General features: G+C 41.7%; 2 protein-coding genes and 1 long non-coding RNA gene across 3 annotated transcripts; 1 reads left to right on the forward strand and 2 right to left on the reverse strand.

Moving 5' to 3' along the window:
• Positions 1-1,552: 1,552 nt before the first annotated feature.
• On the reverse strand, positions 1,553-18,156 carry CBLIF (cobalamin binding intrinsic factor). Its single transcript, XM_077748768.1, has 9 exons — positions 18,078-18,156; positions 16,983-17,159; positions 15,667-15,780; positions 15,093-15,233; positions 13,101-13,282; positions 9,177-9,354; positions 7,614-7,815; positions 4,301-4,419; positions 1,553-1,614 (listed from the first exon to the last, which is right to left on the reverse strand). Exons 1-9 carry the CDS (start codon positions 18,154-18,156, stop codon positions 1,553-1,555), a joined length of 1,254 nt encoding a protein of 417 aa, XP_077604894.1.
• Positions 18,157-23,696: 5,540 nt separating this feature from the next.
• TCN1 (transcobalamin 1) lies at positions 23,697-35,031 on the reverse strand. Its single transcript, XM_077748767.1, has 9 exons — positions 34,953-35,031; positions 32,846-33,025; positions 31,828-31,968; positions 30,800-30,955; positions 29,346-29,533; positions 26,817-27,000; positions 25,616-25,802; positions 24,055-24,173; positions 23,697-23,912 (listed from the first exon to the last, which is right to left on the reverse strand). The coding sequence occupies exons 1-9, from the start codon at positions 35,029-35,031 to the stop codon at positions 23,851-23,853; spliced, it is 1,296 nt and encodes a 431-aa protein (XP_077604893.1). The 3' UTR covers positions 23,697-23,850.
• Positions 26,806-44,628, forward strand: LOC144218800 (uncharacterized). Its single transcript, XR_013331265.1, has 5 exons — positions 26,806-26,850; positions 29,503-29,605; positions 42,175-42,328; positions 44,043-44,182; positions 44,551-44,628. It is a non-coding gene; the product is annotated as an uncharacterized LOC144218800 (long non-coding RNA).
• The last annotated feature ends 18,766 nt before the right edge of the window (positions 44,629-63,394 follow it).

Genomic DNA, 63,394 nt, shown 5'->3' on the forward strand with positions numbered 1-63,394 from the left:
AGAAGCTGGGAGGGGAGATCTGTGACGGAGCAGGTGAATCTGTCTGCCTCTGGGCTTCAGTATCAGGAAGTGTATTGAGTGTATTGAGCTGCACTTCTAATTACCTCAGTGGATGTTTTGATTCTTGTATATCTGTGTCCCATTATGATTCTCTCCTTTGTATAATTTTCAGAACTGGGATTTTGGGGAGGGGTCAAATTTAAGTACATTTTAGGTCTTTTGATACAATTTTCTTTCTTCTTCTTCTTTTTTTTTTTTAGAAGAGAGAGGACCAGAACACCAGTGGGGGGAGGAGGAGAGGAGAAGAGAGCAGAGGAGAGGAGAGGAGGAGAGGAGAGGAGAGGAGGAGAAGAGAGGAGAGAGAGAGAGAGAGAGAGAGAGAGAGAGAGACAGAGAGAGAGAATCTTAAGCAGCTTCTATACTCAGCTCAGAGCCCAAAGTGGGACTCGATCTCACAACCCTGAGATAATGTCCTGAGCCAAAGTTGAGAGCTGGATGCTCAACCGGCTGAGCCACGCAGGTGCCCCTTTGGATACAGTTTTCATATCCTTCGCTAGAAAGTTGGTCCCCGTGTTGACTCCTGCCAGCAGAGATGAAAGTTATGATTGTCTCTGAAAGCCTAATTTTTCTTTTCAAATATGTATATAGGATGTGGTTATAGATCTGTATCTCTTTTTAATATATAAAATATACATATGGGGTGGGATTTTAGATGTATATTTATATTTAATATGTGAAGCATGTTAAATTTTAATTACATACTAACTACGAATTATATTTATGTATTAAAGATGTATTTATATATAAAATACACATTTTAAACTTAATTTTACTAAGAATCATTATTAGAAATGGAAGGGGAGAATTACATCATTTACCTAGTTCTGTGGGAGCCTCATGTGAAATAATTTTGGCCATTTCACTAAGTGATCTGAAAAGTAGTCCTTGGTATAAGAAACAAAAATAGGAAGTTTAAAAAATATATCATTTCATTTGTAGAAATAAAGGATAGTATTGGTTAATTAATCAAGAAGATCAGAATGAACTCTAAAAATGTCAAGTGGGCTCTCTCTTCTCCCCTCATCCTAGGTTTAAATTATGACTGGCATTCAGGGGCGCCTGGGTGGCTTAGTTGGTTAAGTGTTCAACTTCGGCTCAGGTCATGATCTCACAGTTCATGAGTTTGAGCCCTGTGTCGGGCTCTGTGCTGACAGCTCAGAGCCTGGAGCCTGCTTTGGATTCTGTGTTTCCCTCCCTCTCCGCCCCTCCCCTGCTCACACTCTGTCTCTGTCTCTCTCAAAAATAAATAAACATTAAAAAAAATTATGACTGGCAGTCATTGCCTTGAGAAGCTGGATGTTTTCTTATGGGTCACAGATGTTGAGACTCCAGGGAAGTTTGAATCATTTATTTTATACAGTGTTTTCTATGTTTTTACCAGGAATATGGAAGCATTGTCGATATCCACTTTTTGGCATAGATTTGAAATGAAATGAACAAAAATTCCATCATCCTTTGAAGGTGTTTGAGAGAACCTGAAGCCACCTCGTTGTTAGTACTGTGTGAAATTGGCCGTGATGTGCTCATGGTTGACAGGTATGTAGTCAGCAACACCTAGAAGCAATCAGAGAAGAACATGAAGTGACGACCATGGTATGTATAACCACCCCCACCTCCCAAGGGATTAGCCCATTTTTGGAGGAGTAAAGTCACCACAGTATGAAATGGGAAGCTTGATTGGTATGGAAGAGTATGGAATTGAGGTCCAGGGAGTCTGTGATTCCAGGCTCAGAGTTACCATGTGGAGCATGTGTTGGATGGATAAGCCCCTTAAATTGTGAGAGTCTCTTTTTCCTCATGTATTAAATTGCACTCATAATAGTTACTTTGAAGAAACACTTTCAGGATTAGTACTAATGACTGCCAGATGCCTAATACAGTATCTGACATGTAGCAGGTGTGCAGTAAATGGTGGTTATTATTAAAATAGCTTATTTAAGCCAAATTTAGAGCATTCAAGGTAGGAGGAGCTCATGTTCACTTTTGAAGATTTTGCAGAAAATAAGGAAGGACAGTGGGTTGAGAATTCTTGTGTTTCAGGGCAGGAAAGTTAGATGATGGCAGTATTGATGGCTTCCAAGTTGCCGGATCGGAAAGAATGACAATTCCAGGCCCCAATCTTTTTGGATCTCAGAGGTCTTTCTGTTTACCATTCTTTCCTCAGAGAAGAAAAGTACTTGGCAGACATGAGAATAAGCCTGATTTAAGTTTTAATATTTATTTATTTTTGAGAGAGAGAGAGACAGAATGCAAGCAGGGGAGGGGCAGAGAGAGAGGGAGACACAGAATCCAAAGCAGGATCCAGGCTCTGAGCTGTCAGTGCAGAGCCCGACGTGGGGCTTGAACCCATGAACTGTGAGATCATGACCTGAGCCAAAGTTAAATGCTCAACCGATGAGGCACCCAGCCGCTCCAAGAATAAGCCTGATTTAGAGTAATTCTTGGGATGAAAGTGGTGGGAGAACTAATAATAATAATATTTAGCATTTTCGAACACATGTTATGTAAAAGACATTCTGTGTAATTCATTTCAAATGCATTATTTCTAATTTTCACCCTAAGCCAAAGAATGGCTATTACCGTTTCTATTTTATAGCTCTGGAGTCTGTGGCTCAGAGAAGGCTCATTCCTTGTCTGATACAGTTAGTCAGTAAGAGGAAGACCTTCTAACCAAGGTTATGTGATCTTATTATATGCTTTGCCACAATTCAACAAATTCTGGCTGCCCAGACTTTATTTTATTTTAATTTTTTTTTAGAGAGAGAGAGATCATGAGCAGGGGAGAGTGGGAGAGAGAGAGAGAGAGAAAGAGAGAGAATCTTAAGCAGGATCCATGCTCAGTGCAGAACCAAATGAGGGGCTTGATCCCACGATGCTGTGGTCATGACCTGAGTTGAAATTAAGAGTTGGATACTCAACTAACTGAGCCACCCAGGCGCCTGAGATTTTGTTAAATACCTGACAGATGCTAAAGAAACATCTCTCCCAGTGCTCTCTTGGATAGTGAGAATCTTCACAAAGCCACAGGCTCGGCTCTGCTGTGACCATTTGACTTCACCTCTCCCTGCACGGTGATGACTAACATCACCCTGACTAGGTGACATCATCCTTAGACCAAACCACACACCGGCGCTCTCTAGCTTGGAGGATATTTTAGTATTTGTGCACAATTTTAAAGAATGTTGAGGTTTTGCTGTCAAAATTTGTTCCTGTCTCTTTCCCCACACAAACATGCATAAGCATTCTTCTCTTTGGAGATTTGTTTTATAGAAAGCATTAGGGCAAAAAGAATGAACGTTGGGTGAAGCTATAGGAGAAAGCTCACTCGTGCTGCAGGCTGGAAGCCCGGGCTTGATTATCCCCCGAGCCCACGCTGGATGCAGGTCTTGCACAAGACTTTAATGTCTCAAAAACTTAGTTTTTTTTCCTCTGTAAAAAGAGAATCACCACTACCTGCAGAGCTGACGTGTGAAATAAGAGAACATCGCTGCACAAAGTGCTATGTTTCTCGTCCCTCGTACTTGTGTCCCACCGACCAGGAAGTCACTGTGCTTTTGTTTTACACCATTAATGTTTAAGTTTTTAATCCTAAAGTGGCCATCTTCTTAGATCACATGCTACTTTTCCCACCATTTCTTTTTCTCTCTTGCATTATCTGCTTTTTCCTTTTTCAGCTCTTACTGCTGTAAGTAGGTCAGTCCACTTTTCTTGGTCACTGGATGTGTCCCCATTGGCTCAGAGTTAGGATTTTTTATTAAAAAAAAAGCTATTTAATTAATTAATTATATTTGAGAGAGGGAGAGAGAGAGAGCACACATGTGAGAGCTGGAGAGAGGAGCAGAGAGGGACAGAGAGAATCTTAAGCAGGCTCCATGCTCAGCGCAGAGCCCAGTGCGGAACTCAATTCCATGACCCTGGGATCATGACTTGAGCCCAAATCAAGAGTGGGGTGCTAACCTGACTGAGCCACCCAGGTGCCCTACAAAAGCTGTTTTAGAAAGCCAGCCACCTGTTATATCTATCATCTATCTATCTACCCATTGCCTATCAATCATTCAATCAAATCACTGTATATATATTCATAATATGTATGTATGTATGTATACGGATAGTCACTGTATATGTACATACAATCTCACAATTATTTGTTGATTAAATGAATGAATGAATTAAAGAAGGGAATGAAAGAAAGTAACCTTCAGACTATGGAAGAGATTCCCAGATTCCTTTACTTTCTCACCTTCATTCAAAGGTGTTTTGCCACTAAGGAACTGCCAGAATGTCTTGTGATGAACATTTTCGGCAATATTATTGATGGAGGAGACGACAGGGCCCCAAGATGTCATTGTGGTTTCAAATCTGTAAGAGTAAAATCATATATGTGATTAACATCTCAGTTAGGTCAGGCAGTAAGAGGTTAAGGTGAAGGGACAGAGACATTCTTTTTCTTTTCTTTTTGAGAGAGAGAGAGGGAGACAGAGGGGCAGAGGGAATGAGAGAGAGAAAATCTTAAGCAGGCTTCCCGCTCAGCATGGAGCCCAACACGGGGCTCAATCTCATGACCCTGGGATCATGACGTTAGCCAAAATCAAGAATTAGCCCTCAGGGGCGCCTGGGTAGCTCAGTTGGTTAACTGTCCAGCTTTGGCTCAGGTCATGATCTCACGGTTCGTAGGTTCGAGCCCCGCTTCGGGCTCTGTGCTGACAGCCATCTCAGAGCCTGGAGCCTGTTTCAGATTCTGTGTCTCCCTCTCTCTCTGACCCTCCCCTGCCCATGCTGTCTCTCTCTCTCTCTCTCAGAAATAAAAAAATTAAAAAAAAAAAAGAATCAGCCATTCAAACAGACTGAGCTACCCAGGCGTCCTGGCACAGAGACATTCTAAATGCCTTATAGATCAGATCATATAATGCTCAAAAGAGGAATTACAAATGATTAATGAATATGAAATTACTTCACTTAGAATGAAATGAAATTAACATGAATGGAGAGTTTTTTAAAAACCTATCAATAAGTAAATTTAAGAAAATGTAAATGCCCAAATATGGGTGAATAATTACATATTCATAGGATGAATATCCAAGATTGAATTTTTTTTGCAGTTGCACAATTGTATTTTTCAATGATTTTAAGTGACATTAAGAATGCTCCTCCAAAAAACCTCCAAAACAAAACAAAAAAGAATGCTCCTCCAATAATATTCCAATAATGTTAAGTGAAAATGTGGGACATAAATTGTACACTAAACAACTATCCCATCTGTGTGATGCATCACAACTATATCACAACTATTTATTTATTTATTTATTTAAATGTTTTATTTATTTCTAGGAGAGAGAGAGACAGCGTGAGCAGGGGAGGGTCAGAGAGAGAGGGAGTCACAGACTGAAACAGGCTCCAGGCTCTGAGCTGGCAGTCAGCACAGAGCCCAACGCGGGGCTCGAACCCACGAACTGTGAGATCATGACCTAAGCGAAAGTCAGATGCTTAACCGACTAAGCCACCCAGGCGCCCCATATCACAACTGTTTATAATATGCATAGGACAAAACCACCTACAACATTATAAAAACATGTCCACAGTGATTATATAGTGGATGTACCATAGATGTTCTGTTTTCTTCTTTATGTATCACCCCTCCCCCACCGCCTACTTTATGTATTTATGACATTCACAGTCAGGAAAAGAAAAATCAGACAAAATTGAAGGTAAGCTCAGAGAAGTAGGAAGGTAGATTCAGAGGGTTGTTTGAAAACTGAGTGTTCTTGGAGTGCAACTTTGATCCCAACCTGGGTGTATAAGTCCGGGAAATTATGGAGCTGGGCTGTGGACAGCAGGCACGATGCACTGAGCCCAATCCTGGGGGATCGATTCCACATCGCACTCAGTTGTCACTTCCTCGGACTTGGTCAGTCGTTTTCTTTGGCATTTCTCTGTAGCACTGGGGTCGTGTCATCTTTCCTTGGAAAGGCTCTTCTCTTTTCCTTTCCAGGACCTGGCATGTCCCCTCTGCTCCTTCTGTTACCTTAGTCTTCTCCATATTTCTCTGCTGCTTCCTCTTTTTGCAGACTATAAGCACATCCCAAGGTCTTAATTTTCTCCTCTGGAATTATTTCTGTATTCTTCCTTTACAACAGGGCAGTAGAAGGAATATGAGCTTCACGGTCAAGATCTCAACTCTAGATCTCGAGTCTATTAGTTACATGTCATGTGATCTTAGGAATGTCACTTCGCCTCTTTGGGCTTAAGTGGTGCTATATATAAAATGGACATATGGATCTGTTTCATGTTTTTGTATTTTTTTTTTTTTAGGCTTTATGCTCAACATAAAGGGGCTCCAATTCATGACCCTGAGATCAAATGTTGCATGCTCTACTGACTGAGCCAGCCAGGCTTTTGTTGGGAGCTTATCTGCTACCTCCGCACGGTTCCTCGACTTCGATCATCACCTGTATCAGATGACCATCCAGTCTCTTTCACCTGTCCTGACCTTTTTTCCTAGGCCTTTGTCTATACCTCCCAAAGCTCCCTAATTCTTCTGTTTTGATCACCTACTATTAGACATGTCTAATGAATTAAGTCTTTCTCTGAAAGATATTCCTTCTTCCTGACGCTCCTAGCAGAAGTTTGGGAGGTTCTCATTCTTGCCTCCCTGCATCCACACCTGGGGAGTCCTCCTTGATGTGAGTGTGTTTATCCTAGATGCTATCTTCATTATTTCACAGATTCATGACCATAGGCACACTCCAGCTTGCCTCCTTGTCTTCCATTTTCAAACCAATTAAGATTTTACAACTACTAAGTTTTTCTTACTTAAAAACTTGCAATGCTTCTCCATCATAAGGAGTCCAATCTCCTGAGCCTGGTTCTTCAGACTTTTTACAACATCACCCAGCCTATCCTTTTAGACGTACTTACTTAATTCAAGCCTGTACACTCTTCTCTAGTCAAGCTGGACCACTCGCTTCCTGAATTCCTTCTTCCTGCTTCGATGTTTTTTTTTTTAAAGGTTCATTTATTTTGAGAGAGAGAGTGCAAGTGGGAGAAGAGTAGAGAGAGATGTAGAGAGAAAGAATCCCAAGCAGGTTCTGCACACTCACCATGGAGGCGATGTGGGGCTCGAACCCACAAACTATGGGATCATAACCTGAGTCTAGATTGGATATTTAACTGAGGACATTTAGCCAGCCAGGTACCCCTTGAATGGTTCTTTCTAGCCATTCCCTCTTCCTAGAATACCATCTTCCCATATCTTCCCTATAGTACTTCTTCTTTGAACATGCCCCAAAGGCACAAGCCTTTCTGGACTATTCTAATCCACAACGGACTCTCCCCTTTGAATTATTGTTTGGAAAACTCTGTTATACATTGGCTTGTGTGATTTAATGTTTCCTGAGAGCCTTGCCTAGTTGCTCATTTGCAGGCTTCTCAAGGGGTGATGGGATAAATATCTGTTAAATTATCAGAAGGAAAAACAAGTAAGAAAAGNGGGGGGGAGAGAACAGGAATTCAGGCGAGGCCTGGGGGGAATGGCGCGTGTTGCTTCCAGCACTCACTTGAACTTGGAGCTTCTGCGCTGTGCTTCCTCTAGGACAATGAGTAGCACTGAGCCAGCTTTCACACTGACATTGATGGTGTAGTTGAATTGCAGCTCCACCCCCCTCAGCTGGTTATTGATGGTGTATGTGATGGTGATGTTGGGTGATGAGGTGGCAGGAGGGTTGGTTTGGCTGGGGAGGCTTGGTTGCACCTCATGATCTGTGAGGAGCAAAGAGGCCAGATTTGTTAAAGATTATGGGGTTCGCACTGTTAGGTGCAAAATCGCTGTTATTAGCAACAACTCATCCTAAAAAAAAAAAAGAACATTTCAAGGAATGGCAATGATTTTGTGTCCTTTGTGGGCTGTTCTGAGGAACTGGGGTGGTCCATGAAGCTCTCATTTCCATTCTAGAGACTTGTTCTTGGCTGAAGAGCTGACGGCTAGTTTCACAAGGAACATTAGTTTTGTTGGAGGAGTTTCCACTGTGAATCTGGAGGCAAAGGTAGTAAGTTTCAGACCACTTAACAAACGACCTGGGCGACTATAGTGTAGCATCCTTGGGAAGATTCCATAGCTATCTTGTTAAGGTTGGGAAATCACTGGGAAGAAGTCTCAGGAGTCAGGTGAATGTGGCTGTGTTTGGTGTGGTTGGGGGGAGCTGGTTGGTTGATCGCTGTCTCTATAGATTCTGTTCTGAGATAGACAAGGAGCTTAGTCATCCTTGCTTGTCTCGGGAAGTTCATGCAACGTAAGATGAATAGTGCGTTATACTAGTATTTGGTTACAAAGAAGAGATGGAGGTATCTCTACCAAAGACTAGTTATCACTGGAGTGATACAATTTATGCAGATCTCCCACTTTCTTTGTGCACATTTATGGAATGTTTGAATTTTAAGTATCCTTGCATTATATTTTTAATTGCATAAAAATACAGATATTTCAAATCAAAGGGTAACGTGCCAGGTTTCCACACCATTCCTTTGGTGTGCCCAGAGTACCCAAGCTTCACATTGAGATCTCCAAGTCTGGGCTGAAATGCCAACTCTGTTCTTCTCATGAGTCTCTCAGACTAGATCAGTGATTGGCCACATTTGCTTTGCTTTTATGCTGTATGTGGCTCTATTTCTATTTAATACTTATTTCATTCTTCCATATGTTGTGGGTTTTGTCTATGTATCTGTCTCCTGACCTTGTAAAGAGCAGATATCTGAAGATACTGCATAATATTTGGGGCATTTGTCACATGAATTAATGAAGTTATATATCATCTGATTGTTAAGACCATGGACCTTCCCTCTTCACCATCATCTCACTTCACTATCATCTTCAGCATCATCTTTACCACCTACTATAGTAGGTGCTCATTTAATGTGTACTGAGTGAAGTAGACATGGGAGCTGAATGCTGAGGGCAGGCTGGCGTGACTGTGTGTTAACACACAGCATTTGGGCATTGGAAATCAGATGCGTCTCTGCCTACATCACAAGCCTAGATGCCACTTGAAATTGATCCACACGTTATTATGGGCATAAGTTGCCACTTTATACCATAAGGAAAGGCAGATGTTAAGAGTTCTTACCAGGGATGCAGGACACGTAAGGCACATCTAGGTATGTCTTGCCTTTCAGGGAAGGGAGGATTTGGGCAATGGACATGGGATTGTGGAATTTCCCCTGCTCAATCTCCTTGAGTATTGTGTCCATGGTCTTCTGGCAGTTCCACTCCTTGTGAGAGTGCTCCGGTGTCACAGAGAGTGCCTGGGACAGGAGAGAGAGCGAGAGAGAGGAGAGAGAGAGAGAGAGAAGGAGGGAGAGAGATTAGGCATAGCTGAGAGTTGGCCTTTATAAGCTTTATAAGGGATACACTTGATCACTAATCTTGGGGATCATCCAAAGTCCAAAACTGAGCTCCCCAAGGTTTAGGACAATGTCTCTCTTGTTCACTGCCATGTCCCCACCTCTTAGCTCAGTGTCTGTCACATAGCAGTCACACAACAAATATCTGTGCAACAAACAGATTTAGGGAACATTAATGGGGCTGTTGCATTTATGGTATGTATTATATAAAACAGTTCTTGGATGTAGAATGAGGTGAGAGCTGGGCAGAGCAAGCTCCAGGGGCAGCGTGAGTCTGGAGCAGCCTGGCCATCAAAACACAGGAGAGCTCTTTTGTTTTGTGTTGTCCTGCATACCCTTTGGTGGACTCCTCTCATACTTTGTATTCATGTCAGGACTGTCAGCCAGAGGCTCCACAACCCTGGCCACAGTGGTGGATTCATGGCCTGGGCTGGCTAATCATAGAGTGCCATCCTTCTGGGGACAGTGATTGGTGGGACCACATGCTAGCCAGGGCCCTTCCCTGATATATAGACACTCAGAGAGAGAATTTCTTTCTTTCCCACCAGGAGTATTCAGCTGGGACCATGTAAGTAAGCAGTGGTCTTCTAGTGACCATCTTTCTCAGCCACTTTGACGACACCGTGCACTAGGAGACAATTAGGAAAACCATGGCTGAGCGATGAATAGTGGTCCCTGAAACCATGATTTGAGTCCTTTCTTCTGGCTACTCCTGAAAGGACTCCAGGTCCAGACTCTCTAGTCTACATGAAATAGTACATCCCCGTTTTTTTTTTTTTTCTTAAGTTATTTCAGTTTCTGTTATTGGCAAAAATGATTCCTGGTAAATACACCAAGCAATCCATTCTACTTTGCTGAGTTTTATATCTCATGGGTCCAATAGAAGTCATAATTTCTTCCTACCCTTTGGGGGTTTGTTTGAGGTTCAGATGGGATGAGAAGCAAAAGCATTTTGTGATGTGTGTTATACAGGCTATCATTACCACCTCCCTCACTTTAGGGTGGTGCTGACCATGACCATCAGAGTACATCAACGGTCTAAGAGTGCTGGTTGACTGATCCACCTGAATCTTGACATGGGAAGTGAGCGAAGGGAGAGGAGGGTCTGAACTGGCTTTGTGAGCCAAAGACAGTTGATGAACAGTCAGAAAGTTTGGATAGGCATGACTGTCCCTGTTAACTCTGGCAACCATGAATTGTGGCTCCTGCCAGAGGCTACTTTACAGGGCAGTTTGGTTTAGGGGGCATCGAGTAGGTACTCCTCAGCAGCCATATCTTATTCACTTGCTATATTCACCTCTCAAATCCCTAAGGTAAGATGTAGCTCATTTGATAAAACATAACCAATGCCACCACTCTAGAGAGGAATAACACATTGCATTGTGAGAAGTCATTAATAACTTTGCATGATGTTTATCAGGCCCCTTTCCAAGTTAGATCCCCATCAGAGGAATTTTGAAGCCTTTGGAGTATTGATGGAAGCAAGAGAAGAAATTCTGGGATAGAGAAAGTGCCTCATGAATGCCTAGGGAAGCCATGTGGGTGGCCCAAGCTACTTGAAGGGCACTGGCATCCTGGAAGGTGATGAATGAAGGCTGAAAAGGGAGAGACTGTGAACAATTATTGAGCACCACATTGTGCTTGTGATTAAAAAAATGTATATATATCTTTGCAATCTTGTTATGGTCGGGAACGTGAAATTCAGGGAAATTCAATATTTTCCCACAAGGGTGGCAGATCTGGGATTCAAACTCAAGTTGTTACATCTCCAGAGCCCTTTGCTTTTTGACACCAGAACATTTTTAATTAGAAAAAAAGTTATGCATTAGGCATCTGGCAATTCTAGACTGCAGGCTGCGTGAGTAAACTCTAAGTGTGTGCCTTAACTCGAGTAGGAAGAGGATGTGTATCCTAACTGATTAGAAATCCATGTGGCCTGTGATATCTGGATAAGAGCAAGGTAGCAAGGTCTTGCCTTTTTTTTTTTTAATGTTTTATTTATTTCTGAGAGAGAGAGAGAGAGAGAGAGAGAGAGGCAGCGTGAACAAGGGAGGGTCAGAGAGAGAGGGAGACAAAGAATCCAAAGGAGGCTCCAGACTCTGAGCTGTCAGCACAGAGCCCGATGTGGGGCTCGAACCTACAAACCGTGAGATCATGACCTGAGCCGAAGTTGGATGTTTTACCGACTGAGCCACCCAGGCATCCCAAGGTCTTGCCTTTTATAGGAAAAGCATTATTTCTCAGGCACAGCTTATCAGAGTGTACCCTGTGGGTGATAAAATCCCAAACGGAATTCACAAGCCAAACTAACAAAGGCAAACATTTCTGTCGGGCACTAAGGTGAAGCAAGTTGATTTTAAGTGAGTCGTAGATAAAACCCATCTTATATCCCCTTCCAGACTGCCTGTGATACTCCACACAGCTGTCTAGACCTGAGCCCAGGGATTGGTCTTGTATGATTCAGCCATGGTAACAAACAGTCTTTCATTCCGTGGCAAAATTTCATTCACCGTGACACAACACGGAAGGTGACCATGTTCTCATTAATTGCTCCTATACATGGCGCATGGGAGTGAGGATTTGGTGTTTACTCTTATGTTTAACATAAACTAATTTCTAGTCTGTTCATGCCCTTTGCTAATTTCTAATGTGTGGAACCAGGGCCAGTCTCCACTCCTCCCCATGAACGATTTCTTCCTACCACTAGCTTGTATCAGGTTCAGGGCTGGCATTGTAATTCCATAGTCTCTGTTTCCTCAGCTTCCTGAGTGGAGAAGGTCATGATGTAGTTTTCCAATTAATTGCATTGGGCATTTTGGGACTTTGGAGCATAAACTTCTCAGTTGGGGTTAGAGGATTTGGCCACAGGTGACCCTTTAATTTCTGATTCTAGTTGGTTATCTCCCCCCGTATCTTTAGTATGTCTTCCATGGGAGAATGCTGCTCTAGTCAACCCTCATCAGTTGAGGGGGTTGCATTTGGAGATATATCAAGGAGCATCATAGAGAATCCAAGCCTGGGAATCTGAGTTCCCAGGGAAGCATAGGATTGGGTATGGTTGGGTACCAGACAGACTTGGTTCTGCCACTTAGAGCACTATGTGAGGTTGAAATGAGATTGAGACTATAAAAGAGTTGACAAAGATTAGACATTCAGTCAGCTTTAGGTTATTTTCATTAATCACTTTGACTACAAGCCCACATTTTTGGGATCACAGTAAAGGGCTAAAAAAAGAACACTTGACTGGCAAGTTGGAATCAGAAAATTCTATTTTTTATGAGGACCCGTTTTAATATCCTTATTTTTTTATACATCACATTTTCATCAGTGTGTAAATATTATGAACAAACCAATCATTATCAGTAATAAACTGATATGTTTCTTGGATTGATTTGTATTTTCCAAGGATGAGAAAAGAATTCATGTAGTTTTATTTTCACACTTTGCCTATGAAGTAGGGAAGAATCAACACTCAACCTGCATTTTACCAGTAGTGAGACTAAGACATAAGCACCACAAGGAATCTACCTCAAGTCACACTAGTTGGTCTTTCTCAGAGATTTCCAAGATGTCTGGCCTCTTGATCCTACAGTCCCGCCTTACCGTATTGGCATGGGCCCAGTTGAGAGCGTTGGCAATGTGTTTACCTGCATGGCGAGGCCAGTACTGTAGATGTTTCCAATGATGCCATTGTCTTTGATCCTCATGCTAATATTCTCCACGACATCCTTCAGTACCTGACTGAACAGACTTCTGTAACCTTCCTCTGAACCTACTGGGATCTTGTTGTACATACAGGTCAGAGCCAAGGTCACCATTGCTCCCGTGTCTGTGAATCACAGGGAGGATAAGGCAACCATCACCACAACAGTATGAACAAGCAACATTTATTGTCTTCCAGCTACATTATCTCCTTTATTCTTCAGGACAGCCTGTGAAGTAGGCCCTATAATCATCTCCATTCAAGAGATGAAGAAATGGAGGCTCAGAGAGGCCAAGTAATGGCCCAAGGCCACACAGGGCCAGGATCTGAATTCAGATCTATATGACTTCACAGCTCATGCTTTTAATTAATGTAGACTGGCACTCTATTCAATCGCATTTCTCTTGTCCTAGTGTTTTTACTTTAAAAATGTCACCAATCCTTGAAGGCCAAGCCATCACCACCTCTCACTGAAGCCTTCCCTGGTCAGCCCAGTGCCACAGGTGCAGTCTCTTTCCTGACCTTTTTTATCATGTATTGTTTGGACCTGTTTTGCAACGTCAGAACTCTGCTTTGTTTTGTTGTTACCGTGCTCTGTGAGCTCCTGGGTGGCAGGAACGTTGCACGCCCCATGGCATGCAGCACAGGGGCATTTTCATGATTGGCATGGGAAAGTGTACATGGACTGAATGAGCAAGCTCTGGCAGAACAAGACCAGAACAAATGCAAGACTTGTCTGATGACATCTTTTCTTTCACTGGTTTTCCCCTTCCTACTGGGATCTCCACCTGAAATTTGCATAACCTCATCAAGGAGGACCGTGTTGTTGAAACCAGTGTTGGCAAAGAAGTCCAAATTTCCCTAACTGACAGAGACACCCCAACAATGCATTAGGTCCCACTCTGCTCTTGACCCCCAGGGAGAGAACTAGAGCCTTTGCTTATTGGTCTGAAAGCCTGAAATGAGAGAGTTTGCTTGAGACAAAAGAGGTTGTTGAGGCAGTATGGGTAACAGTGAAAACCTGAGATACACTATTGCTTGGAGAGTGGCAGAGGAGAAAAATGTGACCATGAATGAAGGGCATACAGCAATGTCCTCACAGAGGGCATTATTCACAGAAGGCGCCGTCATCTGCAGAAGAGTGGACAGAGAAGGACATGGTGCTATAGGGGAAAAGCTTCCATTCACAAACAGCTATAAGGTTACAGAAAAAAGGAATAAGATGGTTCCAGTATATCCTTGAAGGGGAGGAGCGTCAATATCTGTTTATTTATTTAAAATTTGTTTTGTTTATTTATTTATTTTGAGAGAGAAAAGAGAAAGAGATGCAGAGAGAGAGAGCAAGAGAGACGGAGAGTGAGAGATTCCCAAGCAGGCTCCCAGCTGTCAGCGCAGAACCCAATGTAGGGCTCAAACTCACAAACTGAGATCATGACCTGAGCTGAAAGCAAGAGTCGAGCGCTTAACTGACTGAGTCACCCAGGTGCCCCCAGGCAGTATCTGTTCAATAGAAAGAGATTATCAGGATGTTATAAGGAGAAACATCGAGAAGAACAGAGTGTGGAATCATTAGTAGTGATACAGAGAGGGTTCGGTGTAGGGCTGAGTCTAGACACTGATTTCATAACTTAAGAATTTACCTGGAAATAACTCCTGACTTGGGTGACGTGCCTATTGTTTCCAGTGGAGAGTCGGTCATTGTCAAGGCACTTCAAGTATCATCCTGGTTTCTTTGTTTTACTATCTCCCTTTCATTTATTCCTTAATTCACATGTCCAACAAATACCTGTCAAGTACCTCCCATCTGCAGACATTTTCATGATCCTGGGATCTTCCTCCGTGGAAAACTCCCCCTCCCACTTTCCCCTCTGGCCCCCCATTCATGCCCTTGATGTTCCGGGCTCAGGGCAGCGTTTGGGAGTGGTGACCAACTCACCCATGTTGAAGGGGGAGGAATTGGCCAGCAGGATCTTGGCAAAGCGGGCTGCGATGGGTAAGGTTGTCTCTGAGTTCTTCTGGCACAGTGCCAGGACCGCCAGACTGGGCCCATAGAAGGTGGAAGCCTGAGCATTGGGGCCTGGGAAGGGGACAGAGGGCCTCTGTAAGATTGACATCCACTAGAATTAGGACGTTCATGAAACAGGGAAAAGCCAAACCTTTTAAATAGAAATTTTTAGAAAACCTGTCCAAAAAGAAAGACTCCATATTAGCAAAAGGTAACTTGAACATTTCTCAGAATAAGAATACCACTCGGTGTAAGAAGAGAATAAAAGGGATGAGGCTGTCTTTGGGTGATGGGTTAAGTCTGTGTCCCTGGGGACAGTGGTCTTATCTGGTTCACTTGGAATTGAAGTGAATATCTCACTGTGGGATGATCTCAGGGATCCTAAGCAAAGGCACTTTGTGTTTCTTCCTTCACTTTCCATCTGCCCATCTTTTCCTTTCTAGGCTTAAAATTCTCAGGAAGGATCATTTGCCTCACTCTCCCCTCCCTTCTGATGAGATCTTACTTGAAGGAGCCCAGTTTTCCATTTGTCTTTGTAGAACTGAAACTTTATTCCCAGGGTCTCGGCAGGAGGAGGTAAGAGCCATGATGGTGAGGGCGAGCTGGCCAATGGTCAGGTCTGTGGAGGAGAGAACAAAACAGTGACAATGGTATTCTCAGGGGAGAGTGTGCCAGGGGTCAGGACTGAGCTCTCTGCTTCTTGTACAGATCATTTTGAATTTTTAATAATGTGACTAGATAGGGTTTTTAAAGAAGATTTTATTTTTAAGTAATCTCTATACCCAACACGGGATGCACACTCACAGCCCTGAGATCTAAGAGTACTTTTCTGACTGAGCCAGCCAGGCGTCCCTAGCTAATTTTTTTTTTATCTCTCCTGCTTAAGGAAATAAGTGGGAAAAAATTCTCAAGGAGTGTTTAATGTGGTGACTACTCTGTGACTTGACAACTTCATCGAGAATCTCTGGTATCTGTTGAGAAAAGCAGTAAGAACACCCATACGAATTCATACCTGCAACTAACTTTAACTTTGCTGTCTCACTTGCTCATCAGGGCTACTCCTGTGAGGTAGGCAGAGCAGAGATTTGATTATTATCATCATTCTTATTATTACTGTTAGTGTTCTTCTTAGAATGGTCTACATTTCCGGGGTGCCTGGGTGGCTCAGTCGGTTGGGCATCCGACTTGGGCTCAGGTCACGATCTCACAGCTCATGGGTTCGAGCCCTGCATTGGGCTCTGTGCTGACAGCTAGCTCAGAGCCTGGAGCTTGCTTCAGATTCTGTGTCTCCCTCTCTCTCTGACCTTCTCCTATTTACTCTGTCTCTCAGAAATAAATAAAACATTAAAAAAATTAAAAAAAGAAAAGAATGGTCTACATTTTGCAGATGAAGAAGTGAGGTTGGTCAGGATTCGTGGCTTTGTCCAGGTCACAGAGTTATTTTTGTTTTTTAAAGTAGGCTCCATGCCTGGAGCCTAAGGTGGGGCTTGAACTCAGGACCCTGAGATCAAGACCCAAGCTGAGCTCGAGTTGGACGCCCAACTGACTCAGCCACCCAGGTGTCCCAAGGTCATGGAGTTTAGATGTGGTAGAGCCAGAACTGGAAGCCTGCTCTTTTTACATCTGATCTAGAACCATTTCTGGTTTACTGCCCTCTTCTATGAATGCTCTGATGTCACACACATTTCTTTCCTGGTTTGTAGGGAAAGGTATTTGGGTGATTCAGGCACAGCTGCAGGTTGCATGGGAGTAGGGGTTGTGTGGAGTTAGGACCTGGGACTGGAGAGTCAGGAAGCGTTCAGAGGGGCTCTGACTTCTCACCGGCTGTGTCACTGGCCATGAGCTTGTAAGTCAGGAGCTTCTGGGCCTCCACGTTGTAGGCTCCGGCCAGATTCATGGCGATGAGGATGCTGGGGTTTGGGAAGGCTGAGCTGGTCACGGAGCTCTCCATGAGCACTTGTATGCCATTAACCAAGGGCTGCTGTGCTGGGGGGACAGCTGAGAAGAGAAAGGCATTTACTAACCCCCAACCTCTCTCTCATCTCAGAAACATGTTTCCTGCGAGTCTATCAGAAGACAGGATCAGCACTGGTACCTTCCAGCACACCCCCATGTAGGGATGATTATCAACGAAAAATGGAGAAAACCTTTTCCTCTGAGGCCAATTAAACCCAACATCTTCTCAAATAACCCTTATCTTTAAGAAAGTGATTTCTCACTTAGTAACTTCAAGCAATATCATTCATGGGCATTTCATATTATTTCCAGCATATTCCTCAAAGTCACTGTCTTCCTTGCATTTTTTTTCTGTCTGACGTGAAAAATATGGGAGACTTGGGGTGTGACCAGTCCTTGGTGGGACCCACATCCCCAGTAGCAGTGGTACGTGGTGGGAACAGCTCTGAATGCCTCTCTCTCTGCCACCAGCCATCATTCCTGCACCGGGATTTCAATCTCTCTTAATGTAAAATGCACAGACTTCGGGGCACCTGGATGGCTCGGTCAGTTAAGCGTCTGACTCTTGATTTCAGCTCAGGTCATGATCTGAGGGTTCATGAGATCCAGCCCCGCATCAGGCTCCATGCTGAGGGTGCAGCCTGCTTGGGATTCTGTCTCCTGCTCTTTATGCCCCTCCCCCACGTGTTCTCTCTTTCTCTCTCAATCTCTCTCAAAAATAAATCAATAAACTTAAAAAATAAAAAATAAATAAAATGCATAGACTTCCTTCTGGAAGAACTTGCACTATTCAGGTGGGAAAGCTGAACCCTGCAGTCTCCCTGACTCACCCATTCAAAACTCCTACAGTGGTTGCTGTTTCCAATCACTTTCTCCTCAGCCCACCTCAGCGTGTGAGGTTTGCCCCTGTCCCCAGGGTCACAGCTTCCCTGACCTCTCTGGAGGAAACACTGTACTCACAGCATGAGCGCTGGGTCTGGGTGCTGGTCCCAGCCACAGCCCAGAGAAGGTTCAGGAGGTAGAGGGTGAACCAGGCCATCCCACTCTTTTCTTGTCCTGTCTATGGGTCCTGTGCCCAAATCCCAGTGTTTGAAAGTGGAGTGTTTCTCTCCTTTCTCTTATATATGCTTCTCTTTGTAGAACAGTCTGCCCTCCTCTCTCTCTCAGCCACTCTTAACCACTTACGCTGACCTCTCTCTCCCTGAGGGAACTAGTTTCCATTCGCTTATCTAAGTACTCTATACCCTGCACAGTGTGTGAAGGTGACTTCCAGCTGGCACCGTCAACATGAGACTCTTGAGGTTGAGTATGTAGTAAAGGCAGTGATGACAAGGTGCCCTTTACCATGACCCTGGGGCAGTAGGTCAGGAGCTTGGCTGGTGAGGGAGTGAGTATAGGCGGGCTTTCCTCCTGGGCCTTTTAGACACCTGCTCAGATCACCTCCTGGCTGTTTTTTTTTTGTTTGTTTTTTTTAATGTTTATTTTTGAGAAAGAAAGAAAAAGAGCGAGCAGGGAAGGGGCAGAGGGAGAGGGGGACAGAGGATCTGAAGCAGGCTCCACACTGAAGCAGGGAGCCCGATATGGGGTTTGAACTCATGAGCTGTGAGATCATGATCTGAGCCAAAGTCAGATGCTCAACCGGCTGAGCCACCCAGGCGCCCCTGTGGCTGTTTATCAGCAACCACTTCCCTGAGGGTCAGGCAATTCCTAAGGCACTGCCTTACTTGTGGGCAAGGCACATGCTTTACAATATGCCCTTTAATGTAGTCAGTGAGGACCTGCCAGGTGAAGTCAGCCTTTATGGTTAATAAGTCACTGTGACCTAGATCTCAGCCTTGGCTCTTGGAGGCTGTTTGACTTCAGGCAAGCAATGGACTCAAGTTTCCCAGAAATTGTTTTATTTGATTTCTCTTTCCTTTTCTGGGGACAAAGCAGTTTCAAACACCCAGCACTTTCAGGTATTATCTTTAAAGTAATAATTAGAAAATGTGGGCGGGTGGGGCGCCTGGGGTGGTTCAGTCGGTTAAGCATCTGACTTTTGATTTCAGCTCAAGTCATATTATGGTTCGTGAGTTTGAGCCCTACTTCAGGCTCAGTGCTGACATTACAGGGCCTGCTTGGGATTCTCTCTCTCTCCCTCTCTCTCTGCTCCTCCCATGCTCATGCTCTCAGTCTTTCAAAAATAAAAAAGTTAACTTAAAAAATACTTAGACAATGAGGGATCAATGAAGTATAAGAATGAAGTATTACTGTACTATAAGTATTATTAATACCATAAGTATTAAGTTTATATATATATATATCTCAGAAATAGAGCTATATTAAAGCAATACCTCCCTATAACATACAACAGAACTAATATCTTGAGATTATGAAGGAGGGTTCTAATTTTTTTGGTAACTATTAGATTTTAAGGGGCTTCTTTTAAGGGGACATTTTTCAGTGGCTCCCATCTTGGAATAAAATTCGAAATCCTCTTAATGGCCTACAAGGCCCTGTAAGATCTGGCTCCTGGGGCTTTTGGGCCTCACCTCCAACTGCTTTCTTCCCCTGCTCCCTCTGCCCCAGCTGCATTGAACTTCTTGTTCCCTGAACCCATTACCCGCCTTTGCACTTGCCGCCCCCATTGCCCAGGACGCTCCTCCTCCAAATGTTCTCATGGTGGCTCCCACACTTCCTTCATATCTTTGCTCAAAGGCCAGCTTCCACCCAGACCTTCTGTCTCATGTAGGAGATAGCCTCATCCCCAAGGACACCACTGTGCCCCTTACCTGCCCTGACTCCTCAACCTCTGTCACACTGTGCACACGGTTTGTTTCCTGTCTCCTTCTCCACTAGAATGTTTACTCTCAGGGGAAAGGGTCTTTGTCGCCTTTTCACTATTCTATCTCCAGCCTTAGAGCCACTACCTAGTTCACAGTAGGAATAGAATAAAGACTATCTGGATGAGCAAATTAATGAACAAATATAAGACCTGGGTTACAAAGCATTTTTCTTTCTTGGCTAATGTTGGCGGTTTTGTGATGAGAGTGTGGGACACATACTGGGGTGCATTAGACGGCTTCTAACATGGCTCCATGTTCCCACCTTCTGGTTCACACCCTTCTGATAATGCCCTTCTCCAGAGTTTGGGATGGCCTCAATTCTAATGAATATACTATGGCAAAAGTTATAAGATGAGGTGGCAAAAGACCATGTTCCCTCTTGCTTGCCGTCTCTCTCTGGCTCTTGCTGCTTGCTCAGAGAAAGCTGGCTGCCATGTTATGAGCTGTCTGATTGGGAATCCTATATGGCAAAGGACTGGGAGCAGCCTCCAATCAACAGCCAGGGTGGGAGAAATCCTGTCAACAACCATATGAATGAACTTGAAAGCAGATCCTTCCCCAGTTGAGCTTGAAGATGATGCCTCAGCCAACATCTTGACTGTGGCCTTGTTGAGAGACCTTGACCCATGGAAACCATGAGAAAATAAATCTGGTTTTAGGCCATTAGGTTTTAGGGTGACTTGTATTATTAACTAATACATGGTGTGTGGTGGGAGATGGGGTCAGAAAGACAGCGTGAGTCTGCACAGTGGAAGGTTTTGCATACCATGTGAAGGAGTGGTAGGCACAATAATGCCCGCCACCCCCTAACATGTCCCCATCCTAATTCCTGGGACCTGTGAGTCTGTTAGGTCACATGGAAAGGGGGAATTTAGGTTGCTAATGTGCTGACTTTAACATAGAAGATTATTTTGAATTATTGAGATGCCCCTACTGTAATCAGAGGTCCTTATAAGCAGAAGGGCATGGTGGGAGCACACAAGTCAGAGAAGGGAATGTGGTGATGGAAACAAATGTCAGAGTGATACAGTTGCAGGCTTTGAAGGTGGAGGAATGCCATGCCCTCCAGAAGCTAGAAAAGGTGAGGAGATGGATTCTCCCCTAGAACCTCTAAGAGGAACTCAGTCCTTTCAACACCTTAATTTTATCCCAGTGAGATTCATTTTTGACTTTTGACCTCCAGAGCTGTATTTGTCATCAGCTAAATTAGTGGTCGTTTTGTTAGCAACAGCAAGAAGGGTTGGGAACCCTCAGGATTATGAACCCAGAATAGCACTGACCTTGGGTTCCAGAGGCTGCTCATGACCATCCTGGGATGAGCCACACCCTGTGGTATGCGTCTTTAAACATATCCTTCCTTACAAATTGCCACTTACAGCCATGGTTGCTGCAAGACTGATTATGATACAATTATCTCACTTAGCAAATAACTTACAGAACAGGAACCACACAGGCCATACATTTCTTAATTCATATATTTTGACAGCTCTTGGGTAACCATTGACTGAATTTGTTTATTCATTTATTTGCCTGTTTTATCCTGTGTCTAGTTTTCTGGTATCCAAGTACCCAGACTCTCTCTGGACATCTGAAAGGGTTATTTGTGTTGATTATTCTGTGGCAGCGGATGGAAGTCTTTTCCCTCAGACTCAGTCTCAGTTCTGTCATAGTCCCAAGCCTTGGGAGCTTCTCATAAAGCATGTGTGGCCAGAGCTAGGATTCTCCGGGCAATGTCAGTAGAATGCTAAGGGAATGTTACTCCATTAACTTCCGTGTCTGTTTCTGAAACTAAAGGCATCCCTATCAGATAGCAATGTTACTGTATTCTACTACGAGACCACTGATTAGCAGAAGCTCAGCTGCGTCTGTTAATAATGGAGGTCGCAATGCTACAGGGTAGTTTAGAAATACAGTGGCATAAAATGGAATTTTGTATTTGACCCAATGAGAGGACTTAACTGAGAATTGCAAAAGAAATGACTTTTTCATGCTGTGATTGGATATTATTTGATTTCATGTCAGCATGCCAATGAGACTATCCTTATAGTCCATTTGGGCGAAGGAGTCTAATACAAATTGTGCTTTACTGGTGTTGACTGGTTATTATTAAGATGAGCTAGAATCATCGAGACATGGTCCAGAATCTCAAAGGGACCTATTCCAACTTTGTTCTACTGAGATTCAGTCTCATTGGTCCATCGCAGAGTCAATACTTGATGTTATTTTTTTGCTTGAACTTCCTTATGTAACAAAAGCTTCCTGTGGACAAAACTGACCACATATAGTGTTAATTCCCCCACATACTCCCAGTTTTCAATCTGTCTTTTTGAGTGTAATTATTAACAGTGTTCATTTTCACTCTTTACCGCATTATGGTTGGGTGATAAGTTGGATGGTCGCACTATGTATGACCATATGTGTGACATAGGACAGGAATGGCAGTTATAATGTTTTGCATATTTGTCACTGGAAGCCATTATCCCTTAATTGCACATGGCTTATAGAGTCTACAAACAGGTCTGACAGCTGCCGCTCCATGCAAACAGCATCACAGAGGTCCTCTGTCTCCAACTTAGCTTCCAAGATGAGACGCAGATCCAAGAGTAAAGAATTCATTGCTGTCTAATGATGAGGGCATCTCTCACATCCAGTTAATGAAGAACAGTGTGGAGTTGACCCTGAGGATTGAGGAACAGCACCAGAAAGCAATGGTCAAACCCTAACTATAAAGGAGGCTTGCTGGTGGAGGAGAGAAAGCTAAGGGTATGATGAAGAAAACATTCAATTCATTCGAGGGAGACATTGATAAAATTTCAGTAACTCTACCTGAAGGCACCTTCCTTTTGGGGGTTGCTTTAAGTTTTTAAAAAAATTTTTTAAAAGTTTTAATTTATTTTTTGAGAGAGAAAGAGAGTACAAGCAGGGGAGGGGCAGAGTGGTAGAGAGAGAGAATCCCAATCAGGCTCCATACTCAGCACAGAGCTGGACCTGGGACTCGATCTAACGACCATGAGATCATGACCTGAGCCAAAATCAAGAGTCTGATGTTCAATCAGCTGAGCCCCCCAGGCACCCTTGTGGTTGCTTTAAATGGGTTATTTTATGCTTTATCTGAAGGACTATTTGCCCTTTGGCATCTTAAAGGCATTTCTTGCTCTTGTCTGTATGTGTGTGTAGCTCAAGCACTCAGTCTAAAGTACAACCCGGTTCATGCTGCTGAGATGTGATTAATTAAAAAATTAATAGATTTTTAAAAAATGTGAATTCTGCTGAAATGAACACCAAAGGTGATTTTTTTTGCATGTGTGTTTTGATGATATGAATATCAGAGTGTTTATGGGGGAAGTAAAAGATAAATAAATGCGGGAGAAGAACAAATGGGATCCAAGGAAGACAGCTGGGTGAGGGGATGATATTATTCTTCAGGCTTTATGGACTAACCTTTTATCTATAAGACTCACACTTCCTTCTTTCTCCAGAGCAGTATTTTTCTTCCTACCCACTGTCATTATGAGGTCAGTGTCCACTTGGTTCATCCCTTAAATCTGGGCCTACTTGATCTCATCTGGTGCTGCTTCAGCATTGGATCTAGAACCTTATCTCCATTCCTGCCTGTTGCCCAGAACCTTGAGTAGAGCTCAGCTTAGACACTAGTCTAATCTCTTTTCACTTTCCTCTTCCTGCAGTGGTCTTCCCTCAATCAATAATCCCCTTTTAAAATGAAATGGTTAGAACACTCTTTTTGTATAGCTGTTAACCTTTTATTGAACACTGAAAGAGAGAAGGGGGGTTGGTTATTGACTCTCCTATTGAATTTGAGATGAAGGAGAAAGGAAGGCATGAAGCCACTTTCCACCTGAAATTCCACTGCAAAAGGATGAGATCCAGCTGAGGAAGGTTTGAATTTATTAGTATGTGCTCCAACGAACCTCCAAATTCTCTCCCTTGTGTACAACGTAACTACCAACTCCTGAAAAGAAAGAATGAGAAGTGGGTCAAATGATTTAACCACCAAATCACTTTCCCAGTGCCTCAGCACACCCACCACAAAAGCTCGCACCCTCACATCTAGATGCTTTGGGCATGGTCACTCCCATCTGTCACTCCCTTACCTTGCTCCAGTGGTATGCCGTTACTCAGGAGCTCCCAGAAGGTTCTCTTGTTATTGTTAGCTTCTAAGCCCTGAACAGAGGTGACGTAGGGGCCCCATGAACTCTCCTCCACTGTGAAACTGTGGGGACAATATATGGGTTATAGGAGCTTAGAATTTTCAAAGGTAACCTTCCATGGGCATTTCTCAAACTTCAGTGTACCCAGAGTCACTTGAAGCTGTTATCGAAAAAGGCAGATTTCCTGGTCCTGTCCTCAGATACTTTGATTCTGTAGGTCTGGGTGGGACTAGGAACCTGCATGTTTCATAAACACTCCAGGTGATTCTGCTGCAGGGACTCCATAATCTATGTTAAACTATAAGAATGATGCCCTGTTTCTGTCCCTGCATCCTTTCATAGGAGACACTGCAGTCAACAACTACGAATCTTCTGCCCCAAGATAGCAACTGTTGAAGATACTGAAGTGCAGAAGAAAATGTTCACCTCACATCCTAGAGGCACCATTAGCTAGTGGGCTTTCTCTTAGGAAAGAGGAACAGGAAAGAATAATCTAATATTTCAGGTTGTGTTTATTATAAAGTAACATGGCCAGTATCTGTTTCACATTCCCTGGTCACATTTCTCTGCCTTCCTGTGAGCCCTTGAAAGCAACCTTTATAATATTTACTTACATTAGATATGTGCATATATATATGATTTTCTTTTACATTTTGGCATCTTATATCTTGTTACTAGGTGCAGTAAATACTTGTCAATTAAATTTAAGGAGTCAAAGGAACCATATCTTTCAGAGGCAAAGTCAATATTTTAATTTAAATATTTGACTTCTGTGGGCCATAGAATCTTAATCTAGGGGTCCATGAATCTGAAAGTGGGGGAGCAAGGAGAGGCTTCAGGGCATTTGTGAAACCTCTGATTTAAAGGACACGTTTCATGTGTATGTTCACCTATCTGGGATGACCATCCATTGGCAATCATCTGCTTTTCTTTTCTTTTGTTTTTTAAGTTTATTTATTTACTTATTTTGAGAGAGAGAGTGTGTGAGAGAGAGTGCACGTGCACACACACATGGGTAGGAGAGGGGCAGAGAGAGAGGGTTTGAGAGAATCCAAAGAAGGCTCTGGCTGTCAGCGCAGAGCCAGTTGCAGGACTCAACCTCCTGAACCATGTGCCAAAATCGAGGGTTGAACCTTAACCGACTGAGCCACCCAAGTGCCCCTCATCGGATTTTCAAAGAGGTCAGTGATTCAAAAATAATGAACCACTGTTCTAAACACAAAATGACTGACCTAAGAGGTCCTATTTATTGAAAGAATTTTTCTCACAGAAGAGAGATCCCTGGGACTTATTCACCCATTAGGTGAACATTAATTTAATACCTACTGGGTGCTAGAAGATGAAAAGTCATACCTTTTTTTAAATCCCTGCCATGAGATCTAGATGGACAGCACTTACTGATAAAGAAGAGTTTCAAATGTACTTTGGATTCAGGTGCTTGTGTATTCTTACTGAGTCTTTAAAATCATCATACACCATCACCTTAGGTTACCTAGAGACATACCGAAATAGAGTCTCATTTTTTTTCTGAGCTGCCTCCATCACATTTAGGAAGACAGAACCATTTGCCACAGAGACCACGGTGGAATATGTGTCATTGTTTATCACCACAGAGTAATTCACTTGGATTTGTGAGGGTGTGAGAGGGGGTGTCGCTGTTGTAGGCTCCACAGTGGAGATGTGGAAGTCACCTGGCAGAGACAGAAAAGCAGAGAAGAATTAATATTCAGAATAATAGAAATGATATTAGGGTTTACATACCCATCCAACATCAATCCCAGGCCTTCTTTCTTTTATGGAGAGTAGGATTTGCTACAGGGAGCATGAATCAGCAGTCAAGGGGCAGATCTTTCGTGTGACTAAAGCAGATAGTCACCAGCTTGTAAATACGTGTGTTTAGCTCTACTCCTAGCGTTTTGAGCAATTCGCTTGCCCTATCTCCTGTTTCGCACAGAGGCTCCTGATTTTGTTTTTGCTTTGGTACAGCACAATAAAGCTTCCTTTTTGGGGGTGCCTTTTTATTTTTTTAACATTTATTGAAAATGTATTAAGTGTCAGGCACTGTACTAACCATTTTACACGGATTATCGTATTCAGTCCTTACAAAAACCCATGCTATTATCATTTGTATTTTTTTTATGTTAGTACACTGAAGTTTAGAGATTAACTATTTTGTCTAAGGTCACTAAACCTATAAGTGGCTGAACCAGGAATGAACAGAGATAAAAGAAAAGATACAGAGATAACAGACAAAAGCAAAGTCTTTCATACCTTGTTGAAAAATCAGTTGTTTGAATAAATGACTATAATTTCCTTATAGGATTGCCATATTCCTCCCACAGAGATGTAGGAGTTCCCTGAGGTATCACTCCTTGTGCATAATGGAGAGTCAGACACTCCATACTTGGTTTAGAATGGGAATAATGCTCAGAACATCTCTCTATCCAGCCATCAGAAATCATCCCTTTGGAGACAGACCTCACTTAATCAAGTCTGTCTTGTTGATCAATGTTTGAACCAAAAACAACACCTGCTACCCCATTAAGAACAAGTCCTCAGGTGGTTATAGTCACTGGTGACATGTGGAGAACTGAGTTCTATTTTGGAACTGTTAGGCTGTAGAGATTTATCTGGTCACACTTGGTTCCTAAGGATACCTTGGACTCACATGCTCTGGGTGTTATGCTACTTAGTGCTCTACCTACCATACACACAAGGAGAGTCTTTGCTAACATTCAAGTAGGTCTTTCCCAACAGGGCGGGTAAGATTTGAGCTGCAGCAGTTGGCATACGGAATGCTCCTTTATGAATTTCCATGACTGCTGTCCTCAGAGTTTGTTGGCAATTCCATTTACTTTTACTGTAATAGTCTGATGAGACAAAGAGAGCCTAATGCGTAAGAGAGGATGAGAGGGAATAAGAATGAATGAGAGAAACATCAAATAAGCGGAAAGCTTACATCTTACCAATGCAGTAAATGTTTACTGGACATTGACCACAGGGGAAGCACCTTGGACAACTAGGATACCTTTCCTGCCACCAAAACATACATTTATTTATTTATTTATTTATTTATTTATTTATTTATTTATTTATAAATTTAGTTTTGAGAGAGAGAGAGGAGAGGTGGGGGAAAATCTTAAGCAGGATCCATGCCAAGTGTGGACCCTGATGCGGGACTCCATCTCATGACCATGAGATCATGACCTGAGCTGAAGTCAAGAGTTGGATGCTTAAGTGACTGAGCCACCCAGATGCCCCATCCACCAAAAAGTTTATAAAGAGTTTAGGGGTGGGTGGGAGGTGGGGACTTGCTTAATAATACAACTGATAATAGCATCCATGAGGACAGACTTTCTCTACCCTATTCACTCTTGTAGCCCCAGCACTGGAACAATGCTTGCCACATAGGAGGTACTTGATAAACATTGTTAACAGACAGATAATCATAAAGGAGCCCCTGAGATGAATGTATTAGGAGAAGCATCCAATGCCATGGTTTTTCAGAAGAGGAAGAGCACATAAACATTTAGTGACACTTTGGAAAGGCTTGGTGGAGAAGGTGGTCCTTAAGATAGCTCCTGAAAGTTTGACAGAATTTCAGTAGGTGCCATGAGCAGGGGAGGACTATCCCCAGAGGGGACAGCATTATCAAGGATGCTAAAGTAGGTGCGGCCAGGACATGGCCTGCCTGTGATGAGACTGTCTGCATTTTGGCAAAAGAGGATTCCTCCTGGCCTGGGAGGGCACCGGGGAGACTCAGGGTGATAGTGGAAGAACAGGCTGGAGAAGGAGGTTGGGCCAGATTGGTAGACCTTTGAGTTTTAGGAGGAGGTGTCTGACATTCTTTGCTTGACAGTGGGGAGTCTGATAGGTTCTTGAATAGAAGCTATCCAAGTGGCAGATGTGAAGTGGGTTGAAGGGACAGAATGTCCCTGGGTAGGAAAATTTAGGAGGGTATCAGAATGAGTAAGACAAGAACTAAAATGGACCTGACCTACCAACATTGCTCTGTAGTTTCTTAGGGAATCTTTAAATTAACCAAGAAGTCAACAAGCCTTTGTGGGATATTTTTTAAAAAGGATCATATTTCACTTCCTCTTAAAAACGGTCTTGTAGGCAAGTGGCTCTCAATTCTGCTGCGAATGAACATCACCTGAAGGGTTTAAAAACATGACCAAGGCCCATGCTCCACCTCTAAGTTTCTATATTAACTGGCTGGTGTGGAGCCTAAACGTTAATGTTTTCTAAAACCTCCTCCAGGTGATTCAAATGTGCAGCCAGAATGGGAAACCACTGTTTTATTTAGTCCAAACTCAGCAATGCAAACAATAGCATCAACAGCAACAATAGTAAAAACAACCTCTGTGACTGGAGCCCTGTTACATCCCTAGCTTCATCTGTTAATTTTTCCCAAGGACCTTGCACTGGTCACGTTGAACACCTTGATCTTCCTAAAATATGTTATGTTCTTTCATGCCTTGGGTCTTTGCTCTTGTTGTACTCTCTCCTTTTGAAAGCCCTTCTTGGAGTGGCCTGGCAGACCCCTATTCATACTAAAGACTCAGTGAAAATTTTTTCTGTAAATCTTTATTCCTCTCTTCTTGTAACTACCCCTTAAAGTTGAGTAAATCAGTGAGTTGATGCAGGAATAAAGCCCCAGACTTCAAGGAACATATGTGGGACAGTGTAGGTGCTGAGTGTGAATTTTGAAACAAACAGTTCCATCCCTGTCTGAATCACTTTTTGGCTTTGTAATGTTAGGCAAGTTACTGATACTCCATGACTCATGCTCCTATGCTGGGAAATGGAGGTAATAATTCTTTCCTCATTGGATTGTTGTGTTTGTTAATGACTACGTCCACAAATACTAGCTACTATTACTACCACTGCCACTTAGTACTTGGAAAACAATGATCTAATTTGGGAGGTAAGATGCAAACGCCAAACAGTGGTATATGGTAAAGTGTGAAACTGCATTTGGTAGAACAACATAACAGGCTGTAGTACACTCAAAATTTCTTTTAAAAAATTGTGGTCAGGAAAAGCTTCATGGAAACATTGGACACAGAAAGGTAAGGATTGAAGGTGAGGAGAATACATTTCCGTCAGGGGAGAGGAATCACATAAGATCAGTTAGTATAGGAATCAGAATGGGTAATATCTTAGGAGGCCGGTAAGAAAGTATACAGCTATTCTTTCTTTCATGTCTCCTGTTTTATCCTCTGACTTACCTGCATAGCTTCTCCTGTACTATATATGTTTCCGAGGAGACCATTTTCTTTTTTCTGAGAAAGAATCATCTCTATCAGTAACTTTATATGATTACTGATAATATTTAAATCATCTGTATCTGTTTTTTCCCGTCCATTTGTTGTATTCTTCACACAGGTCAGAGCCAGGACTGCCATTGCACCAGTATCTGCCAGGAAACAACACATTGGTGATAGGGTGACCAACCATCCCAATTTGCCTTGGACTGAGGGGTCTCCTGGTATGTAGGATTTTCACTGCTAAAAGAGGGATAGGTCTGTGCAAACTGGGAAAATGGGTTATACTAGTCGATGATGGTAGAGAAGGATTTCAAGATATAGCAATCATCTCTTCAGCACTAACCACTCAAATACTTGAAGATCCCTTCCATATGTTGAGTAACCATGTACCTTGTACTCAATAGCTCATTTGTTGGTCAGAGAAACACATGGATTTGCAGATGCATACACATGAAGTCTTCCACTTCTACATCTTACTGGTCTCATTTTTTCATCTCTCAGCCATATTGGCAAAGGAATAGAGAGAATTCAGGATGATACACCAAACAGAATATGTATTTGAAATTTTCAAGTGTTTCCATTAGGTTAATTAGGAAATAGCACTTAAGAGAATTGTTTGCAATAAACCTTCTTAAGGAAGAGGATGAGGGAAGAGATTGGAAGAATGGAGGATAAGGTCTTTTTCTGTCTTATTACTTAGTTCCCCTTGAATTCTCTAGGTGTGGTACCTTCTCTCTCCCATATAAATAGCATGAGAAATCTCATATCCTCCTCATTATCCAGAGATACTGAATTGTGGTTTCCTTCACACCCATGGGAGAAAGATGAGCTTGTGTACCTGGATGCATGGGGGCTGGGCAACAACACTAGCGTTCTAGAGGGGGCTTCCTTTTGGATGTGTAAGCTGACCCAGGAGAAGATTTATGGTCCCTATCCTTTGAGGATACAGACTTCATTGATCAAAATATTGGGCCTTGTCACTGGAGAGTAGTGTTGTCCAAGTAAGCCCACACATCCAAATGGTCCCAATAAATTAGAGAAAGAGGCAAAGTTAAGAAAAAGACTTGCACTATTTTCCTTTCTCTAATACTTCTACTTCTTAAAATGTCTTATATCAGGATTCTCACAATCTATCCTTACACACATGGGAAAATTCAAGTCAAGAGTTAACATCCATTGGTCATATAACTCAAAGAAGAGGTAGGGTAGGAACCAGATCTTTCTACTATGCAACACATCTAGAACGTTGCTTAAATGCTCCCTGATAACCATTCTTCTCAAAAAGAAAATTATTTTCCCTGGACACTAGCATAAAGAGGACTTTTTTAAAATTCCAAGTACTTACTGGTACAAAAGTCAAAGGAAAAGACTTACCGGTGTCCTATATGCCAAAGGAATTGGGTTTAATGACTCACCTACTGAGAACCTTTTCATAAGATAGAAATTTTTATTTTTAGGATCGAAGATTTCAGCAACTTCTTTGATTGAATATTCCCCTCTGAACAGACATAAGGCCAAAACGTCCAGGCTGAGCTGATAGTAGTTAGTCAGTGGATTACCATTGTGTTCTTCTGTCAGAGAGGAAACAAATACCTTGTTAATGAAATAATACTGGAGTAATAAATTTTCAAGCTATTCCTACTTTATTAGAATTTCTTTGCATTTCAGGAGAGGTGAGTAATAGAAGGAGAAGATCGCTCATAGAATCAGCAAACCTGAGAAATGTAAAGGCTGCTAAGAGCAAACAAATTCAACTCAACTCTTTCATTTCATAACTGAGGAGACTCAGTGCTAAAGTGATGAAAATGTCATCCTGACTTTCAGGTGGTTACAGAGCTAGGATTAGAACACAAATTTCCCACCACTAAGCCTCTTGCACTTTTAATGGTAATGTGTTCAACCTATAAGTAGAAGTAGAAGCCATCTTGATAAAAGATGGGATCAGAGAGGCTTAATGAAAAATAGGATAAATATTGGGTAGGTGTTGAAATAAAAATAATGCACCTCACTAGCAGCTGTCATGGTCAGCCTCCGTTTCCTGGTGATAAAGTCCTTGTCACCATCGTTAGCTCTTATACTACTTTTGTATCCTTTGGTACTTAAGACATAGTATCTTGTGTTGCTCAGCGATTTCTGGTGTATTTCATTATTTGTCCAAAGACCAGCTTCTAGAGAACAAGAGAATAGTGTCCTATAATTTGTGTGTGTGTGTGTGTGTGTTCATCATCATATGTAGGATTGATGTAGAGTCAATGCTCTGTTGAATCTGTTTGAAAAAAATTCAAGATGCCTATTGGAGGAGGGAAGAAGAGAAAGCAATCTGCAAAGATATATGGATGAATGGAACGAAGAGAAGGAAAGACTGAAGGGAAACTCCCTTCAGTTCTGAATCAGTAGAAGAGAAGACAAGGTTGTCCAGAGCCTCTGAACATTTGTTTCTCACCCATATTTTTAATTTCTGCTTGGAATTTATTTCTTAGTTCTCTGACCAGGCAAGGAAAATTTGGAGGAATTGCATCAGGGTTTTTGCATGCTCCCAAAGCCAGTATAGCCAAGGCAAGCTGTCCTGAGGTTAAATTTGAGGCTGAAAAGAGAAGTATTCAAATTGGACAAGTTACATACTTGTGATTTTTTTTTTCTGGGCTCCTGTCTTTCTTATGATTTACATTGCCTGTCCACTTCTTTTTTCCTCACTCTACACCAATATTTTACCGTTCACTTCCTTATGCCCAAAGCAGAGCTTTTTCCAGCAGTGCTGTGTAAATGCAAGCTAGATACTGGTCTTTCCCATGAAATCATGGGAGGTTTTGGGAATCATATAATCCTTACAAAAATTTAAAAAGAAGAAAAATAGATCATAAAACCTTGGGTTTTTCTCTCTTTGTGGGTGCCATCTTTCCAGGATAGTAATAATTGACTTGGTCGTTCTGCCTTATACAACATCAAAATTCTCAGTCTTCTCGTAGTTATTACAATAATATTGTGAGATAGGTAGGAAGTGACTTCATTTCCCCCTTACCTCAGTTAGAAAGCTAAGGCTCAGTATTGATATGAAGGACAGGGTGGAGGTTGTACTCAAACCCAGTCCACATCTCTATTTCCCTGTGGTTCCCTTGCTATTGTCAGTTTTCTTACTTGTGGGCCACATCCCTGTCTGATTGTAAACACAACTAGCTTATATAACAGTATTAGCAGATAAGAGCCTATAATTTATTTTGCTTTTCCTTGTGACCTTTTGAAAAAATGTTTTTCAGAATCCAATGAAGTAAGGTAAGTAGCAGTAGAGTAAGTGGCAGAGGACTAATGTTTTGAGGACTTTTCTGTCCCCTCAAATTTTCTACAGCTAGGATAGATGTGGCAGGTATACTTTGGACACACAATATTTTCTGAAGGTCTCTTGCTAGAGATAACCTTATGGATAGGTAAGTCTTCTAAATCTTCCAGAGGCTGTAGGCACTCACATTTACAATCCACATTGCGTTTGACTTGTTGAATCAGCTGTTGTTCTTGGCTTTGGTTCAGGATCCCAGCAAGTCTGAGGGACAACAGGACATTGGTGGCTTGGATTCCTTCGGTATATTTTGAATTGATCATCGTGTTTATCAGAGGGTCTAGATCAGCATAGTCGTTTTTGCTTATCTCTATGGCGGGGGAGGGAGGAAATAGGAGATACATATTAGGAAAATATTAAGAAACAAGAACCCTAGGAACAGGGTCGACATTAACGGATATGGCACAGATGGAGCTGTCCAGCGATCACTAGCTGTGTGGCTGGAACAGGTACAAAGGTGGGTATGAAGCCACTGCAACATCAGGTATTTCTCCTTTACCAGCCAGTATGGAAGTGTTTCAGTGTTTTCACAACTGTTTCAGCCTTACTCCTGTGTACTGGCAGAATATCAGTCCTTCCTGGGAGATCTAGTATCATTCCCTGATTTTGAAGATGAGGCCTAGCCAAGGTGTCCTTAAAGAAACCTTGGCAATTGAAGGCTTAATGGAGCTAGAAGATGCATCTCCTGACTCCCAGTCTATAGTCCTTTCTACTTGCTGGATTCAGTTCTTTTCCTTTTCCATCTTTCCAAGTGACTTGTGTAATTTTCCCAACCTTCAGTTTGCTGTTTTAAAACTGTGGATATTAACATCTGTTTTATAGATATCGGAAAAGAAATCACTTAATAAATTGCAAATACCATACATATTATCACTTTTAGCTCAACGGGAGTTGCTATCACTATACTTAGAGAATCAAGGAAATGTGAGTTTTCTATGCTGAATCTCTAGGCTCGGAATCATGACCTTGAGATCAAGAGTCCCATGCTCTTCTGACTGAGCCATCCGGGCTCCCCTCCACCCCTTTTCTCTTTAAAAGAGAGTTGGGGAGATCTGCATCAGTGGTTATAGAAAGGTCATGGTTTGTTAAAAGAACAATCGGACAATTGTTGAGTCATGGTTGAGATATTGTGGAAGCATCCAGTTCAGCAGATTTTCTGGCACTGAAATGAATGTTTCAGTTCCTGGTAAACAGCTCATCAATTTCCTTGGCCACTAAACACAAAGTTAAACATTTTGTATAATGAATTGAACTTCAAAGCCTCCACAGAGACCCCTGATTCTTAGGATAGTACAGGCCAGGAAAAAAAAATTAGAGATTACAGATTTTGTGCTTTTGCTTGTGTGAACACAAGTCTCTGCTGTGGTGATGTCCTCTTCTTGTAGGCTATAGAATACCAGGAAGATGTAGCCACAGGTAGCACCATGTAGTCATCTTTGGACTGGTTTAAGCTCAATTCCAGGGTAAAGACTTACAGAAAAGAAATCATGTACCTGAGAGCTATACCAGATTTCATGACATCACTTCCTTCAACACCTTTCCTTAATTATGCTCAATTTATGGGGACCATTCAGCTAGTAAGGGGTCGGACTACACCTGAACCAGTTCTTCTTTCTCTTACTTAGTATTTTTCAATAGAATCACACAATCTCTGGATTCTATACCAAGAGAAGAGATGACGGGCTTCTACCCATTTCCTGAGGGGGGGGAGAGTTGGAGGGGAAGAGATGTGTAGCCTGGAAAATCTAAACTCAATAGTGACAAGAGAGAGGTCTTCATTATTTGAAGGGGATTATTAACATTATTTTTTTTTCCTGTGTAGTTACAAGGGATTAGCCCAAAACCCATGGATTTAACTTGAAAAATCTAGATATTTTTATAGATACCTCAAATTCAAAAGATAGCTTTATATGACCTTAAAAAGTTTCTGGGATCATGAATATTATATCATTGAAAATGAAGAAGAATAGACAGTTACTTCGTAGAGTTGCTATGGTAGAGAAAATCTGAATCTAGGAAGAACAGTTAGGCAAGTTAGCACTGAATCTACAACCCCTCTTAAAACAACATACATTGTAGAACTTTCCTACTTTCCTCACCATGTCCTGCCACATTTTACATTACTCATAAAGTCCAACCCCATATAGCACTGGAATATGTCACTCTACACAAGTCCCCTGCCAGTAGTCTTTAGAAACTGTTACACTAGGAGTAATTTTAGCTCAAAGCATACTCACCACACTTCTCACATAGTTGACTTGGAATAAGAGAAAACAATAGGAGCCCCACTAGGGGCAGCTGGTGGGATTGTCTCATCTTTCCAACAGTGTTCTGGAATGGCAAGGGCCTGTTTGACTATTTATTGGGTGATGGGAAGAGGGTAATGAGTGCTCCTCCTTTAGCTTGCCTCAGCCTCTTTCGCTTAAGCAAACATTGAGCAATGTCAGGGGGTGTGGTCAAGTGTATTTGTCCAAGAATTGTGATAAACCAGGAAGAGATCTTGAAAGGTATGGTCAGGAAGAATGAGGAAATAATTTTTCTTTGCTTCTTATCCCAAACTTTGGGGTTCACATTCCTTACTTGCCTTCAGCTCAATGAGAATAAATTAAGTGAGCATTTCCCTCTTTTCCATTCCAATTTGGTAGTGTTTTGTTTATATCTCTTGAGACATTATATTTGATGGGGCAAGGCCATGAAATGTATAAAAATGAGAGTAGAGGTTGTAACTCTGAAATTGGACCAGGCAAGATGGGGGAGCCTTGTACCTGAGGATCTTCGGGATAGTGGTGTTTGGTATATGATTTTCTTCTAAGATAGGTGCCCTGAGAGTTTCATAACCCAGGAGGAAAACCACATAGATATATATCAAATATGGATTTTTGCTATGCCAGGAAAGATGCTACAAGTTACGTGTGAGAAGTGTTGTCTATCATAATTCTTCTAAGAACTATCAGAGAATACTATCAGCTTGTCCTTAAAATGTTTGCTCTGGGTCAGCAAGTTGGCAGAATAAGAGGTCCCCTGCTCATATCCCCTCACAGTAGCAATTTTAATTGCCATCCATGGACAAAAGTGGGGTTTTTTTGTTTATTTTTTTTGTTTGTTTGTTTTTGTTGTTTTTTCTTTTTTTTTTTTATTTATTTCTAGGAGAGAGAGAGAGANTTTTCTTTTAATGTGGGAGCTTTGGGTTCCAAGCAAGAGGCTGCGAAACCTCAGTGGAGCCACCAAGGAGAGCTGTACTGAAAGGGCACTTGTACTGTACTTTCTTCAGTACAAAGAAGAAAGACTTGTATTCACACAGGCTAAAGCACAGACTTTGCCAATTCTCATTTTTTCTTCCTGGCCTGTCTTTTTCCCTGTTGCACCCTGAGAAGCCGTGCTCACTGATGATGGTCCTGGATACAGACCAGAAAACAGCCTTATCCCCTTGTGGACTTGGCTATAGCCCTGTTTGGCATTGGTCCTGTGAATAGTACCATCAGCCAAGGGACCCAGGAGGAGTCATGCTCATCTGAGCCTTCAGTGATAGGCCTGCTGGCCTTGGTTAGCTCTATGGACCCTGAAGCAGCTGTGACCTAGCTCCAACATCAGCTATGGTCTGGGAGCAGTCTTGCCCACTCAGGGACCTAGCAGGAGACCCACCTATCAGTGCCTCGGAGACAGGCTGGCTGACCTTGATCCAACTATGGATCCTAAGTGGCCCTGTGATTTGGCTCCATTTCCTCTCAGCTGTGGTTCAGGGACAGTCCTGCCCATGCAGGGACCTATACCATGACCCAGCAGGAGCAAGGACCATCCTGCACCTGATAATAGGCTTGCTGTTTGCAGACCCAACTGGGGACCCAGCAGCAGTCAGATGATCCAGTTCCAACCCTACATGGCTGTGATCCTAGAAACAATCCCATCAGGCCTGGGGCCTGACAGGAGAAAGTCTTTACCTGTCAAAAACATTTTATAAAGATGAAGAGGTGTTTACTCCTTCAAACACGCAAACACAAATGTAAGGCCATACAGATCACAAAGAAGCAGGCAAATATGACATCACCAAAGAAAACTAATAAATAGACCTAACAGACATATGGAAGGAAAACATAGCAAAGAACCTCCTTGACATTGGTCTTGGCACTGATTTTTTGGGGTAGGACACCAAAAGCACAAACAACAAAACCAAATATAAACAAGTGGGACTACTTCAAACTGGAAACTTTTACATAGCAAAGAAACAATAAACACAATGAAGAGGCAAACTATAAAATGGAAGAAAAATATTTATCAGATGCTGCATATCTAATAAGGTATTCATATCTAAAATATATAAGGAAATCCTACAACTCAATAGCAAAAACCCAAACAATCCCATTGGAAAATAGGCAGAGGATGTGAATAGACTTTTTTCCTTGGAAGACACACCAACAGCCAACAGGCACATGAAAAGGTTCTTAAAACCACCAGGAAAATGCATATCAAAACCACAGTGAGATATCACCTCCCACCTGTTAGAATGGTTGTTATTAAAAAGTGATAACGAGTGTTAGCACTGTTGTGGAGAAAACGGGAACTATTACGCAATGTTGATGGGAATGTGAATTGGTGCAGACATTATGGAACACAGGGTGGAAGTTCCTGAAAAATTAAAAATGGAACTACCATATGATCCAGTAATCTCACCCTTGGGTATTTATCCAAAGGAAATGAAATCAGTATCTCAAATAGATAGCTACACTCTCATGTCCTTTGCAACGTTATTCACAATAGCCAAGATATGGAATCAACCTAAGTGTTTGACTATAGATGAATGGATGGAGAAAATGTGGTATGTATGTACAGTGCGAGATTGATAGACTATCTAGCTAAGTCTAGCCCGGATTGCTGACCCATAGATTGGTGAGAAACTGTGTTAAGTCGCTAGGTTTTGGAGTGGTTAGTTTTGCAGCAGTGGATAACTGATATGTGATATTTAGAATTTTTTTCCAGTTATATAGTATAAGCTATACTTCAGTAAGCTGATCACCTATTTCATGCCTCGGTACCTCATGATTCACTTAGCTGATGTCAGAGATCTCTATGGGTTAAAATATTCCTATTGTTACTCCAGTTCTGTTGTCAATTACACTCATCGCTCCAAGCTTGTCTTGGATGATTAAGTACTGTCATCTAATCTGGCTAATTTAGGATGACATTATACTGATGGAGATCATTGTAATGGCCAAACCTCTCACTATTATTCCCAACCATTTCCTCTCACTAATTCATTTCCTAATGTCATGGTGGAGAAAGTATTCTCTGGACCTTCCCAAGGAACAAAGAGTCCAGGTGAATGTGTTGCCCATAATAAAATCCTCTTCAGTATTGCCATTTCCTTAAGCCTTTGCTGGTGCATTTGGGCATCACATTCTTACTAATGTAGGTCACTTTTGAGTCCAGCTTTCATATGATCAATGAAGAAAAATGTTGGAGCCACTTGCTCTTGTTCAAGTTAGCACATTTCATAGTCTCTGGTAACTGCGTCTATATTGACAAGTTTGGCATCATCCAACATTATATTCTGATTTCTTTGGTCTAATGTACCAAGAATCCAATCCCACACATGTTTTTTAAGTTTATGCAAATGTAAATTAGGAAGGTCTTGTAATTATTTTTGTGTTTAAGCTATCTTCTGTTGGCTCTAACTTTGCCCTTGTCTTCTTGGGTTGCACTGGGATCTGATAATAGTGATGGTTCTTGAGGCAATGAATGATCACAGGCCCAGGATTTAAGGAGAACAGGGAGGTCCTTGCAAGAAAACTGCATCAAATTAGATTAATACAGGATCTCCAAGCAAAGGAAGGCTAGTCCTTTCAGTCAGGATAGGAAGAGCTAATTCTACTTAATAAAAAAGCTTCAGAGATTGATTCAGGGTTCTCAGATTCTTTGAAGTATATTCAAAACACTCATCTTGATTCTCAGAATCCCACTCCTTGGTAGTCAATAACCAAATCTTTACAACAGGGATTTTGGTGGGTGATATGCTAAATTTCCATTATGATTCTACAAGCTGTACAATTAAATTTTAGCTTTAGTTTTCCAATTCCCCTGGCCTGTGGGCATAAGAAATAATTACATCTAGTCAGGCTTGTCTAGAATCTGTCTGATTTTCTGACCATAAGTTGAACAGAGAGGTGGAGAGATTGAATTTATAATTTTATTCCTGTATGCTGACCCATGATGTCAGAAACAGCCATGTTACCACATATTCTCTTTAATTATAATGACTGCAGTAACCAACCATCTACAGAAGCTGACTGATCTCCAAAAATCTTGCCTTCAATGGGCCCATCATCCTAAGAAACAAGAGATGACAGATAAATCAATATGATGCCACTATATGCTACAGATTATTGTGTCATTTTCTACTAACAATGAGGTGATACTGCATTCCTACCCAAATAAATGAGAATTCAATTCCAAAATTTTGACTTAAGGCTCTGTTTTGTAAGACTGCTCCTGCTTTGAGTTGTGTCAGCCAGGGTCCAGTTGGGAAAGCAGAAAACATACCAGGTAGTTCAATAGACTGATTTAATTCAGGAGTTTAGGTTCTAAGGTTTGTGGGAGCTGAAAGAAGAAGTAGGAGAAGATGGGGACAACTCAGAGTTTAGCAACTGCAGAGAGATACCATTCCAGCCATGGAGGGGTCAATAGAGGTGATGGAACCACAGAATGTCGGCTGCCTGGCAGGAGGTAGACCCACTGGAGATGTCTTAGGAGAAGAGATTCAGGGGGAGAAGCACCCCAGAAACTCCTCCTCTCCCAACCTCCAGTCTTCTGGCAGTGCCTCAGTAATGTCAGCTCTTCCAGCAACAGAGAGGTTGAATATAAATTTACAGTCATACTCATGAGGCACAACAGGCTTCACCCAGGATCAAGTTTACTTAGCCATTAGAAAGGATTCAGGGCATCAAACTCCTCAGCATGCACAGTATCAACACGGAGGAGATGTTACGACTCCCAGGCATAGCTTCTGATGTTCCAGTCTTTGTGCACTTGAGTGCTGGGTCTCCTCACCGTTTACACCTACCTAATTAGTTACACAGCCCCTCAGGTATATGTGAAAAACCCTTCTCCTCTGGGACAGCAGCAATAAAACAATGCCTAGTCTTTCTCTAGATTGTCATTTATTTTGCATCTGTTGTAGGTAAATTCATAACAATCCCTGAGTTAATGTTAGGAGGGTTGACCAAGGGTCAAGTCCCCAGGAATCCCTGAAAATTAGATAACAAGCCATGGAACCAGCTGTAAATCCCTACAACCTCCTTTCGCTTCCTCCTCCATAGGAGCCAGTTAGTAGAGGGGTTTGGGGACAAAGTTTGCAGGGATCAGTCCTCTGATTCAGAGCTGAGCAGAGAAAGGGCAGGGAATAGCTCCTACACTAGTCAAATGTCTGGCAGACTCTTCTAAACTTCTGTAGTTGTCTTCTGCCTCCACCATTGTATCAAACTCATCTGACATTGCCAACAAGCTGTTTCCAAATGTAATGGACAGCTTCTGGTTTTCAACCTTCACTTTCAAAGAACCAGCTTTTGTGAGATAGAATTCACATCCTATATGATTCAGCTGTATAACGTTGTTTCAACAGGCTTTGGTTCAGTGGACTTTTGTGTGTCCACAGATAAGAGCATTCACAGATACACGCAACCATTGCTGCAGTTAGTTAGGGCACATTTTCATCACCCAAAAAGATCTTTGCCTATCTTTAAGTTGGGTTATTTCTCTTTTATTTCTCATCTATTATCTATTATTTATTTCTCTTTTATTATTGAGTTATAAGAGTTCTTTATATATTCTAGACACAAGTCCCTCATTAGATAAGTGCTTGGCAAATATCTTCTCTCACTCTGTGGGTTGTCTTTTTTTTTTTTTTTAATTCTTTAAAATGTTTTATTTATTTCTGAGAGAGAGAGAGAGACAGCATGAGCAGAGGAAGGTCAGAGAGAGAGGGAGATACAGAATTTGAAGCAGGCTCCAGGCTCTGAACTAGCTGTCAGCACAGGGCCAGATGCAGGGCTTGAATCCACGAACCGCAGGATCATGACTTGAGCCGAAGTCAGACGCCCAACCGACTGAGCCACCCAGGCACCCCTGTGGGTTGTCTTTTCTAGCAGAACTCTTAAGAGCACTCAGCATAGTTGATTTTCCAATTTGAGACACACTTTCCGCTTTTGTGACAGTACCATCAACCTTCATCTCTTGATTATTTTTCCCTGCTTTTTTGATTGCTCCTTTGACCTCACTACCAATATATATATTTTTAACTTTAAATGTTATATGCTTCATGACTTTGTATTAAACTATTGTTGTTTCTCATGCTACACTCTCTAAGTGCTCTCCCATCCAGTTTGAAGCCTACAAATATACTAACATTTCCCACATTTTTATTGGTAGCATAGGTTTCCTTCTGAGTTCCAGTTTATAGCCAACAGCTTCCTCTACATTCCTACTTGGATGTCTCATGGGAATCTCAAAACTAGTGTATTCCAAATTCAAAGCTTGTCTTTTGTTGCTAACTTGCTTCTTCATTGGTGATTCTTTGCTATTTAATAGCTGTGTGACCTTAGGAAGTCACGTAACCTCTCTGAGTCTTAGTTTATCAGTAAAATGTAGATACGAATAATTCTTAATTCCTAAGTTTCTGTGAGAGTTTGGTGAGTTACCACAAGTTGTTTAGAATAGTATTCAGTCTATAATAGGCAGTACAGAATTGTTAGCTTGTAGTATCTCACTAAGAACCATCAGTTCAGTTGTATCCACCTGAAGTCTGGTTGTCAGCCATGATACTTCTGTCTCCCTGCATCACTGATCTAAGCAGTCACCAGTGTCAAACATTCCACCTTCTGGAGCCAGTATGCTTTTTTCCCCCCTGCCTTTACTGCTACTACTCTGGTCTAGATTATCTACTTTCTTGGCACTCTGTACTTTCCTTTGTAACACCTGTGAGAATTGCAATTAAACTGCTTGCAGAATTACTTTTTAACTATGTTTGCTTAAGTTGTTTGTCCCTGCCAGATTGCAGGTTCCTCAAAGGTAATGATAAGTCTGTCTTGTCAGCTGTTATATTTCCCGACATATCATGAAGTTGTCAAATATTTGCTGAAAGGAACCACCTAAGATTCTTAAGGCAAATGATAAATTGGTAACACGTTTTGGTAGATAATCTCAGAATAAATATTAGAAGTTTATACAGGAGAAAACCAGAAAATAAAAGTAAATAGCATAACTCCCATCAGTTTTGAGAGTGAATTCAAGATTTAAGCAACTGGGTTTGGAGTCAAGGTCACCCAAGTATTAATTCTGCTAGAATTGTCTCTTTCTTTATCTAATCAAGCAGATCCATTTTGAGATAATCTCTGTTTCTTTTGTTTCACCTCTTTCTGAGCCGGTAAGCAAGAGTTATGTAATTCTGGTTATTTGCTCGACTTACTGAAGGTGAACGTTGAAGAATGAGCCAAGAACCATGATGTCTATTAAGCCCAGTTCCTTCAAGGTGTATCAGCAGAACAAGACAAGGCTCTAAGTGCTCCCAGGAAGATCGGAAGATATCCAGCACAAGCCACTCTGAGCTGGGCACCAAGGGCTACAGGTCTGTTTCTACCTAGCATGTGTGGGGACGGTAACAACAGGAGGCATATATACCATATCTGTAAAAGTTATTAATAAGTTGAAGTTTAATCAAGGTAAGTTCTGCTCTCCTGTTTTGACAAACCAACTTTCATAATAAGATAGAAAGACATTTAATTTAGCATCCTTAGCCCTTAGAGTTCCATGCTGGAACACTGCAGTGTGGTACAAGATACCATCTCTTACCACTCTACTTCACTACCCATGGCCCATGGCCCTATTTCTCCTCTCTTTCCAGCTCCACTTTGACCTGCATTATAAAGAGCCTCCAATTCATGGAGTACATGTGTGTGGATACTACAGATGACTTGTCCGAACTCTGTCCATGTTTACAGTAGACAACTTGCCCTTGGCCACCCGCTGGGCCCAGTTGTATATACACCTGGGAAGGTAGACTCTAAAAGGGGCTTATGAAGGCCTTGGTGTGAGCTTAGGGCCATTTGGGCACATAATTCTGGGGGCGTGGGTTCTTGGAGGCTTGTCCCCTTGGTCTCATACATCTTTAACCCCAAGGGAGAGGCAACGGAGAGGGCCAGAGAGAGGTTCTTCCCTGAGCAGAAATCCTTCCTGGCAGATCTGGGGGTGACACAAAATGCCATTTAGCAAATGAATTTATCTTCTTTTCCCTTAATAATGTGATGTCTAGAAGGAGCTAAAGGTGAAAGGGAGGTGTGAGATGCTACATCGGGTGAAGGTTTCTCCCCACCCACTTTTGGGAGGGCTTTGTTCAGACTGCTGACTCTAGAACTTGGCCCAACACCATGCTTGTTGGACTTGGCCTCTCTGTTTTCTTTTATGATATTCCTGAGTTTCAAAAGACCACAAAGACCAGCACAAATAGCATCAATTTTTTAATTAAAAATTTTAAAATGTTTTTAAAAATTTATTTCTGAGAGAGAGAGAGAGAGACAGCGCGAGCAGGGGAGGGTCAGAGAGAGAGGGAGACACAGAATCTGGAACAGGCTCCAGGCTCTGAGCTGGCAATCAGCACAGAGCCCGACGCGGGGCTCGAACCCTCGAACCGTGAGATCATGACCTGAGCCAAAGTCGGACACTTAACTGACTAAGCCACCCAGTCACCCCAAATAGCATCAATGTTTTAAAATGTTTATATTACATAGATGCTAGAGAGACAAGGAGACTATATGAAGAGAAGTAGTTTGGATTCATTTTTGTATTCCTCACTGCTTTGGCAAGGATGATGTTTACTGAGTAGCTCTTAGACACATATGATTTCTTATTTATTTATTTTTAATGTTTATTGATTTGAGATAGAGAGAGAGGGAGAGAGATTTGAGAGAGGCAGAGAGAGAGAGGGAAACACAGAATTTGAAACAGGCTCCAGGCTCTGAGCTGTCAGCACAGAGCCTGACGTGGAGCTCAAACTCATGAACTGTGAGATCATGACCTGAGCCAAAGTCAGATGCTTAACAGACTGAGCCACCCAGGCACTCATGACTTCATGATCTTACAGGGGTGCCTGGGTGGCTTAGTCAGTTGAACATTTGACTCTTGTTCTCAGCTCAAGTCTTGATCTCAGGGTCATCAATTTGAGCCTTGTGTTGGGCTCCATGCTGGGTGAAGAGCCTACTTAAAAAAAATTAAAAAGAATCATGATCTTACACTTGAAACCAAAGGACACAGAGGATTTATGATATTGTTTTTTTTCCAAAAAGGCTCTAACTGTAAAATAGATGAAAGTGAAGAGAAGCCCACTGAAGGAGAATCAGAGGCCTACTTCATTCCCTCCTCCCCAGTGGTCCTAAGAACCTATTCAAGGTTTTCCAAAGTGTGGGTTTCCATGAATCACCTGAGGGTGAGTGTTAAAAATGGGCCCTGGGTTGGACTCTGGGAATTGCCATTTCTGGCAAGAACCTGACGTGATCCATATGAACCCTAAAGCCTCCAGCTACAACTGACCCCACTGGGCTAGAGGGGAGGGGCAGAGAGAGACAGAGGAGACACAGAATGGGAAGCAGTGTCCAGGCTCCACACTGTCAGCACGGAGCCTGATGCAGAGCTCAAACCCACAAACCATGAGATCCTGACCTGAGCCGAAGTTGGATGCTCAATTGACCGAGCCACCCAGGGCGCCCCGATTTCAGATGATTTTGATAAAGTTTGGGAGCCCCTGACAATTCGGCCAGCACCCATCGACACCCCGTGAACATTTTGTTTTCCCAGGAACTTCAGAGGGCCAGGAGAAGTCACAGTTCTCAAAGAGACTTGCTGGGGGCACTTTATCTGAACCCCCGATTTCAGTACTGGAGTGACCAGGAAGATGTCAGGGTCCAGGAGGCAGAATGAAGGTTTTCTTTGAATATAAAACATGGGGGCTTGTATAAAGATTTTTTCTTTTGTTCTTTGTGCTTTCCACACTTTTCCAAGTATGAGGCAATTTGGATCAGCAAAAACACAATATATACATTCCTGAAAAGTAAAAGCAATCAGCAGAGTGATTTGTAAGTGCATCCTGTTGGGTGCTGACCGTGGCTGTAAAATTACCTGCAGCAGGTCAGGTACTTCTGGGATCCCGTGTTCAGAGCTGACATCATGAAGGATTTTGTGGGGTCGCAATCATTTTTACTTTTGTGCACAATGATTTTCGCTTCTTCTGAACAAGATCCAGGTTCAAGAGTGACCTCATGCTTTGTTGTTTGGAGGTTGAAGGTATAGTTTCTTACAGGCTGCTGACCCTTTTATTGTTTGCTATTTCGAGCAGAAGTGACTTGTCATTCTATTTTTCTGACTTCTGTAGTGATACTGCTTTCTCTCTTTTGCCCTCTCCCTCCCCCCAAAGCAAGTGATTTATCTGGTTTATCCTGATGCTTGGGAAAGAGTTAGTTTTTATTCTTTCTTCCAGGTATAGGTATTTCCCCCCAGCATCCCCCCTCACCCTACCTGGGGGAGAAGACTCCCCTACTTAAAGTTTCAGCTTGCTCATTCATGTCTTGCCCTGACCTGCAGATCTACTCCTAACCCAGCCACCTGCCTCCGGTCATCTCCTGTCTCCTCCCTAAGTGACTGTGTGTCATTTTTTCCCGTCTTCTCACTTATTTTCCTGAGTCCTAAAGCTAACATTTGACACCTGTTGTCTTACTTGCTTTGTCCATCTGTCTGTCCTGTGGCTTATTTTGCAGCAATCTTTTCTCACCCAAATGACATATATTTTTCCTTATTAAAAAAGTCACCAGGTACTAGTGAAAGTAAAGAACACTTCGTTATTTCTAGTATTTCCTTATCATGAACATCTAGTGATGGATAGCTTTATCTGCAGGACCTATCTTTGCAGGTTCTGCATATCTATCTAAAAACGCCCTTAGGATCTAACCCTGGGAATCACGTGAATGAGGTACCACAACCGTGGATAACACACTCCCCAGACACAAACAGGCTTTAATCTGAGATCTCTTCCTTTTACCTTCTAAGAGGACACAGGGCAGGAGCCACAGTAGGTACAGATCTTTATGGCATTATAAGATCCAGCAGCTGCTCAAATATATGGCTTCCTTTGTCCCTTCACCCACAAAAAGGTGTGTTAGGCTGCTGTGGAGCAGGGACAGAAGCTATAGAGAACCTGCAGCTTAGGTATTCCACTGATGATTTACATTGGTCTGGTCATGCCAACCCAAGGCCACACCCCCGCTTGAGGCTCCACCAATCCAGGAGAAGGTCTACACAGCAAGCATTTAGCTTAATTCTGTAGTTTTTTTTTTTAAGTTTATTTTTGAGAGAGAAGGAGAGTGAGTGCAAACAGGGCAGAGGTAGAGAGAGAGAGAGAAAGAGAGAGAGAGAGAGAGAGAGAGAGAGAGAGAGAGAATTCCAAGTAGGCTCCATGCTATCTGAGCAGAGCCCCACGCAGGGGCCTCAATCTTGTAAATCATGAGATCATGACATGAGCCGAAATCAAGAGTCAGATGCTTAACCAACTGAGGTATCCAGGAGACCCTTAACTATGTAGTTTTTAAGGAAGTGCCTCTGGGAGGAGGAGATGATGGAGATTGTCCGCAGATAGGCCTGTACAAGCCTGACCTGATATTAATTTTCACTCACAACTGTTATGACTTCATGTGAATGATCATATTGCATTTCTCAAGGATGTTCTGGTGTGTGTGTATTCATTAATTAGTTAACTAATTAATTTATAACATGCTCTGCTCAAATTTTCTTTGAGTGTCCTCTGGGACAAAATTTTTTTTTTTTTTAAATTTTAAATGTGTTCTTTATTTTTGAGAGAGAGAGACAGAGTACGAGTGGGAGAGGTTCAGAGAGAGAGGGAGACACAGCATCTGAGAAGCAGGCTCCAGGCTCTGAGCTCTCAGCATAGAGCCCATGTGGGACTTGAACTCGTGCACTATGAGATCATGACCTGAGTCGAAGTCAGATGCTTAACCAACTGAGCCACCCAGGCGCCCCTGGGACAAAAATTTCTATCTGAATCTCTTTCTGTTGGGTTCCTTCAACAGTATTAGTAGGATGTACTTTTACTTTCTGGGCTGTGGTGCAACCGAGTCTACTTGTGCAAGGTCACTTTTTGCATTCTGATGAAGCGTCCCTAGGGTTTGGCTGTCCTGTAACCAACATAACTGAGAAGGGGCATGGGATTAATTACCTTGTCACTGAGTGTGTGGAATCCAGAAAGAGGTAAGAGCTGTGGACATGTCAAATCATAAACTAACCCCCAGATCTTAACCTGCACTGGCACAGTGCAAGATAGGTATAGTCAACAATGAAGATGAGGAGCCTGTTCATTTTAATGACATTTGAGTTTGGTACTTTTAGGATAGAAAGACCAATGGGACTCAGAAATTGGCTTTGAAGAAGTCATGGCCTTTCAGGGGGTAATATATTGATGTATATGTTATTTGGGCCTTCCAAGTACTCTTAAGTCTTCTTTAGTCCTTGTATCTTCTAGAATCTATAAACCTTGTAAAGAAGACGTTGTTTCCAGTTTTCATATTAAGTAACTGAAGCTGAAAAGGCTAACAATTTGGGATGCTTGGGTGGCTCAGTTGGTTGAGCATCTGACTCTTGATTTTGGCACAGGTCATGATCCTAAGGTTGTGAGATTGAGCCCGATGTGAGATCCAGCTCCATACTGAGCATGGAGCCTGTTTAGGATTCTCTCTCTCTCTCTCTCTCTCTTAAAACAAATAAATAAACATTTAAAAAATTTAAGTGTACAATATAGTGGTTTTAGTATTATCAAAAAGTTGTGGGGTGTCTGTCTGGCTCTGTTGGTAGAACATGTGACTCTTGATCTCAGAGTCATAAGTTCAAGCCCCATCTTGGGGATAGAATTTACTTAAAAAAAAGTTGTCTAACCATCTCCATTATGTAATTGCAGGATATTTTAATCACCCCAAAAGGCATCTTATACATATTAGCTAGCAGTCTCTTCCTAGTCTCCCCCTCACCTGTGGCAGCCACTAATTTAATTTCTCTTTCTATAGATTCTCATATTCTGGACATGTCATAAAATGGCATCATGTAATACATGGCCTTTTGTGACTGACTTCTTTCACTTAGCATGTTTTAAAAGTTTATCCATGTTGTAGCATGTATAAACACTTAATTCCTTTTTATAGGCTGACTGATATTTTATTGTATGGGTATACCACATTTGGGCTTTTTCCACTTTATGACTATTATGAATAATGCTGCTAGGAACAACTGTGTGCAAGATTTATGTTTTCAGTTGTCCTGGGGAAATACATAGGAGTAAAACTATGGAGTCATACAGTAACTCTATATTTAAAGTTTTTGAGAATCTGCCAGAGTGTTTCCCAAAGAGACTGTCTCATGTTGCATGCAATGTAGGAGGGCCCAATTTCTCCACAACCTTGACAATGCCTGTAATTTTCTTTCTCTTTGATGCTAGTAATCATAGTGGGTGTGAAATGGTATTTAATGGAGTTGCAACTTGCATTTCCCTAATGACGATTGAGTATCTTTCCTTGTACCTGCTGTTCATTTGTATATCTCTTTGGGAAAAGGCCATTCAGATATTTTATCTATTATTTAGTTGGGCTATTTGTCTTCTTCTTATTGACTTGTAAGAGTTCTTGATCTGTATGGATACAGTCCCTTATCAGATAAATATTCTATCCCATTATATGGGTGGTCTTTTCACTTTATTGACAGTGTTTTCAGAAGCACAGAACTTTAAAATTTTGAAGTGCAATTCATCTTTTTTTTCTTTTCTTTTCTTCTTTTTGCTGTGTTTGCTTTTGGTGCCCTGACTAGGAAACCATCATCTAATTAATGATCAAGAAGATTTATGACTTTCCTGTCTTCTTTTTTTTTTAAATTTCTTTTTTTTTTTTTTTTTGGCGAGAGAGAGCGAGAGCAAGTGCACAAGCAGGGGGAGAGGGGCAGAGGGAGAGGGAGGGAGGGAGGATGGGAGAGAGACAGAGACACAGAGAGAGACAGAGAGAGAGAATCTTCAGCAGACTCCATGCTCAGTGTGGAGCCTGATGCAAGGCTCGATCTCACAACCCTGAGATCATGACCTGAGTCAAAATCAAGAGTCAGATACTCAACCAAATTAGCCACCCAGGCCTCCCATGATGATGCTATCTTCTAAGAGTCTTATGGTTGTAGGTCTTTGCATTAGCAATTTGAGAAAATTTTTTGTTAATTTCTTTATTGAGATATAATTGACATATAACATTCAATTACATTTAAGCATAAAATCAAATGATTTTAAATTTGTCTCTGTTGTGAAATGCTCACCACAAGCCTAGTTAATATCCATCACCATATCGAGTTACAATGTGTGTTTTACTTGTGATTCGATTTTTTAAGATATATGCTTAGCATCTTCCAAATATAAAATCCATTATCATTAACTATAGCCATCATGTTGTGTATTATATCCCTATGGCCCGTTTATTTTATAACTAGTATTTTTTAGCTTTTGACCACTTCTACCTATTTCACTCTCCTCACCCCTGCTTCTGACAACCACCAATCTGTTCTCTGCATTTGAATTCACTGTTGTATTTTTAGGTCTTGTATGCATGTGAGATTATATGGGATTTGTCTTTCTTTGTCTGACTTATCTTCTATAGTATTATACTAAGTCCTCAAAGTCCATCCATATTGTGAATGGCAAGATTTCCTTTTTTATGGCTTAATAATATTCCTGTGTGTGTGTGTGTGTGTGTGTGTGTGTGTGTGTGTGTGTATACCACATCTTCTTTATCCATTCATCCCTTGATGGATACCTGGGTTGGTTCTAAATCTTGGCTATTGTAAATAACGCTGCAGTAAACATAAGTGCAGCTATCTCTTCTAGATATTGATTTCATTTCCTTTGGATAAATACCCAAAAGTGGGATTGCTGGATCATATTGTAGTTTTATTTTTAAAATTTTTTGAGGAATCTCCATACTGTTTCCCATAGTTAGCATACCAGTTTGCATTCCTATCAAGAAGGCACAAGTATTTCCTTTTCACCAATGCTTGTTATCTTTTTTTTTTTTTTTTTTTGGCTAATGGCCATTCTAACAGGTGCGAGATGATATCTCATTGTGGTTTTGATATGCATTTCCCTGATGATTAGTGATGTTGAGCACCTTTTCATATGCTTGTTGGCCATCTGTATGTCTTCTCAGAAATGTTTTATCAGGTCCTCTACCCATTTTTAATCAGGTTATTTGTTTTCTTGCTATTGAATTGAGTTCCTTACATAGTTTGAATATTAACTTTCATCAGATACATGGTCTGCAAATATTTTCTCTCATTCTGTTAGGTTTTCTCTGCACTCTGTTGGTGGCAGTTTCCTTTAATATGCAGAAGCTTTTTAGTTTGATGTAGTTCTGCTTACTTATTTTTACTTTTGTTGCTTTGTGCTTTGGGGGTCTTATCCAAAAGATCATTGATCAGACCAATGTCAAGGAGTTTTCCCCTATGATATTATTGTTTCAGGTATTATATTTAAGTCTTTTTTCCCCTTACATTTAAGTCTTGATTCTTAATATATTTTGAGTTGATTTTTATATGTGGAGTGAAATAAGGGTCTAACTTCATACTTTATGCTGAAAACTAGTTTTCCCTACACTATTGGAGACTGTCCTTTCTCAATTGTATGTTCTTGGCAACTTAATGGAAAATCAACTGACCATAAGTGGGTGGATTTATTTCTGGGTCCTCTGTCCTGTTCCTTTGGTCTATATGTGCCTGTTTTTATTCTGGTACCATGCTGTTTTGATTACTGTAGCTTTGTAGTATATTTTGAAAACAGATCGTTTGACTTCCAGCTTTGTTATCCTTGTTGCTTTGGCTATGTGTGGTATTTGTGATCCCATATGAATTTTTAGTTAGTTTCTTCTATTTTTGTGAAGTACCATTGGAACTTTTATGGAGATTACATTGATTCTGAAGATTGCTTTGGTTAGTATGGACACTTAAATAATATCAATTCTTCCAACCCATGAACATGAGATATGTTTCCACTTATTTATGTCATCTTTGATTTCTTTTATCCATATTTTATAGCTTTCAGTATAAAGATCTTTCTGTTTTACTGATTAAATTTGTTCCTGAGTATTTTACTGTTTTTAATATATATATATATTTATTTATTTAATGTTTTATTTATTTATTTTTGAGAGAGAAGGAGAGAGGTGATAGGGGATCTGAAGCAGGTTCTGTGCTGACAGAAGAGGGCCCAGAGGGCTTGATGCGGGCTTGAACTCACAAACCGTGAGATCATGACCTGAGCTGAAGTCAGACACTTAACCAACTGAGCCACCCAGGGGCCCTGAGTATTTTGATACTATTATAAATGGAATTCTCTTTTCTTTTCTTTTCTTTTCTTTTCTTTCAGAATGAAAGAGAGAGAGAGAGAGCGAGTGCAGGGGAAAGGGAGAGAGAGAACGAGAAAGAGAGAGAGAGAGAGACAGACAGAGAGAGAGAGAATCTCAAGCAAGCTTCACACTCAGCGCAGAGCCCACAACCCTGGGACCATGACCTGAGCCGAAATGAAAAGACACTTAACCGACTGAGGCACCCAGGCACCCCAGAATTATTTTCTTAATTTCTCTTTCAGATAGTTTGTTGTTAGTGTATAGAAACACAACTGGCTTTTGCATGTTGAATTTGTATTCTTCAACTTTACTTAATTCATTTATTCTAACAGGTTTTTTTCGTGGAGTCTTTAGGGTTTTCCATATAAAAAATCATGTGCAAACAGAGACAATTTTACTTCTTCTTTTCTTCCTTCTGTATGCCTTTATTTCTGTTCATATGCTATTTCCTGCAGGGGTGAGCTTGAGCCCGAGTCTCAGGAGGTTGGTATGCATATTGGGGTGGGCTGGGAGCCTGGGTCCTCTGAGCCATCTTGGAGGCTGGGTCTAAAGGGGCTGTCCTGGTGGTGGTGTAGATGAGGTGCTGGGGTCCATGGTGAAGTCTGGTTCTCACTTCACTCTCTCTTCCCCAAAGGGTGGGTGCCTCTGTGCTGGCTGCCTGGGCTTTAGGAGATGGGTAATGGGGTAACGTGATGCTGTCTTATCTTCTCTTAAATGCATCTTCTTATTTCTGTGTTCCACACAGGTGCTGTAATCCCTATCTGTAATCTTTGTGATGGCATTTTTGCTATTATAAATGGAGCTGTTTTCTTACTTTCCGTCCCAGACTGTTCAGTTAAGCAAAAATGAATTACATCTCTATATACTATCTTATCTTGCAGTATCTGTGAAGGTGTTTATTAGTTCTAATGGATTTTTTGGTACATTTCTTACAGTTTTTCATATACAAGATATGCAAGGCTTTTGCATTTACTAGGGCTAAAGGTGGTTATAGTTTGTGTATTCTCTCCCTCATATCTAGCATTCATTTGAGATGAACCCATTACCTTCATACAAAAAAAATATTTCTACTTACTATTTCCATCATCCTTTAAAAGTCAAAAAGCCCAGTACCTCCTGAATGGGAACTAGAGGCAGACAGTGGTGACCCTGAAATGAAAATGAAAAGAAAAGCATTTCCATGGATTTTTTTCCCTCCCCAAATGGTCTGCTTTGTCGGAAAGTTGTCTAAGTCTTACACATTTCCTTACATATTTTTGAGTTTTGGGGAAATAGTGTTGTAAAAGAACACAACTTTTATAAATAAGTAGGGTCTAGATAGGTAACATAAATAACTAAGTAAGGAATGATGGAAATTGGGTCATTCTGGATAGCCTAAACCAGTTTTGAGGGTATATTCCCTACTTAACCCAAGCCCAAATGTTGTAGATCTTTTGATTTTCAAGAGAATGCGGAAGTTTTCAAGTTTAACATGAAGTTTCCTACTTTTTAATGTTGGCTATTGATTAATACATTAAAAAAAAAAAAAAAAGAAAGGAACAGTATCCAGAGCAAGCCAAGTTAATCTCAGTGGGTCATCAACATTTGATCTTTGACCTGAACCACTTGGCCTGACACTCAGCCCCACTCCGGGAGTGTTGGCTTCACTGTGCATCTTGAAGATTCCATTTCCCTAAGGAGCTCTAGGAGTCTAGGACCTTTCTTAAAAGAACATGTAACACACAACATCACATCCTTTGCCCAGTCATTCACATTGTACCTTCCCATTTCTGATGCTTTATTCTTTTAAGAGATTCATCACGTATGGAAACAGAATTCGGTTTGCTTATGTTTCCTGAACTTATTACCCCAAATATACTTTTGAGGAGCTCTACACACTCCAGATAGGGCCAACTTTTGGAATCTTCCAGGAGATTGGAAGCCCCCGTGCCATTCTGGCTTGCAGCTTGCTCATGAAGAGCAGTGCATTACTTAGGGGAAAGTGTAGTCAGGCACACTTTAGAAACATCTGATTTACGTATAATCCCTCCAGACACTGGTTGACAGAGTTTAGTGACAGGAAGCCATCAGCTAATATTTGAGATAATGTCTCTCTTAAATTTAAAGAGATGGGGCAAAATAATTTTTTCTGGTGATAGGCTTATATCTGAACCCTTCAAAGGAATTGGCTTTGAATAAGTAAGAGACATTTAACTTAAAAATAGTGAGAGAAATCAACAAGTTGTCCTATTAAAAGTAATAAAACTCATTAAAATTAACATATTTAACATACATCCATATGGTCAGTCCAATCAGGGTGCCATAACAAAATGCCACAGAGCAAGTGGCTTGTAAATAACAGAAATTGATTTCTTATAGTCCCAAGGCTGGCAAGAACAGTGACAAGGTGCAGGCAGAGTTGGTCTTTGATGACAGTCCAATTCTTGGTTCATAGATGGCCCAGATGTGTTTTCATGGTGTCTTCACATGCCAGAGGGGGAAGGGATGTCTCTGAATCTTTTTATAAGGGCAGTAGCCCCATTTATGTGAGCTCCACCCTCATTTACCTAATCACCTCCCAAAGACTCCGCCTCCAAATATCGTATTGGGCCATGCGTGAATACAACATATGACTTCCTGGGGGACACAAAAATTCATTTATGATACATATTAGACAAAATACATAATATGCATGATATTTACTATATGTAGTATGCTAATTCATAAAATGATCAGAGACATAATAGATACATATCATGTTATGAAGAATTATAAATAGCAGAAGTTCTGGTCACAATAGCAAACAAATATACAGTGGAAAATATTAGAAATATACTGTGCTATTAATCAGGAAATCCTGAAAATCTGTAGAATATAACATAAGGCTTGACTGAAGAGAGAATGCATTGCTACTGGATAACAAACTGTAAACATACCAATTTTCCTTTAACAGATCTGAAAATTTTATGCAAATCCAATCAAAATACTGGCAGAAATCTAATAAAATGATTATAAAGTTGATCCAGAAAAATAAACATGGTAGAAGTGCCAGGAAGCCGCCATTAAGGATATGAATGGGCGTGACTATGTTTTGATAAAATTTTACTTACAGGCTATAGTTTGCCAACCCCTGATTTCTTTTATTTTTTAAGTCTTTTAATGTTTGTTTATTTTTGAGAGAGAGAAAGAATGCGAGCAGGAGAGGGGCAGAGGGAGAGGGAGACACAGAATCTGAAGCAGGCTTCGGGTTCTGAGCTGTCAGCAAAGAGCCCAATATAGGGCCTGAACTTACAAACCATGAGATCATGACCTAAGCCAAAGTTCGCCAGTCAACTGACTGAGCCACCCAGGTACCCCTGCCAACCTCTGACTTCTATCTTTCCTTATTTATGCATATTTCTGTTAAGGATGAAGCTTGACATCACAGACCGAGAAATTAGACCAAGAAATAATGCTCTGAATTCAGAAGTCAAAGAAGTATTGGTTCCTAGTGCTGATTATTTTTATTTACTGTTTAAATTGCAAAATGTTAAAAAATGTTTTAGAGAATTAAATTCTCAAGACACATTTTTTTTTTGTTTTTGTTTTTTAATTTGTTTGTATTTGTTACAACCTTTTAAAGCAGAATGTGACTTGAGCACTACATTTCCACTCACGAAACTTGCGGAGTTACTTCTCCAACAGCTTTACCACACGCCCGAGCGGGCTTCGCACGTCACTACTCTAAAGGCGCTTCTCTTTGGCAAACAAGCCCTAGGGTTACTCCCGTCAAGTTGGTTCGGTTTATTTAACACACTAGTTTCTAGAGGCCCGGGACATGCAGCTGTGACTACAAGGGACGGGAAATTTAAAAAGTAGATCCTAGAAAGTGAAAGTTGTCTTAACTTTTTCTTTTAAACATCAAGGTACAGCTCAGAACACTTCAGGGACGCACAAGTTTGGTCTAAGGAATCCACTTGACCGCTAACACCTCAGACCACGCAGTTCACATGAGGTCACGTACACCTTACGACAAATGTTACCTTGTTGTGAAGAGCGTCAAGACACATTTTTTTAAGTAAAATCCAATGATAAATGTTGGATAAGATTTTATTTTTGATTGGTGTGCTAATAGTTAAAACCTATTTTATCAAACCATATTATGAATAATTCAATTTGTTGTCAATCCTTATTTTGTCTTATAAAATGTTTAACATTTTGCCAGAGATTGCTCCAATATTTATTAATCTCATTTGTTCTTGTTGGGCATACAAGAAAACTGCATTTTCCAGTCTTGGGATCACATGACAAATCTAGGTATGTGCTATGGGCTGAATTGAACTATTTCCAAATTCATATATTCAAGGCCTAACCTCCAGTATCTCAGAATGTGATTGTATTTGGAGATAGGGTCTTTAAAGAGGTAATTAATGTAAAATGAGGTCATGTGGATGGGCCCTAATCCAATATGACTGGCATCTGAAAAGAAAATGAGATTAGGACACAGACAGACAGACACACACACACACACAGAGGGCCATGTGTGAATACACAGAAGATTGCAAGCCAAGGAGAGAGGCCTCCAAAAAACCCAGTCCTGCTGATACTTTGTTTTCAGAATTCTGGGATTCATTTTTTTTTAATGTTTATTTTTGAGAGAGAGAGAGTGCATGTGTCAGTGGGAGAGGGGCAGAGAGAGGGAAACAGAGGATCCGAAGCAGGAGCGCAGCAAGCCCGATGTGGGGCTTGAACTCATGAACCATGAAATCATGAGCTGAGCTGAAGTTGGACACCCAACCAACTGAGCCACCCAGGAGCCCCCAGAATCCTGGGATTCTACAGGATAGGCCAATAGAGCTATTCGTGGTGAACATGTGTTATTCCTTCAAGAAAAGGGAAAAATGACCCTGAAAGTAGTTTGGAGTTTGGCAGGGCTGCTGCAGCTGCCACAGGGCCCAGGGCCAACGTCCTGGTATGCCCTGAGTACAGAGCACAGAGCCAAAGAGGATTATTCCTGGGCTTTAAGATTCTAAAGGAATTTTTTTTTTTCCTGCTAGGATTTGGACTTGCTTGGGACCTGTGATCCCTTTCTTGTTTTCAATTTCTCCTTTTTGGAATAAGAATGTAAATTTGGTACCTGGGGCCAATGTGTGTGTGTGTGTGTGTGTGTGTCTGTGTGTGTCTGTGTGTGTCTGTGTAGGCTTCTCCATGCCAAGAAGTGATTCTTGGACACCACCAGGATGTCTGAGAATTCAGCTCAACTCTGACATTATCTTCTGGAGATAAAATCAGATTCCATGGGTAAAGAAAGGGCTCAGTTTCACAGGCCTGCCCTCCATTTCAGATGCCAATTGCAAGCCCAGGGCTACCTGTGTTTCTGACCAATTGGCTACAAATTGGAGGCTCCAACGACCCCTTCCTGTGTTCAGGTAATTTGCTAGAATGGCTTACAAAACTCAGGGAACCTGTTTACTCACTAGGTCACTGATTTATTATAGAAATATTAAAGGATACAAATCAACAGTCAGATGGAGAGGCACATAGGGCTAAGTCCTGATCAAAGGAACTCTGTTCTCAAGGAGCCTGGCTCAGTAAGGTGGCACACGGAAGCACTTTAGTTCTTCAACCTGGTAGCTCTCTAAACCCTCTCCTTTTAGTTTTTTATGGAGGCTTCATTACATAGAGATGATTGATTAACTCCCTGGCCATTGGTGATCAGTTCAACCTCCAGACACTCTCCCTTCCCCAGAACTCAGGGGGTGGGACTAAAAGCCCCAATCCTATAATCATGATTGTTTCCCCTGGCAACCCACCTCCATTCCTTTGTGCTTTGCAAGTCACTTCTTTAACAGGAACCCGGGTGTGGTGGTTAGGGGGTTTTTATGAATAACAAGACGCTTATTCCATTTTTCCAGCTCTGAAGGGATTTTAGGAACCAAGGACAAGAGACCGAATATTATAACAAAAGATGCTCCCATTGCCCTTATCGTTCAGGAAATTCCAAAGGTTTGGGGGGCTGTGAGTGGGTAAATGCGGATGAAGTTCAAATATATATAAGAAGTATATTTTGATCATCTGAAAGGCCAAGTATATATAATTCTTATAATCACATTATTGCAGAGTGTCTATCCTATGTATGCCCTACTATTGTATTTTGGAAGCAGATAACTAGTTTCACAGGTTTGAAGCTGGAGAGGAATTTTGCTTCAGGATCAACGGATCTCATGTCTCATCCACACCTGATTTAGATGATGATTACCTAAGATTTTGTACTTAGAGTTGCTATTGGAATGGGTTAAAATTTAGGGGGCTGTTGGGATGGGGTGAATGTATTCTGCATGTGAAAAGAACATACACCTTAGGGGGGGTCAAACAGTGAAGTGTTACAGCCTGAACTGTGTCCCCCACTCCAATCATATATTTGACTGTATTTGGAGATAGAGTTTTAAAGAGGTGATTAAGGTTAAGTGAGGTTGTTAGGATGGCCCCTAATGCTCTATGGCTGGTGTCCTTATAAGAAGAGATTAGGACACACACACACACAGACACACACAGACACACACACACATACACACACACACACACAGAAGGGCATGTGTGAAGACTCAGGGAGAAGATAACCATCTACAGGACCAGGAAAGGGGCCTCAGGAGAAAGCAGCCCTGCCCACACCTTGATCTCAGACATTTAATCTCTAGAATTGTGAGAAAATAAATTTCTGTTGGTTAAGCCACCCAGTCTATGGTACTTTGTCATGGCAGTCCTAGCAAATTAATACAGTATGAGACTAATATTTGCTCTGCCCTGGGATATTTGGCTCTATGACTATGTCCATGGCTCAAAACATCTTTTGCCTCCCCTTTCTATTCTAATCCACAGTAAGTATGTATGTATGTTATGTATGTATGTATGTATTTGAAGTTTATCTATTTTGAGAGAGACAGAGACAGAGAGAGTGGGGGAAAGGCAGAGAGAGAGGGAGAGAGAGAATCCCAAGCAGGCTCCATGCTGTCAGTGCAGAGCCTGACATAGGGCTTGAACGCATGAAACCAGGAGATCATGACCTGAGCCGAAACCGAGAGTTGGACGCTTAACCAACTGAGCCACTCAGGCATCCCCTGATCCATTGTATTTAGACAATGGGTAGTGAAAGATTTGAGGAATCCTGGATAGTGGGTGAAATGGAACTATGTATATTATAGTGAACAAATCATTTCTGGAAAGAGTTCCAAATATTACCTAAGACAAGGCACATCCTAAATTCAGGACTGGTTTTGTTCAGAGAACACACTAAAAAGACTTTAGTTTAATTGTGGACTTGTTGGACGTGTTGGCCTAGTAGTCAATGGCCTAGCTGATAGCACCTGCTTTGATAGTCTAGGACTAAACCTTCCTCCATGTGGGCCACCAGGAGCCCCATTAGTAAAATAAAAGCATTTCCAATGGTCTTTCCTCTCCTTTCTCTCTTTGGAACTGAGTCCTGTGAGCTGAAATAGGAAACTTTCCACCCACCACACTAACTTTATTTGTTTCCAGCAGTTCTTTAATTTACTTTAAGAGTCCCAAATAGATTAGCTGGATTTCTAGGCTCTATTATTCAGTCTAACTAGGATTAACCTTCAACTACAGGCCCTGAACCACCAGTGTAAATTCACCTTGCCTGTAACCTGTTTTACGGATAATGAGGCACCATAGCACTGTGTGATAAGAAATAATACATAAGCCATGAAAAGAAAGCACATTTTATTATGATTCCTTCTGAAGTTAAAAGCAGAGGCAGACCCTTCCAAATAAGGGGTCATAAAACAACAAAGGGCCATTCCATTCAAAACTAAGCCCTCTAGAACATTTAAAAATGTAAGAGAAGGCATAGGATACTCAGACAGGATTCTGGCTGCTCCCATGCAGTGTCCTGGGCACAGCTGTCGGAGTCTATATCCGCTTCCAAATTCTCAGGCAGAGAGAAACAAGCTGTGTGATTTGTTTAAGTAGCAAAACTGCGCATGAAGATAGTTTTCCTACAAAAACAAAAGGAACCAGAATCCTCTCCAATGTTGTTCTCTCTACTGTTTGCCCCAAAAGGGAGGGATGGTGAGGGTAGGAAGAAAAGAGGTCATGTTCGGGGTCGTGTCCTAACAATAAAAATTAATATAGGAGTTGTAGGGGTCTAAAGGTGTAAGTATTTTTGCTTCTTTTGTCTGTGGGATATATCAGAGAAATGTAGTATATATCTGTTTTAAAATAGCATCTGTAGCCTATCCCATAAAATTTTTTTTAAAGTTTATTTTTGAGACAGTGAGCATGGGAGAGTGCTGGGGAGGGGCAGAGAGAGAGGGGGACTGAGGATCCATGGCAGACTTGGGCTCAGTGCTGACAGCAGAGAGCCTAATGCGGGACTTGAACTCATGAACCATGAGATCATGACCTGAGCTGAAGTGGGACACTTAACTGACTGAGCCACCCAGGTGCCTATCCCAAATTTTAAAAAGTGCTTACATATTTTAAAAAGTGCAAGCATATAGCTCGTTCTCTTCATGAGGAGCTACATCTCAGGTTTGTAATACATATACATGTATACATTCAGAATATTCCTTCTCTGCTGTCTGGGAAGGAACATCCATATAATTTAGGAAATGTACTCCCTGACAACCATTTAATCCTTTCAGGACAGAGTCTGAGTTTAAGATATTTCTGAGCGCACATTCTCATGGATTATCTACCTTATTAAATTCTACATTCTATGAATTTTGTATTAATTTTAAAACATTTATATTGAAAATTCTATTCATACTGATTTTGGTAAGAATGTTTCCCCTATTGCCTCAGCCTCTATGGGTGAATCACGTGGTTAATGTCAGTTACTATGCCAGTTAATGCCAGGCAGACAAGCAGCTGCCAGAAAGATTGATCGACACCTCTAATAAGCAAGGAAGCATTAACCATCCTTGCCTGAATTGGCAGCACAGGGGTTTATACAGCTTCCCTGTAAAAATCTTATTGTTTGTGGCTATAAAATATCCATGCACACATTAATCTGTGTACTTTCAGTAAGCTCACCTTCCGTTTGTAGACTGTCTATCCAATGCATAAATTTGCTATTCCTGATCTTTTCTTGAGGCTGCCTTGTTTATTTTCATCCTTTCCTGTGGTTATTCCTCTAGGAGTGGGACAGCTATAGAAGGGAAAAGCAGATAAAGAGAGAAGGATGGAATTAAGATCCATGCAAGTCCTGAAGCCAAGCCCTTGACCCTTATTTTTCCTGCTTTGGCATCAGCATCCTTATCCCCTGGTGGGTGAAACAGTATGAAATGTTGTCATCCTATCCCATTTTAGAGAGTGGGGGCGCCTGGGTGGCTTAGTCGGTTAAGCGTCCGACTTTCGCTTGGGTCATGATCTCGTGGTTCGTGGGTTCGAGCCCCGCGTCGGGCTCTGTGCTGACTGCCAGCTCAGAGCCTGGAGCCTGTTTCAGTCTGTGGCTCCCTCTCTCTCTGACCCTCCCTTGCTCACGCTGTCTCTCTCTCTCTCTCTCTCCTAGAAATAAATAAAACATTAAAAAAAAAAAAAGAAAGTGAATTATTGGGGCAACTGGGTACCTCAGTCGGTTAAACGTTTGACTCTTGATTTCAGCATAGGTCATCATCTATCTCATGGTTTCCAAGTTCGAGGCCCTCATTAGGCTCTGTGCTGGCAGTGTGGAGCCAGCTTGGGATTTTCTGTCTCCCTCTCTCTCTGCCTCTTCCCTGCTCACATTCTCTCTCTTTCTCAAAAGTAAACATTTTTTAAAAAGGAAAATGAATTATTAGTTTAAGAACTGGACCTAGTAAGCTTTATATAAAAGAAGGCCTTCTCAAACATGCCATCAAATTTGCTATTAGCTGATGAGTAATCATGAATTTAAAACTTAATGATCTTAGATGATTGTAAAAAGTAGAGTCTCAATGAGCCAATAGGAGTCCTATCCCACCAGTCACAGAGGCAGTAAAATATTTAACATTTAAAGTCAAAACAAGTATTCTAGTGAGCTTCTCTTCTCTCCCCAGCCCATCAGTGCACAGTACTCCCATTCCCTGTGGGTGAATCAGGACCTCTAATATTTGCAGCTGGTCTTGGGTAAGCAATAACAGAACTTGTAATTTAGACTAAATATAATTAGAACAACCCAATTTCTCAGTCTAAGAGCTTCTGGGTAGATGGTGAAGTCAGACCTAGTCATCCTGCGTGCAGCTCTGCACACACTGAAGAGAATGAAAAGATACAGTGATGGCACCGGCCACCGTGTCCTGCGTGCGTCTTATGAGCAAGGCTATTCCAATCTCTTTATGTGCATCTTCTCATTTAATCTTCCCTATAAGATGAGAAGGCTGAGCACAGAGTTATAAAATAACTTCCCTAACGTCACACTGGTAATAAGTAGCAGACCGGAGAGATCAAGAGCACAGAATAACAGGGCATCAGGATGTAAAAGTCTCACGAGGGTCTGGTCCACCATGTCGTGGTAACTTGGCTTCTCAGCCTCAGTGCTCCCACCCCTAACCAGATAAAGATGGTGGAGAGAACTTGAAATCGCTTGGGCATTCTAGACTCACTGGAAGATGATACAGGCCACAAGTATGGAAGCTTCAAGATCTGAGAACTTTGACATAAAGATGATTTCAGATACAAAAAGGACACGATCTCCTGGGAGGACCTGAAGAGACAAAGAGAGAGTGTAAGTCGGCTTAAAGATTTTGTTAGGAATTTACGGTTCAGTCAACAGCTCTAAAGAGCAGACACATGTACACTGAAAGGCATCTTCCCAATGGGGAAGAAGGCTTTTTCCCAAGTGGCCAGAAGAGTTAACACCTGATATAGGGTTTGGCTCATAGGAGGCAGGAGCACCTGTCACTTGAATTTGCACCATATTGCCTCAAAGCTATTATTATCTATCATTATGAAGTGATGGTTTATAGGGGCGCCAGAGGCGGGGGGGGAGCTCAGTCAGTTGAGCAACCAACTCTTGATTTTGGCTCAGGTCATGAGTCGGTGGGATCGAGCCCCAGGTCAGGCTCTGTGCTGGCAGTGCACAGCCTGGTTGGGATTCTCTCTCTCCCTCTCTCTCTTTGCCCCTTCCCTGCTCGCATGCTTTCTCTCTCTCTCTCTCTCTCTCAAAATAATAAATAAATTAACATTTTAAAAAAGGTTTGTAACCTATTCTCTTGAGAAACTTTTCTCTAGATTCTAGGAAGCTTTGAGTTGTGTGGCCTTTGAATAGTAGATGAATAAGAGATACATCAAATTATAAAGAGTATTTATTTAAAAAAATTTTAAATGTTTGGGTTTTTTTGAGAGAGAGAGAGAGAGAGAGCACATGCATGAGCAGGGGAGTGGCAGAGAGAATCCCAAGCAGAATCCCAAGCAGAATCCCAAGCAGGCTCCAGGCTCTGAGCTGTCAGCATAGAGGCTGATGTGGGGCTGGAACTCAGGAACTGCGAGATCATGACTTGAGCCAAAGTGGGTTGCTTAACTGACTGAGCCCCCCAAGTGACTCTAAAGAGAACTTTAAATAGGTTTATATATTCTTGAGAAATAACTTTTTTCAAGAAAATGTGAAAAATGTAGCATGGACAATGTAAAGACTTAATCTCATTATCTAGAGACTACCACCATGAGTGTGCATTTTAAAACAATGTATTCTCAATATTCATTTAACATTCAATATTCATTTAACATAATTGAAACTCCCCCACTCACTTACCAGACCCTGCATATTCATATACTTGTTACCTGTCACAAAGTGTTATGCTTCTTTTTTTTTTTTTTTTACTTATTTCTGAGAGACAGAGAGAGAGAGAGACAGCGTGTGCAGGGGAGGGTCAGAGAGGGAGGGAGACACAGAATCCAAAGCAGGCTCCACGCTCTGAGCTGTCAGCACAGAGCCTGATGTGGGGCTTGAACCCACAAGCCGTGAGATCATGACCTGAGCCAAAGTCGGATGCTCAACATACTGAGCCACCCAGGTGCCCCTCTTTTGTTATTTTTTAATCATTTAAACTTAAATCTATTCTTAGCTCACAGACCATATAAAAATAGGTGGTGGGCCAGATAAGGCCTTCAGGATGTAATTTGTTTACCTCTGATATAAAGAAGAAGGAGGAGGAGGAGAGGAGGAAGAGAAGAAGAAGAAGGACGGGGAGGGGAAGGAGGAGAAGAGAGAGGGGAAGACGGAGGAGAAGAAGAAAGTGGGGGGGAGGAGGAGAAGACGGAGGAGGGGGGGGGGG

Source organism: Crocuta crocuta, unplaced genomic scaffold, assembly GCF_008692635.1.
Source record: "Crocuta crocuta isolate KB4526 unplaced genomic scaffold, BGI_CrCroc_1.0 scaffold323, whole genome shotgun sequence".
Classification (NCBI taxonomy): domain Eukaryota; kingdom Metazoa; phylum Chordata; class Mammalia; order Carnivora; family Hyaenidae; genus Crocuta; species Crocuta crocuta.

Coding starts and splice junctions, on each gene's coding strand:
- TCN1 (XM_077748767.1), bottom strand. CDS start 35,031: ATGAGACAATCCCACCAGCTGCCCCTAGTGGGGCTCCTATTGTTTTCT. Junction 29,534..30,799: donor TATGAAAAGGTTCTCAGTAG/GTGAGTCATTAA, acceptor GTTTCCTGGCAG/ATACTGGTGCAATGGCAGTC. Junction 23,913..24,054: donor CGGCATACCACTGGAGCAAG/GTAAGGGAGTGA, acceptor CTTTCTTTTCAG/GAGTTGGTAGTTACGTTGTA.
- CBLIF (XM_077748768.1), bottom strand. CDS start 18,156: ATGGCCTGGTTCACCCTCTACCTCCTGAACCTTCTCTGGGCTGTGGCT. Junction 7,816..9,176: donor TTACGTGTCCTGCATCCCTG/GTAAGAACTCTT, acceptor TGCTCCTCACAG/ATCATGAGGTGCAACCAAGC. Junction 4,420..7,613: donor CGCAGAAGCTCCAAGTTCAA/GTGAGTGCTGGA, acceptor TTACTCTTACAG/ATTTGAAACCACAATGACAT.